The sequence below is a fragment of the Heptranchias perlo genome, chromosome 34 (assembly GCF_035084215.1).
Source record: "Heptranchias perlo isolate sHepPer1 chromosome 34, sHepPer1.hap1, whole genome shotgun sequence".
In the NCBI taxonomy this organism is placed as follows: Eukaryota; Metazoa; Chordata; class Chondrichthyes; order Hexanchiformes; family Hexanchidae; genus Heptranchias; species Heptranchias perlo.
In genome coordinates, this window is record NC_090358.1 from 25,578,210 (window position 1) to 25,650,298 (window position 72,089).

At 44.4% G+C, this 72,089-nt stretch overlaps 1 protein-coding gene across 1 annotated transcript; it reads left to right on the plus strand.

Annotated features, from left to right (window-relative positions):
• The first annotated feature begins 14,616 nt into the window (after positions 1-14,616).
• On the plus strand, positions 14,617-58,236 carry LOC137301649 (transmembrane channel-like protein 3). The gene is made up of 22 exons (XM_067971188.1): positions 14,617-14,924; positions 15,558-15,704; positions 24,194-24,269; positions 24,730-24,811; positions 26,421-26,527; positions 27,418-27,516; positions 27,629-27,771; positions 28,402-28,549; positions 29,058-29,101; positions 29,207-29,354; positions 29,459-29,568; positions 30,122-30,200; positions 38,274-38,495; positions 41,066-41,194; positions 41,283-41,350; positions 42,596-42,724; positions 46,367-46,477; positions 46,622-46,747; positions 48,503-48,581; positions 48,689-48,731; positions 52,181-52,442; positions 56,174-58,236. The coding sequence occupies exons 1-22, from the start codon at positions 14,617-14,619 to the stop codon at positions 57,042-57,044; spliced, it is 3,531 nt and encodes a 1,176-aa protein (XP_067827289.1). The 3' UTR covers positions 57,045-58,236.
• Positions 58,237-72,089: the final 13,853 nt, after the last annotated feature.

A 72,089-nucleotide genomic window follows, 5' to 3' on the forward strand; every position in this document is an offset into this window, starting at 1 on the left:
CTTTCTCTGCACACTCATCTCTTTCTCTGCACACTCATCTCTTTCTCTGCGCACTCATCTCTTTCTCTGCACACCCATCTCTTTCTCTGCACACTCACCTCTTTCTCTGCGCACCCATCTCTTTCTCTGCACACTCATCTCTTTCTCTGCACACCCATCTCTTTCTCTGCACACTCACCTCTTTCTCTGCGCACCCATCTCTTTCTCTGCACACTCATCTCTTTCTCTGCACACCCATCTCTTTCTCTGCACACTCACCTCTTTCTCTGCACACCCATCTCTTTCTCTGCACACTCATCTCTTTCTCTGCACACCCATCACTTTCTCTTCACACCCGTCTCTTTCTCTGCGCACTCATCTCTTTCTCTGCACACTCATCTCTTTCTCTGTGCACTCACCTCTTTTTCCGCACACCCATCTCTTTCTCCGCACACTCATCTCTTTCTCTGCACACACATCTCTTTCTCTGTGCACTCACCTCTTTTTCCGCACACTCATCTCTTTCTCTGCACACTCATCTCTTTCTCTGTGCACTCACCTCTTTTTCCGCACACCCATCTCTTTCTCTGCGCACTCATCTCTTTCTCTGCGCACCCATCTCTTTCTCTGTGCACTCATCTCTTTCTCTGTGCACCCATCTCTTTCTCTGCACACTCATCTCTTTCTCTGCGCACCCATCTCTTTCTCTGCACACCCATCTCTTTCTCTGCACACTCATCTCTTTCTCTGCGCACCCATCTCTTTCTCTGCACACCCATCTCTTTCTCTGCACACTCACCTCTTTCTCTGCACACTCATCTCTTTCTCTGTGCACTCATCTCCTTCTCCGCACACCCATCTCTTTCTCTGCACACCCGTCTCTTTCTCTGCGCACTCACCTCTTTCTCTGCACACTCATCTCTTTCTCTGCGCACTCATCTCTTTCTCTGCGCACTCATCTCTTTCTCTGCACACCCATCTCTTTCTCTACACACCCATCTCTTTCTCTGCACACCCATCTCTTTCTCTGCACACTCATCTCTTTCTCTGCACACTCATCTCTTTCTCTGCGCACTCATCTCTTTCTCTGCACACCCATCTCTTTCTCTGCACACCCATCTCTTTCTCTGCACACCCATCTCTTTCTCTGCACACCCATCTCTTTCTCTGCACACCCATCTCTTTCTCTGCACACTCATCTCTTTCTCTGCACACTCATCTCTTTCTCTGCGCACTCATCTCTTTCTCTGCACACCCATCTCTTTCTCTGCACACTCACCTCTTTCTCTGCACACTCATCTCTTTCTCTGCACACCCATCTCTTTTTCTGCACACTCATCTCTTTCTCTGTGCACTCATCTCTTTCTCTGCACACCCATCTCTTTCTCTGCACACTCACCTCTTTCTCTGCACACTCACCTCTTTCTCTGCGCACTCATCTCTTTCTCTGCACACCCATCTCTTTCTCTGCACACTCACCTCTTTCTCTGCACACTCATCTCTTTCTCTGCACACCCATCTCTTTCTCTGCACACTCATCTCTTTCTCTGCACACTCATCTCTTTCTCTGCACACCCATCTCTTTCTCTGCACACTCACCTCTTTCTCTGCGCACCCATCTCTTTCTCTGCACACTCATCTCTTTCTCTGCGCACCCATCTCTTTCTCCGCACACTCATCTCTTTCTCTGCACACCCATCTCTTTCTCTGCACACTCACGTCTTTCTCTGTGCACTCATCTCTTTCTCTGCACACTCATCTCTTTCTCTGCGCACTCATCTCTTTCTCTGCACACTCATCACTTTCTCTGCACACTCACCTCTTTCTCTGCACACCCATCTCTTTCTCTGCACACTCATCTCTTTCTCTGCACACTCATCTCTTTCTCTGCACACCCATCTCTTTCTCTGCGCACCCATCTCTTTTCTGCGCACTCATCTCTTTCTCTGCACACTCATCTCTTTCTCTGCACACTCATCTCTTTCTCTGCACACTCATCTCTTTCTCTGCACACTCATCTCTTTCTCTGCACACTCATCTCTTTCTCTGCACACTCACCTCTTTCTCTGCACACCCATCTCTTTCTCTGCACACTCATCTCTTTCTCTGCACACTCATCTCTTTCTCTGCACACTCACCTCTTTCTCTGCACACCCATCTCTTTCTCTGCACACTCATCTCTTTCTCCGCACACTCATCTCTTTCTCCGCACACTCATCTCTTTCTCCGCACACTCATCTCTTTCTCTGCACACTCATCTCTTTCTCTGCACACTCACCTCTTTCTCCGCACACCCATCTCTTTCTCTGCACACCCATCTCTTTCTCTGCACACTCATCTCTTTCTCTGCGTGCCCATCTCTTTCTCTGCACACTCACCTCTTTCTCCGCACGCCCATCTCTTTCTCTGCACACTCACCTCTTTCTCCGCACGCCCATCTCTTTCTCTGCACACTCATCTCTTTCTCTGCGTGCCCATCTCTTTCTCTGCACACTCATCACTTTCTCTGTGCACTCATCTCTTTCTCTGCACACTCATCTCTTTCTCTGCGCACTCATCTCTTTCTCTGCACACCCATCTCTTTCTCTGCACACTCACCTCTTTCTCTGCACACTCATCTCTTTCTCTGTGCACTCATCTCCTTCTCCGCACACCCATCTCTTTCTCTGCACACCCGTCTCTTTCTCTGCGCACTCACCTCTTTCTCTGCACACTCATCTCTTTCTCTGCACACTCATCTCTTTCTCTGCGCACTCATCTCTTTCTCTGCACACCCATCTCTTTCTCTGCACACTCACCTCTTTCTCTGCGCACCCATCTCTTTCTCTGCACACTCATCTCTTTCTCTGCACACTCATCTCTTTCTCTGCACACTCATCTCTTTCTCTGCGCACTCATCTCTTTCTCTGCACACCCATCTCTTTCTCTGCACACTCACCTCTTTCTCTGCGCACCCATCTCTTTCTCTGCACACTCATCTCTTTCTCTGCACACCCATCTCTTTCTCTGCACACTCACCTCTTTCTCTGCGCACCCATCTCTTTCTCTGCACACTCATCTCTTTCTCTGCACACCCATCTCTTTCTCTGCACACTCACCTCTTTCTCTGCACACCCATCTCTTTCTCTGCACACTCATCTCTTTCTCTGCACACCCATCACTTTCTCTTCACACCCGTCTCTTTCTCTGCGCACTCATCTCTTTCTCTGCACACTCATCTCTTTCTCTGTGCACTCACCTCTTTTTCCGCACACCCATCTCTTTCTCCGCACACTCATCTCTTTCTCTGCACACACATCTCTTTCTCTGTGCACTCACCTCTTTTTCCGCACACTCATCTCTTTCTCTGCACACTCATCTCTTTCTCTGTGCACTCACCTCTTTTTCCGCACACCCATCTCTTTCTCTGCGCACTCATCTCTTTCTCTGCGCACCCATCTCTTTCTCTGTGCACTCATCTCTTTCTCTGTGCACCCATCTCTTTCTCTGCACACTCATCTCTTTCTCTGCGCACCCATCTCTTTCTCTGCACACCCATCTCTTTCTCTGCACACTCATCTCTTTCTCTGCGCACCCATCTCTTTCTCTGCACACCCATCTCTTTCTCTGCGCACTCATCTCTTTCTCTGCGCACCCATCTCTTTCTCTGTGCACTCATCTCTTTCTCTGTGCACCCATCTCTTTCTCTGCACACTCATCTCTTTCTCTGTGCACCCATCTCTTTCTCTGCACACTCATCTCTTTCTCTGCGCACTCATCTCTTTCTCTGCGCACTCATCTCTTTCTCTGCGCACTCATCTCTTTCTCTGCGCACTCATCTCTTTCTCTGCGCACTCATCTCTTTCTCTGCACACTCATCTCTTTCTCTGCGCACCCATCTCTTTCTCTGCACACTCATCTCTTTCTCTGCACACTCATCTCTTTCTCTGCGCACTCATCTCTTTCTCTGCGCACTCATCTCTTTCTCTGCGCACTCATCTCTTTCTCTGCGCACTCATCTCTTTCTCTGCGCACTCATCTCTTTCTCTGCGCACTCATCTCTTTCTCTGCGCACTCATCTCTTTCTCTGCGCACTCATCTCTTTCTCTGCGCACTCATCTCTTTCTCTGCGAACTCATCTCTTTCTCTGCGCACTCATCTCTTTCTCTGCGCACTCATCTCTTTCTCTGCGCACTCATCTCTTTCTCTGCGCACTCATCTCTTTCTCTGTGCACTCATCTCTTTCTCTGCGCACCCATCTCTTTCTCTGTGCACCCATCTCTTTCTCTGCACACTCATCTCTTTCTCTGTGCACCCATCTCTTTCTCTGCGCACTCATCTCTTTCTCTGCGCACTCATCTCTTTCTCTGCGCACTCATCTCTTTCTCTGCGCACTCATCTCTTTCTCTGCACACTCATCTCTTTCTCTGTGCACTCATATCTTTCTCTGCACACCCATCTCTTTCTCTGTGCACCCATCTCTTTCTCTGCACACTCATCTCTTTCTCTGTGCACTCATCTCTTTCTCTGCACACCCATCTCTTTCTCTGTGCACCCATCTCTTTCTCTGCGCACTCATCTCTTTCTCTGCGCACTCATCTCTTTCTCTGCACACTCATCTCTTTCTCTGTGCACTCATCTCTTTCTCTGCACACCCATCTCTTTCTCTGTGCACCCATCTCTTTCTCTGCGCACTCATCTCTTTCTCTGCGCACCCATCTCTTTTTCCGCACACTCATCTCTTTCTCTGCACACTCATCTCTTTCTCCGCACACCCATCTCTTTCTCTGTACACCCATCTCTTTCTCTGCACACTCATCTCTTTCTCCGCACACCCATCTCTTTCTCTATACACCCATCTCTTTCTCTGCACACTCATCTCTTTCTCTGCGCACTCATCTCTTTCTCTGCGCACTCATCTCTTTCTCTGCGCACTCATCTCTTTCTCTGCGCACTCATCTCTTTCTCTGCGCACTCATCTCTTTCTCTGCACGCCCATCTCTTTCTCTGTGCACCCATCTCTTTCTCTGCACACTCATCTCTTTCTCTGCACACCCATCTCTTTCTCTGTGCACCCATCTCTTTCTCTGCACACTCATCTCTTTCTCTGCGCACTCATCTCTTTCTCTGCGCACCCATCTCTTTTTCCGCACACTCATCTCTTTCTCTGCGCACTCATCTCTTTCTCTGCGCACCCATCTCTTTTTCCGCACACTCATCTCTTTCTCTGCACACTCATCTCTTTCTCCGCACACCCATCTCTTTCTCTATACACCCATCTCTTTCTCTGCGCACTCATGTCTTTCTCCACACACCCGTCTCTTTCTCTGCACGCCCATCTCTTTCTCTGCGCACTCATCTCTTTCTCTGCACACTCATCTCTTTCTCTGCACACCCGTCTCTTTCTCTGCACACCCGTCTCTTTCTCTGCACACTCATCTCTTTCTCTGTGCACCCATCTCTTTCTCTGCACACCCGTCTCTTTCTCCGCACACCCATCTCTTTCTCCGCACACCCGTCTCTTTCTCCGCACACCCGTCTCTTTCTCTGCACACCCATCTCTTTCTCTGCACACTCATCTCTTTCTCTGCACACCCGTCTCTTTCTCTGCACACCCATCTCTTTCTCTGCGCACCCATCTCTTTCTCTGTGCACTCACCTCTTTCTCTGTGCACTCACCTCTTTCTCTGTGCACTCACCTCTTTCTCTGTGCACTCACCTCTTTCTCTGCTCACCCATCTCTTTCTCTGCACACTCATCTCTTTCTCTGCACACTCATCTCTTTCTCCGCACACCCGTCTCTTTCTCTGCACACCCATCTCTTTCTCTGCACACTCATCTCTTTCTCTGCACACCCGTCTCTTTCTCTGCACACCCATCTCTTTCTCTGCGCACCCATCTCTTTCTCTGTGCACTCACCTCTTTGTGCACTCACCTCTTTCTCTGTGCACTCACCTCTTTCTCTGTGCACTCACCTCTTTCTCTGCTCACCCATCTCTTTCTCTGCACACTCATCTCTTTCTCTGCACACTCATCTCTTTCTCTGCACACCCATCTCTTTCTCTGCACACCCATCTCTTTCTCTATACACCCATCTCTTTCTCTATACACCCATCTCTTTCTCTATACACCCATCCTTTGCTTTCATCTACTTGACTTCTATTCAAGCTCCTGTGTTGACCATCAACCTCCCTACCAGTCATCCTCTTCACATGCCCAAGCCACAGGGCCAGGCTACATTTGTCCAGACGCATAGTTTCCCTTATTGTCCATTAGGCTTTCCCACCCTTCTTGTAGAGGTGTGGATAGGATTTGGGGGAACCATCATGAAAAATTACTAATAAATTGTATGTGTGATAAAAAATAAACATTTCTATCTATGATTGTTACATTTTGGCTTCTTTCTTTTTATAATAATACATATGGGACTAAAAGCCAGGTTTACTGATAGAAATGGCCCCGCTTTTTCTGATACATAAATAAATGTTATTGTCGAGCCAGTTGTCGAAGGGAGGGGTCAAGCCATTCAATTCAAATACAAGCATCTTATGGGTTTTGTTTGTTTGATTGGCAGCTTGGTTTCAAGTTTAAGAGACATGTATTTAGATTTGCTTTGTCCAGGTTATTTTTCAAAAAGAATTTCTCAGCCTGTCTTCTAAAATAGAATAGTCTGAAACCAATGGGAAAAAGGGAGAGAGACTCTATAGGCAGTCAGAAAAAAATCCCCACGTAAAGGTTAAACCCAGAAACCCTGTATTTGGTCCACTTTGCACTGCCGCTTAGCATAGCTAACGTAACCATTTCGTTATTTTCTATTTTACAAAGAACCCTGCTCACTTATCCAGTTAGTGTTTGATAAATCTGTTCATCAACTCTCAGCCTAAGTAACAGACTCGTGAAGTGTTTATTCGGTCAACTTTTGCAGTCAAGGAAGATCACATGAAGGCATGTTATAGTCAAAATACACTAATGAGAGTTTTCTATTGCATCCCTGAGAGCCAAAGATGACCTAAATATTGAGCATGTAATGTGCATTCCGTGCCTGATGGAGTAGGGGCTCATCAATCGGAATTCTCTGAGACATTTAACCTGAGATGAACATCTAGAGTAAAAACCACTTACTAGTAGAGCCATCCAAAACATCTGTGCTCTGGTTTATCTACCCTTCCCGCCAGGTTTTTTCCTTTCTTTCCTAAAGCCATCAACTTAGGCTGAGCTATGATTCTACAGTCACTGACAGCCCTCCAATATCATAGAATCATAGAATCATACAGCACAGAAAGAGGCCATTCGGCCCATCGTGTCTGTGCTGGCTCTTTGGAAGAGCTATCCAATTATTCCCACTCCCCTGCTCTTCCCTATAGCCCTGCAAATTTCTCCTTTCCAAGTATATATTCATTCCCTTTTGAAAGTTATTATTGAATCTGCTTCCACCACCTTTCAGGCAGTGCATTCCAGATCATAACAACTCGCTGTGTAAAAGAATTTCTCCTCATTACCCCCTCCTGTACAAGTAGCCTTTTGGCAGGTATCAGCCGAGACAGCAAATGTTGGCATTTAAAAGGTAATTTAACAATGTATTCACCAAACATAGTGTTACCTTTAGATTTCCCACACACTTTTCCATGGGGTTGTATCTCTATTTAAAAACCTTTAATTTAGCAATCTTTGCTATCATAGTGTCTGGAAATAAAGAACGACTTGCATTTATATAGGAACATAGGAACATAAGATCAGGAGTAGGCCATTCAGCGCCTCGAGCCTGTTCTGCCATTCAATAAGATCATGGTTGATCTGTGACCTAATTCCATATCCTTTAATACCTTTGATTAACAAAAATCTATCAATCTCAGATTTAAAATTAACAATTGAGCTAGTATCCACTGCCGTTTACAGAAGAGAGTTCCAAACTTCTCCCACCCTTTGCGTGTAGAAGTGTTTCCTAACTTCACTCCTGAAAGACCTGGGTCTAATTTTTAGGCTCTGTCCCCTAGTCCTAGACTCCCCAACCAGCAGAAATCATTTCTCTCTATCTACCCTATCAGTTCCCCTCAATATCTCAAAAACTCCTAGTATCACTCAGGTATCATTTTAATGATACGCTGCACTCCCTTTAAGGCCAATATATCCTTCCTAAGGTGTGGTGTCCAGAACTGAACACAGTGCTCCAGGTGTGGTCTAACCAGGGCTTTGTACAGCTGTAGCATAACTTCTACCCCCTTGTATTCTAGTCCTCTAGATATAAAGGCCAGCATTCCATTAGCCTTTTTGATTATTTTCTGTACCTGTCCATGACATTTTAATGATCTATGTACATGGACCCCTAAGTCTCTTTGGACCTTCAATGTTTCGAGCTTTTCACCATTTAGAAAGCACTCTGATCTATCCTTTTTAGGTCCAATGTGGATGACCTCACACTTGCCTACATTGAAATCCATTTGCCACAGTTTTGCCCATTCACTTAATCTGTGACTATGGCCCCGATATTACCAGGGAGGCAGGATGGCGGCGGGGGGGCGGGGCGACTGGACGCGTGGGTAACCCGCCCACTGAAATCCGTCCGCTCCCCACGGGATCGCGGGTAAATTGAAGCCACTTAACCATGTGCAAGCCCAACTAAGTGAGGACGGGGACCCACCGAGGTGTGTGTATCTGCGCTGGTGGATGGCTCACTCAGATGTGACGGTGCCCCCTCAGAGGCCGGCAGGTCCTCTGAGGAATCGCCCTCTGCCGTCACAGCAGTCGCTGAAGGCCCTGTAAGAGAACAGAAGGCAATAATAAGCATGATGATAGATGTTGAGGTGCTGAAGATGGCAAGGCATGTTAACATCGTTTGCTATTGTGAGTGCTGAATGTTAAAGTTCTGTCACCAGCCGTTTGTCAGGTGGCGGTCTCGGTGTCCCCGATGGACAGGCACTCAAGGGCGCTGCTTAGTTCAAGAGCCTCCTGCTCCGGGTCCGTGAGGACCACCTGATGTTGCTGCCCCTCTCCGGTCTTCGCCCTCTCCCGTGCATTCTGGGCTTTCTTCTCCTATAAGGGGAGAAAGTAGAGAGGTGTGAGTGAGAGATGGTGACGTGGCCAACCGCTGAATGCATTGGTTTGGGTGAGGCTGACCGTGAAAGAGATGCATCAGAGGGTGAGCATGAGACAGAGCCATGAGATTGTATGAAGATTGGGTTGAGTGGTAGTGGTGGGATGAGTACTGGAGAGGTGAGGTTGTCCATGGGGAAGTTGATATCGTGTGAGGCCCTGCGAAACAAGCCATCAGTGACCTGCCTTATGCACTTGTGTGCAGACGACTGAGAGATCCCGGCGATATCCCTGGTGGCACCCTGGAATGATCCGGAGGCGAAGAAGTTGAGGGCAGTAGTGACTTTGTCAGCGACAGGTAAGAAGATGCTGCTCGGGCCAGTCGGGAGCAGCTCAGCATGAAGGAGGCTGCAGATGTCTGCGCCTACCTGGCAACTGACTCTGAGCCTCCGTATGCACTGCTCCTCAGAGAGGTCCAGGAAGCTGAGCCTCGGTCTATAGACCCTGTGGCGAGGGTAGTGTCTCCTGTGACACCGCTCCCTCAGTTGTTGCCCTCTCTGCTGTTGTGCAGGTGCCTGTGGCGCAGCACTGTGTTGTGGAGCTCCACGTGGCGGAGGTAGACGCCGTGCCTGGTGAGGCTGGTGATGTTGCTCGTCCTCGGATGAAGTGATGAATGCAGCTATGGCGCCCCCCATCCTGATGTTGTGAGTTTGAGGGGGTCCGCAAAGTAGGTAAATGTGTTTGCACAGCAGAGTTTAGGGTATAAATTAATAATTTTCAGTGGAAAGACAAAGGTGTTGCAGCCAAAACTTTGTCTGAAGTGACAGAGTGCCCTGCTGCAATAAATGAGGCTTTCCCCCCAACCTGTCAAATAAACCTTTGCATCTCCCACTGGCTGCTGGCTGAAACACGTCTGCTCCAACAGGGAGTGTTTCCCACAGCACGGGAAACACGCTGAGGATCCTTCAAAATTGCACCCCTGCCAAAATCTCCACTCAATGAGGTCTGTCAATTACCTCAACTACCTAAATAACTATCTAAATTATCATCCCGCCGGCTTTAATTGCCGCTAGGAGTCCCGCATGCGGGAGCTGCGTGTGCACCCGAGCGCGTCATTGGGGAACCCGGAAGTGAGCAGGTTGGAGCTGCTCTGGGATTCCGCCATTTTCGGAGCCCCCCGGCCCCCACGCACCCGCTCGGCCATCCGAAAATCGGCCCCTATGTCTCTGTAATTTTATGATTTATGCTGCTTACAATGCTGCCTATCTTTATGTCATCGGCAAACTTGGATATGTATCTCACTGTCCCTCCATCTAATTCACTTTAAATACAGTCAATAGTTAAGGCCCCAACACAGATCCCTGTGGGACACCACTAGTCACATCCTGCCAATTTGAGTATCAGCCCATTATCCCTACTCTCTGTCTCCTGCCACTCAGCCAATTTCCTAACCAGGTCAATAATTTGCCCTCAATTCTATGAGCTTCAATTTTAGCTAACAATCTCTTATGAGGGACTTTATTGAATGCCTTCTGGAAGTCCATATAAACAATGTCCATAGACATTCCCCAATCCACTACTTTAGTCACCTCTTCAAAAAATTCAATCAGGTTTGTCAGTCATGACCTACACTTTACAAATCCATGCTGGCTCTCTCTGATCAGCTGAAAATTTTGAAAGTGTTCAGGCACTCCATCCTTAATTATGGACTCGAGTAATTTCCCAACAACAGGTTAGGCTAACTGGTCTATAATTCCCTGGTTTGCCTCTCTCACCTTTCTTAAATAGCGAAGTGACATGTGCAATTTTCCAATCTAAAGGTACAGTTCCTGAATCGAGAGAACTTTAGAAGATTATAGTTAGGGCTTCTGCAATGTTCACACCTACTTCCTTTAAAACCCTGGGATGGAATCCATCTGGTCCTGGGGATTTGTCACTCTTTAGTGCCATTATTTTCTTCATTACTGTTAATTTGCTTACATTAATTATGGTGAGTCCCCGTCCCTGATTCAAAATTAGTTTTCTTGGGGTGTCCAGCATGCTATCCTCTCCCTCTACTGTAAATACTGACGCAAAGTAATTATTTAACATGTCCGCCATTTCCTTATTGTCATTTACAATATCACTATTGTCAGTTTTTAAGGGGCCCACATTGCTCTTGACCACCCATTCAGTACATGAACCTCTCTCTCTGCGATGCCCGCTCTGTGCACGATCCACTCTCTGCGATGCCCGCTCTGTGCATGATCCACTCTCTCTGTGATGCCTGCTCTGTGCACGATCCACTCTCCCTGTGATGCCCGCTCAGTGCATGATCCACTCTCTCTGCGATGCCCGCTCTGTGCACGATCATCTCTCTCTGCGGTGCCCGCTCTGTGCACAATCCACTCTCTCTGCGATGCCCGCTCTGTGCATGATCCACTCTTTCTGCGATATCCACACTGTGCACGATCCTCTCTCTCTGCGATACCCGCTCTGTGCATGATCCTCTCTCTGCAATGCCCGCTCTGTGCACAATACAGTCTCTCTGCGATGCCCGCTCTGTGCACGATCCTCTCTCTCTGCGATGCCTGCTCTGAGCTTCAGGTTATAGTGCCTTTCACAACCTCAAAGTCCCAAAGCACTTTACAGCTAGTGAAGTACTTTTGAAGTGTAGTCACTGTTATAATGTAGGAAACACAGCAGCCAATTTACGCACAGCAAGCTCCCTTAAACAGCAATGTGATAGCGACCAGATCACCTGTTTTAGTGATGTTGGTTGAATATTGGTCAGGACACCTGGGAGAACTCCCCTTCTCTTCTTTGAAATGGTGCCATGGGATCTTATATGTTCACCTGAGAGGGGCCTTGGTTTAACATCTCATCTGAAAAAGACAGCACCTCCAACAGTGCAGTACTCCCTCAGTACTGCACTTGAGTATCAGTCTAGATTTTGTGCTCAATGTCTCTGGAGTAGGATTTAAACCCATGACCTTCTGACTCAGAGGCAAGAATGCCACCCACTGAGACACGGCTGACGTCTGCACCGAGATGCATTGTGGGACCAGCTTACCTTACTGATTGATGATTAATCAGGTTAATTTAACACAAATCCTAAACCTTGGACTCAGGAAATATAAGCAAACAATTCACTGGGCAGGAAAGAAACAGAAGTATTGAACTGTCCATGGATCATGTCACATGCACCTTCATGTGACCTTTCGGTTAGAGGGCCCCAAGAATGATGCCAGGTATTTTTTTGATGCATTGGTAATTTCAATCAATTATGTTAGGCTGTCCAGAGAATATCATGTGGATCTACACAAATAATTTCAGTCAGAAGTCAGAGCTGATAAATATGATTGTTGTAAAACGTAATTTAGAGAAAGGTTTTTTGGCAGCACATTATGTTTTGTGAAGACTTTAGTTTTATTATTTTTTCACGTGGCAGTAAACCAAAGCATTTTTAAAAATCTTTCCCATTGTATCAGGTTGCTAAGGAAATAAAATCTTAGAATCATAGAATGATACAGCACAGAATGAGGCCATTCGGCCCATCGTGCCTGTGCCGGCTCTTTGAAAGAGCTGTGCAATTAGTCCCACTTCCCTGCTTTTTCCCCATAGCCCTGCAAATTTATCCCCTTCAAGTGTTTATCCAATTCCCTTTTGAAAGTTATTATTGAATCTGCTTCCAACGCCCAGGCAGTGCATTCCTGATCATAACAACTCCAAGTGAAAAAAATTCCCCTCATCTCACCTCTGGTTCTATTGCTAATTACCTTAAATCTGTGTCCTTTGGTTACGGACCATTCTGCCACTGGAAAAGATTTCTCCTTTATTTAATCTATCAAAACCCTTGGTGATTTCGAACAACTCTATTAAATCTCCCCTTAACCTTTTCTGCTGTAAGGAGAACAGCCCCCAGTTTCTCCAGATAACTGAAGTAAAATGGTGGTCGTGTAGATTCTTAAATAAAATTAGAAGATGCTGGAAATACACAGCAGGTTAGTCAGAATCTAAAAGAAGAGGAATGGTTAAGATTTTGGATTGATCAGGAGCTGTCCTAATCTTGTCACAATCAGCTATTACTGATAGATCTGTATTTCCATCATTTTCTGGTCTTATTTCAGGTTAGCAGTATTTTTACCCTTGCGTCTACTTACATCGTAAACTCTGTTTTCTGCTGAGTCTGAATACCAGGACATTCTGAGTTCTGGCAACCCGACTCAGCTCTGACTGACTGAATTTATGTTTTGTCAAAGTGGCAACTGATGATCAGACACGGAAGCCTAGAAATTATTGTTGATATACGGGCAAACAATTGATGTATTCGTGTTACATTCTTAAGTCCGCTGTTTTAAGGCAGGAGTTAACCCGTTTATTATCAATGGCTTAACATTTATAAAGCAGCAGGGAAATGTCACATGGTTCCATCAAATGCTTTCTGTTGATGTATCCAACGTCATTTTCTAGACTAGAATGAAGAAAATCCTACAGGCTCAGAATCTTAAGTCAAAAATCATATTACATCTCGCGAAGCAAAAATATCCTGCATCGTTTACTGATCACTGTGGTTCATTGATTCACCTATCTGTAATAGTGATTTAAGGTCTCAATGTGATACCCCACCGAGAATAGACCGGAATTCAATAATTTACTGGTAGCAACAATTCTCTACAATGACATTCTTGCTTAGCACACCGTGTTAACGCTTTCATTTAGTGACACGGTTACTAATCAGTTAATAACCTTATTTCCTATTTCTAAAAAGGTTGTCTGAAAATTGAACACACCGATGTGTGCTCCTTATTCACCCCGACATCAAGTGTCCATTTTTGATTTAAGAGAAAAAATAACATACACAAATAAATGACAGCAAAATTGCGGGGGAAGAATATACTTAGTATGTGGTCCTACTCTCACCTCTCAAAGTTTATGCTGGCTGAGCATTAAAGGGAAATATTTTAGTTGGGCTATTTTTTGCCTGGTAGCTGTAATAGAAGATTAAAGGGAAGGTTAATCTATTTCATCGGGATCTGTCTGAGTGGTATCTGCGTCGATTGTTATTTTCAAGTAGACAAAAACCACAGTATTCATAACTTTGTAAAGTTGTTCCTTTTACTTTGATAGCAGCAGATGGACACTGACTGCAGGGATTGCTGATTGAGCTCGCTGTCTTTGTATAAAAATACACTTCTATCAGTTTTTTAATTAATTTTTGATTAAATCAGCACTCTCTTTATTGGGGCTGGGGAATTGGAATTAAATTTCTTGCCTTCAAATTAATCTGGAGTTTTTTTTGCGCTTAAAATAATTAGAATTATCCAATCATTTAAATTAACTTTGAATCTTGAGTCCAGACTGTGATATCCCATTAAACCACTCGCCGGTATCAGACTTTATTACTCTTTGTGCAGTTTAAGGCACTGACTGCTCCAATCCAATTTAACCGGACAATATAACATTACTTGTGACCACTTTTTGTCCTCAGTTGTGTTTTTAAAGTAAATGTCATATTCCAAAGCCCTGATTTACGAGTGTTTTTTTTTTGTATCTATATTCTTATGGGGAAACACTTCTGTCAGCCTTTGTTTATTATTGGATCAGCGCTGTGGTGTGTGTCTATCCTGGGCTGGGGATTGTAGGTTTATGGCTGTGGAGAACCTCCCCTTTAAGAGGCGGTCGGGTGAGGATCTCTGCTCCGTGGCGGGCTGTTCCACCCTGGGGGGAGAATTTCTTTCCTCAGGAACGGCCAGTGATAGTGTCAACGGGGCGGGCGAGCAGAGCGGGGAAGTGGCCCTCTCTCGATCCGACCGAGCAGTGCAGAGCGCGGCTCATAAAATGAACGAGGCGGCGATCAGCAAATCTTCAAAAGCATCGAAACGGCTCAAGAGCATTCGCAAAAACTCCATCAACCGCAGGATCTACTCGGCGGCTTACGAAGAGCATGAGAACAGGTGAGGCTGAGCCCGGGAGTGTGTGTTTTTTGGTGGGGTTTGGGCTCTTGTTAAAAAGTGGAGTTTGTGTGTTAAACAGATTCCAAGTATTTCCACTTTAAATTTCAAGTAATTTTGGGGAGGTTCTGAGTTATTTTTGACAGTGGGGATGGTTTCATTCCAAACACTCACCAATGTTTTAATCGACATCTCAATCTAATATATACTCAAATATATATAATTAATTAAACATATGTAAATAATTACTTATGTATACGTGTGTGAATGTGTATGTGTATATATTCAGTTACTTAAATATATATAAATAATTATTTATATGTGTGTGTACATATATTCAATTAAATACATATAAATAATTACTTCATTATATGTGTGTATATGTATAGAAATAATTACTTAAGCATATGTGTATAAATAATTTTCTGATGGGGAAAGATTCCCTCACATTATTTGCGTCCTACGAACTACAGGAAAGATTTGGAGGGAAAAAAGCGATGGGCTGAAAGTTAAAATGAGAAATGATTCATTTCCTGGGAGTTGTGGTCAGTGTGTGGCTCTTACTTTGATGCTATCTTGCTCCTACATTGTGGAGTGAGTGTTTTTTTTTTGTGTGTTTATCTAATACATTCACAGCAATTCGGAGGAGGATGACCAGGATGACGAGAAGGCCGATTGTAAGGATCCGGAAGAAATCTTCCAGAATATTCAGATTCAGAAGGAAATCATCTCCAACATTCGCGGGAGACCTTGGCCAATGGGACAAAAGCTAAAGGTGCTCAGGTATATCCGCACTAATATCTAACGGGCAGGGCTCCTCTACAGTCCTCCCACAGGTCCAGGGAGGGATTCCTTTCATTGCCGGTGCAAATAACCAGACGTTAAGTGGACCCAGCACGTCGAGAGTTCAGTCAGCCAGGTTCATCCCATTTCACCTTCAGTTACTTGTTCATTTCTGGTCGGTTTCCCCTGGTCCGAAGATGCTTCAAACACACAGTGTCTGCCCAGCGACACCTGTAAAGAGGCAGGTGGACCTGTGAGATCTCAGCCTTGCCTTTTGCGCCTGCCCTTGTTCAGACGCTGATGGACCTGCCATGTAATCCCTGACAGCACTAACCACAGTATCACCATGAAATGAAAATCAGCCGACAAAATTCTAAGGGTGAGCAGGCAAACAGAATGAGTTAAACCCGCCGGAAATTCCAGAGTATAATGGCAGCCTGCAAAATGATAATTGCACCCAAGGATGGGAAGAAATGTTCTCTCATCCTATTTGAATTGCAATCTCCCGTTACTTTTAACACGCAATGTTAACATGGGAACAGGAGTGGGCCATTTAGCCCCTCGAGCCTGTTCCACCATTCAATGAGATCATGGTTGATCTGTGACCTAACTCCATATACCCAACTTAGCCCCATATCCCTTAATACCTTTGGTTCACAAAAATCTATCAATCTCAGATTTAAAATTAACAATTGAGCTAGCATCAACTGCCGTTTGCGGAAGAGAGTTCCAAACTTCTACCACCCTTTGTGTGTAGAAGTGTTTCCTAACTTCACTCCTGAAAGGCGTGGCTCTAATTTTTAGGCTCTGTCCCCTAGTCCTAGACTTCCCAACCAGCAGAAATCGTTTCTATCTACCCTATCAGTTCCCCTTAATATCTTGAAAACTTCGATCAAATCACCCCTTAATCTTTTAAGTTCCAGGGAATATGACTCTAGTTTGTGTAATCCCTCCTTGTAACTTAACCCTTGGAGTCCAGGTTTCATTCTAGTAAATTTACGCTGCACTCCCTCCAAGGCCAATATATCCTTCCCAAGATGTGGTGTCCAGAACTGAACACAGTACTCCAGGTGTGGTCTAATCAAGGTTTTGTATAGCTGTAGCATAACTTCTACCTCCTTGTATTCTAGTCCTCTAAATATAAAGGCCAGAATTCCATTAGCCTTTTTGATTATTTTCTGTAACTGTCCATGACATTTTAATGATCTATGTACATGGACCCCTAAGTCTCTTTGGACCTCCACTGTTTTGAGCTTTTCACCATTTAGAAAGTACTCTGATCTATCCTTTTTAGGTCCAAAGTGGATGACCTCACATTTGCCTACATTGAAATCCATTTGCCACAGTTTTGCCCATTCACTTAATATTAATATCTCTCTGTAATTTTATGCTTCCATTTTCACTGCTTACAATGCTGTCTATCTTTGTGTCATAGACTGAAGCCTCAACACAAGCTGTGGGACACCACTAGTCACATCCTGCCAATTTGAGTACCTGTCCATTATCCCTACTCTCTCTCTCCTGCCACTCAGCCAATTTCCTAACCAAGTTAATAATTTGCCCTCAATTCTATGAGCTTCAACTTTAGCTAACAATCTCTTATGAGGGACTTTATCGAATGCCTTCTGGAAGTCCATATAAATAACATCCATAGACATTCCCCTATCCACTACTTTAGTCACCTCTTCAAAAAATTCAATCAGGTTCGTCAGGCATGACCTTCCCTTTACAAATCCATGCTGGCTCTCTCTGATCAGCTGAAGATTTTGAAGGTGTTCAGTCACTCCATCCTTAATTATAGACTCTAATAATTTCCCAACACCACATATTAGGCTGACTGGTCTGTAATTCCCTGGTTTCTTAAATAGCGGAGTGATGTGCAATTTTCCAATCTAAAGGAACGGTTCTTGAATCGAGAGAACTTTAGAAGATTATAGTTGGGGCTTCTGCAATGTTCTCACCTACTTCCTTTAAAACCCTGGGATGGAAACCATCTGGTCCTGGGGATTTGTCACTCTTTAGTGCCATTATTTACTTCATTACTGTTAATTTGCTTACGTTAATTATGATGAGCCCCCATCCCTGATTCAAAATTAGTTTCCTTGGGGTGTCCTCTTCCTCTATTGTAAATACTGACACAAAGTAATTATTTAACATGTCTGCCATTTCCTTATTGTCATTTGCAATATCACCACTATCAGTTTTTAAGGAGCCCACATTGCTTTTGACCACCCTCTTTTTCCTAATATAATTGTAAAAAATGTTTGTGTTGATTTTGATATCCCTTGCAAGTTTCTTTTCATATTCCCTTTTTGTAGCTCTTACTATCTGTTTTTCACCCTTTGCTGTTCTTTGTATAACTCGCATCATATTTTTTGGAGTTTAACTGGGGTTTCAGATGACTCCACATTACAGCCATTGGATCAGTTCACCTCCATCTGGAACTGCTGCAGAATCCCCCAGATCTCAGGTCCAGATGTGTCTTTTTTTCCAAAGGCAATTTTACTTTTCATTTTTTGTTTTATTCTCTGTGCCTAAAATCTGTTACACAGTAAACCTTTAGTGTCAGCATTATTCCTGCATTTTCTTTGCCTCTCCCAGGACATTACACGACTGATGGTGGGTCTGTGGGCGGGTGGGTCTGTGAGCTGGTAGATATGTGGGCGGGTGTGTAGGGTTCCTAATCGTCATTCTCCAGTCATCGTGGGTGTGTGAGACAGGCTCGTTGGACAAGCTGGTCTTTTCCTGCCCTTCAATTTCATATAACATTTTTCATTCCACTCCATTACTGCATGATGTGGAGATGCCGGTGATGGACTGGGGTGGACAAATGTAAGGAATCTTACAACACCAGGTTATAGTCCAACAGTTTTATTTGAAAATCACAAGCTTTCGGAGGCTTTCTCCTTCGTCAGGTGAGTGTGGAATTCCTTGAAGGTTACCGCATATGCGAAGGAGAAAGCCTCCGAAAGCTTGTGATTTTCAAATAAAACTGTTGGACTATAACCTGGTGTTGTAAGATTCCTTACATTTGTTGCACTGCATGTCGTGGTTTGAAGCCTTTCCTGAATCAGTGCAAGTATCCAGCTGCCAGCTGATCGCCAATCAGTCAATGCAGACCCAGATTACTTAAATAAAAAATAATTTCAAAAACTGCAATGCTGGAAATCTGAAACAGAAAATGCTGGAAACACTGAGTAGATCAGTCAGCGTCGGTGAAGAGGTTAACAAGGGTGAAAATGGCCTGTGGCAGTCGCACAAAACGGGCTCATTGACTTCAATGGAAACTAAAATCGGTGTCAAGTGAGCTGCTGATTCGCTATTGCCGTAGACCAATCTCAACCCCACGCTTCAGATTCCAGCCTTTCTTCAGACTGAAAATGTAAGATGAAGAAGCATTTATATAGAGTTGGAACAAAGGGGAGGGTGGAGAGGGAAAACACAGAGAAAGTATCTGCGCATTGACCTGTGAGCTGCTTAAAAGAAACACAGGAGATTGTATGACTGGGATGATCTTTACATTAGACAATGAAAAGAAGCATCAAAGAAAATTAAGACATTAGGTGGCCAATTGGTTAAGGTAATGGGTTGTGCTGGGCAGGGCAAGGGTTACATAGGAACAGAAGTAGGCCATTCATCCACTGGATCCTTTTCCACCATTCCGTCAGATCATGGTTGATTTCCATTCCATTTGACCTCAACTCCATTTACCTGGCTTTTCTCCATATCCCTTGATAGTGTAACCCAACAAAAATCTATCAATCTCAGTTCTGAAAGCACCAATTGTCCCAGCAACCACAAAGCCTTTTGGGAGAAGAGAGTTCCAGATTTCCACTGCCCTTTATGTGAAAAAGTGCTTGCTGATTTCACTACTAAATGGCCTAGCTCTAATTTTAAGATTATGCCCCTTTGTTCTGGATTCCCCCACCAGAGGAATTAGGGTTCATACAGAGAAACCATTGTATCTTGTAATCATTTTAAAGACCTCGATTTAGCATCCAATCCTTGTCAATGGGGTAGTGTCGGATGTTTGCATTGTGGCATTGTGCAAAATTGGGTAAAATCGGCTAAACCGACATTTTCCACGGTAAACCAATGGGCTTTTCATCCATTGTGCTAAGGAAGCAATGGTTCGAATCCCAGCCTCGTCCATAGAAAAGAAAAAGAAAGACTTGCATTTTTATAGCACCTTTCAGACTTCAGGACATTCCAATGCACTTCACAGCCAGTGAAGTACTTTTAAAGCGTAGTCACTGTTGTAATGTAGGAAACACGGCAGCCAATTTGTGCACAGCAAGATCCCACAAACATCGATTTGTGATAATGACCAGATGATCTGTTTTAGCAATGTTGGTTGAGGGATAAATATTTGCCAGGACACCCAGAAGAACTCCCTTGCTCTTCTTCGAAATAGTGCCATGCAATCTTTTAAGTTCACCTGAGAGGGAAGAAGGGGCCTTGGGTTTAACATCTCACCAAAAGACAGCACCTCTGATAATGTCAGTCTAGGTTTTGTACTTAAGCCGCTGGAATGGGACCTGAACCCACAAGCTTGTGAGTCAGAGGTAAAAGTGCTACCACTGAGCCATGACTGACATACAAATAGGGCAGTGCTCGATGTTTGTATTGTGGCATTGCATCCATTTGGGTAAAATCCTTGGAGAATTAAAGAACGTGTGAATAGCTGAGACCGTGAGAGGCACTGTAAGGAATGGTGAGAAGACAGGGAATGTTGAAAACAGAAAGGCGGTAGATTAGGTCTGAAAATAAATAGAAAATGTTGGTAATGTATCGCATCATGAAATGAGAATAAAACAAGCCAGCACCAAGGGTATAGATTCCACCAGCACTCTGTTCGAAGGAGGGGTCTCCACTCCAAGTGCCGCTAACACCAAAAGACTTGCCTCACATCAGCAGTACCTCCTGCTTTAAACAAAATGCAGTTTTAGATAAGGTCTGAAGTTACTAAAGTCATAGTTCAGGCCAGGAGGACTGCAGAGCGTCCAGGAGGAAGAGAAAATGCTGTTCCTCGAGCTTACGTTGAGCTTGATTGGAATGGTACAGGAGAGCTAAGGCTGGGAATGGAAGGGGGAATTTGAAATAGTGAGCCACCAGGAGCTCAGGGTCACATATGGGCACAGAGTGGAGCTGTTCAGCAAAGTGGGCTCACCTAGTCTCCTTTTGAATTCCCCAATGTGGCAGAGAGTTCATTACTTAAAGACATATGGAACAGCTCAAAGACCTTTAATTATTGGTGATATTTTTAAAGTTAGAAAAAGTGGGACTGTTTGAAGAGTTTTCGAAATTCAGCTTTGCGCCTGCTCACCGAGGTCCCATACCATTAGAAACAAACCAAACTGAAGTGACTGGCATTGCTATATCAACATTACATTCTTTGCTTTACAACATGATGATGCTAAAACCACTGCACAACACACGAGGCATACAGTGAAACTGCCCCATCAGGTAAATATATCCAATTAACTGAGGAACATCTCAAAGGAATGCTGTATAATCTTGCTTCATATATAAGAGTGCATGATTAAATTAATTTTTATTGGGATTTTGATTTTTTTTTACACATTAAGCATTTTTAAAAGTTGAAACTCTTCCACTTTCCAAATTACAATAGAATTTTTTTTAAAACACATTTACCAGTTAAGTGCCTTTTTGTTAAAATATGGACAGAACAAATGGGTTATTTGCAGCTGAAGGTATTTATTACTGACAGGAGTCACATTTAGAAATCCAATTTGTCGCCATCTGCTTGTGAATTTCAGGTCAGCTGATTATATTGGGTCTTATTTGGGGACCATCTGTAATCACCACACAGATGAGTGAAGGAAATAAATGCTTTATCTATATTATTAAAAGTCTTGCATAGGGCACACGCTGTCCCCGAATCTTACTTCCTGTTGTCAGGATTTTGGGGGTAATACTTTTCTGCCAATATTTATAATTCAGACTCATTCCATAAATGTTTATACTGGCAATTTTCCTATGTCAACATTGGCCAGTCACAATGTAGTATAAAGAATTAAAAAAGAGATTAGAAAACAATGGATGAGATAATCGAGAGTGGTGTAAAATGGACGGTCGATTCACTATTGCCCGTTTTTCACTACTGGCAAAAAAACAATTTTGCCTCCCATAAGTGCTTTCAAATGGAAATTAGTTTCTTGAAAATGAGGAATATTAAAGATTATGGAGAGTGAGGAATAGAATTAGACTAGGTGGCTCATGTAGAGATAAACAATGGCACAGGCTTGATGGCCTAAATAGTCTTATTGTGCGCTATAACCTTCTATGATAAGGCAGCAGGAAAGTGACCTTGAAAAGCAGATTGCTGGTACTAATTATTAGAATTCAATGAAATCAGCAGATATAGTCCACCAGTACTCTCAGCTCACCCTCCCCTGCAAGTTACACATGAACAGAGTCAAAACTGAGAACCTCATGAAGTAGAAGCAGCAAAGATAAGTGAACAATTGGGGAGAAGCGCTGGGACAGTAAAGTGGAAAGATCTCTGTCAATTTATGTTATAAATGGAGTAAAGCACTGTGTGACCAATTGCATACAATACAAGCCAACCAGTTAATATAATTGTGGGCTATCTCAAAATAATAACATTCCTGTCTATTTGACCGGTGCCAATTCTGCTCAGTAACAGTAAATATATCAACGGAGTGAATATTGACACCACTGTGTCAGCCAATGAGTTGGAGGCGGGGCGGGGCTTGAGTGTCTCCGCACTCATGACTGAAACTACAGCAAACAGAGTCTCCCAATAAAAGCAGGATTATTTCTTCAGCAAAATGCAGAGTGAGTGAAGGATGGTTTCAGAATACAAATTATGTGCGTTAAATCAGTCCCAGTTCACTTACAGCAGTGCGGTCTCCGGGCGTGATTGACGGGGGGGATTACCCAATTATCTCCATTCTGGCCAGGACTTGTGGTGTCACTATCTGCAGCCATATCAATGGGCTAAAGCATGAGGAAATAGTTACACCTACTCACATTGTGCAAAAATGAAAGTCACAAGATCAAAGGTAATTATTGATGATGAAGGCCATTCGGCCCATCTTAATTTATCCTTCCAGAAAGTTCTATAGTCCCCTGATTGTAGCATCCAATGGGTTCTTAACTAATTTCAGTGTTTCTGCCTCCAATATTTGTGGGAGTCCATTTCATGAGAAGATCACTCTTTTTGCATGAAAAAGAACTTCCTGATATTTCTAAATATACCTTTTATTACTTTGAACCTGTGGCCCCTTGTCCTACTCTCTCAATTTCATTTGAAGTCATTTTCTGAATTCCTGTTTTCCATACCATTTATTATCTTGGATCCCTCTATAAGGTCACCTCTCACACTCCTCTTTCCAGGCTGAAGAGTCCAGGTTTGGCCAGTCTTTCCTCATAACTCAGACCTCCATAGAATCATAGAAAGGTTACAGCACAGAAGGAGGCCATTCGGCCCATCGAGTCCGCGCAGGCTCTATGCACGAGCAATCCAGCTAGTCCCACTCCCCCGCCTCCAACACTAGGGAGCGGCCTTGTTGATTTCACCTGTCTTGCTTCCAAACCTTGAATGTCTTCCTGTATCTCAGTGACCAGAACTCCTCAAAATAGATTTTGACTTTCACTCCAAACTATTTCTATTATTCTCATTCAGTTAAATAGAACTTAATGTATAACAATAGGTCAGCGCTGTGCTATGATGCTGTAATCATGCACAGTGTGAAATGATGCTGTAATAGTGCACAATGTGAAATGATGTAATTGTGTGGTGTGAAATGATACTGTAATAGTGTGCAATGTGAAATGATGCTGTAATAGTGCACGGTGTGAAATTGTGCTGTAATAGTGCACAATGTGAAATGATGCAGTAATAGTGAGCAGTGTGCTATGATGCTGTAATCATGCGGTGTGGAATGATGCTGTAATCGTGTGGTGTGGAATGATGCTGTAATAGTGCGCAGTGTGAAATGATGCTGTAATAGTGCACAGTGTGAAATATTGCTGTAATAGTGAGCAGTGTGCTATGATGCTGTAATCATGCGCAGTGTGAAATGACTCTGTAATAGTGCACAATGTAAAATGATGCTGTAATAGTGCGCAGTGTGAAATATTGCTGTAATAGTGAGCAGTGTGCTACGATGCTGTAATCGTGCGGTGTGGAATGATGCTGTAATCGTGTGGTGTGGAATGATGCTGTAATAGTGCACAGTGTGGAATGATGCTGTAATAGTGCACAGTGTGAAATGATGCTGTAATAGTGCACAGTGTGAAATGATGCTGTAATAGTGCACAGTGTGAAATGATGCTGTAATTGTGAGCAGTGTGAAATGATGCTGTAATAGTGCACAGTGTGAAATGATGCTGTAATTGTGAGCAGTGTGAAATGATGCTGTAATTGTGAGCAGTGTGAAATGATGCTGTAATTGTGAGCAGTGTGAAATGATGCTGATTGTCTGGTGCTTTTGTTACAGACAAGCCAAAGAGATTGTGCTGAAGTATGAAGGCAGGTTGACAAGGACAAGAGGCTATCAGGCAGCAGGGGCAGAAGTAAGTTGGTTTTGGCACTGGGAAACCGGCCCTTAATGAAAATGGATGTCCTCTGGAAGGCTTTTAAACCAAGCCCACAGCAGTTTGTTCTGCCTGAAGTAATTAAACTATTCCCATCCTTTGAATATTTATGACTCTGTAGTGTTACAGATTTAATTAAGATGCTCAGAGTCTTGTAGTAAAGACGTCTCTCACTATAAAAGTAAATGGCCTTTTTTGTCACGTACCTCAGTTAAGGGATTATTTACTTAAAAGGTGAAGCATTGAATCCTTTGCAATTTTGAAGTCAGTTATAATAAATCTTTAGATTGGGCTCATTGCCAGCGTTGAAGATTAATTGATTGAAATTATGGTTGTACTCTTTGTTTTGGTCCTCCTCTCACCTTTGAGATTGTTTGTAGAGCTGTTGGGTTGATAGTTGTTGCATCGTAGCTTACACCCAATCTCTGTTAAATTTTAGATGTGGAAAAAAATTGGGAGACTGGTGTACAATATCACAGTGCTTTTCATCCCTTGGGAAATGAGAATAAAGAAAATAGAAAGTAAGTAAAGCCTGTGAAAGCTTAGGTACTTGTTTGGCTCCCTCCCTCCTGTGCCAATGGCCAGGCACTGCACTGTAACCCTCTCCCACCGTGGCACTGACTGAAAAGTGAAACTAAAGAAACCTAAAAGTCTTGCAGTAATGGTAAATTTAAAATTCACACCATCGTTCATACCTTAGTTCACATGAATCTTATTATATGATTCGTGCACTCATGAAATAAAAGACTAAATTCTTACCACATGCTATCCTGTACCCCCTCATGTCACATTAATTTGTATGAGCACTGGCTAACAGGAACTGTGCGTGGACTCTAACATTTATAATGGTGAACTGGGTGGTACAGTGGGTGAGACACTGATCCCTCACCTTTAGGACCTGGGTTCCAATCTAACCCAGGATCATGGAATAAAATTCTTCTCTAGCTGAACGAACTTAAGTGAAATGAGTTTGGACAAACCCAATCTCTAGTGGGCATGGCTTACAATACAAAATTGCCTGTCTCACTCAGAGAGGTCACCGGTCGGCTGGTATGGGAAATGGAAAGCAGTGTTATATTGGAGTGATAGGGGTGCAGTTCTGAGGTTGAGGTTGGGACAGACTAGAAGAAGATTTACTCTGCAGCTGTCTGTGTACCTGACCTGGGAACACTTGATGCAGGCACTGTGTACCTGAAGTGGGAACACTTGATGCAGGCACTGTGTACCTGACCTGGGAACACTTGATGCAGGCACTGTGTACCTGACCTGGGAACACTTGATGCAGGCACTGTGTACCTGACCTGGGAACACTTGATGCAGGCACTGTGTACCTGAAGTGGGAACACTTGATGCAGGCACTGTGTACCTGACCTGGGAACACTTGATGCAGGCACTGTGTACCTGACCTGGGAACACTTGATGCAGGCACTGTGTACCTGACCTGGGAACACTTGATGCAGGCACTGTGTACCTGACCTGGGAACACTTGATGCAGGCACTGTGTACCTGACCTGGGAACACTTGATGCAGGCACTGTGTACCTGACCTGGGAACACTTGATGCAGGCACTGTGTACCTGACCTGGGAACACTTGATGCAGGCACTGTGTACCTGACCTGGGAACACTTGATGCAGGCACTGTGTACCTGACCTGGGAACACTTGATGCAGGCACTGTGTACCTGACCTGGGAACACTTGATGCAGGCACTGTGTACCTGACCTGGGAACACTTGATGCAGGCACTGTGTACCTGACCTGGGAACACTTGATGCAGGCACTGTGTACCTGACCTGGGAACACTTGATGCAGGCACTGTGTACCTGAAGTGGGAACACTTGATGCAGGCACTGTGTACCTGACCTGGGAACACTTGATGCAGGCACTGTGTACCTGACCTGGGAACACTTGATGCAGGCACTGTGTACCTGACCTGGGAACACTTGATGCAGGCACTGTGTACCTGAAGTGGGAAGAGTTCCATTCCCCACACATCCCTTGTTCTGAGGAGGAAAATAATGCATGTTAAATCTATAGAACGATAGTGTTTGAAACACAAACACCAGAGCTTACTATTAATAAGAAATTGCACCACTGGAAATGAGCTGCTTGAAATGTTTTGTCATTGTTAGGTCACTTTGGCTCTGGAGTCGCTTCTTACTTTATCTTTTTGAGATGGATGTTTGGCATCAACATAGTGTTGACTATAATGACCGGAGCATTTGTTATATTACCAGAGGTAGGTGTGTACTGCATGGAGTAGCTAAACGTGTCTTGTTTGACGTCGTTTTGTCCAAAACTCCACTGCCCATATCTTGATCCGCACTAAATCCTGCTCACCCCCAGTAATCCCTATCCTCACTGATTTACACTAGCTGCCTGTCTATTATGTATATTGGGGGCAGTTTTCACTTTCAGTGGGGGTGATAAACTGACATTAGCAGATCGACCACCCGTTATATACCCCATCCGATTTTCCTTCCCATTGGAGTCAATTTTCCACTCTGCCGAAAGTGAAAATTGGCCCCATTGAATTTAAAGGCCTCAGTAGCCTCACCCACCCTACCTCCGCAACCTCCTTCAGCCTTATGTACCCTCCCGTGCCTTCCTGTCCTCTGACTCGAGCTCCTGTGTGTTCCCCTCTTCTTGCCGCTCCTCCATCTGTGGCAGAGCCTCTCGGTCCAACTCCCTTCCTAAACCCCTCTAACTGCTCTGTCCTTCTTTAAAAGCCTTCTCAAACCCCACATCGCCAGTCACCTGTCCAAGCTCCCTTGTAAAGGCCCAGTCTCTGTTTCTCTTCTCCTCTGCAAAAGCACATGAGACATTTTCCACACTAAAGGTGTTCGATAAAGTCAAGTTTTTGCTGTAAATTGAATCCAAAGCAAAGCTGGAAATTGCTCAGTTAGGGTGAGATTTTGAATGCATTAATATTCAATCATTATTACAAAAAGAGGCATATCCTTTAATTATAGAAACTTTCTAAAGTAATATTTTACTGTGTTGTATTGTGTGTTAGCAATTTGCAAACATTTCCGTATTCAATTCCCTTTTCAATCAGTTTGATATCTGGAGACATCAGTTAAATAAAGTCGATAACTGGATTGCATCTGTTCTGGTTTTTTTTGCAAGCTTTTAGCAGGTGCTCCATTTGGAAGTATTCCCAGCAAGACTATTCCCAGAGAACACATCGCATCCGCACAAGACCTGGACACCATCTGGTCACTTGGGGCAAGCCTGTCAACATCTTTTATTACTTTGCCAATATTACACCCCAATGAATTGCTCAAAGGTTTAATTAAGCCAGTGTCTTGCTCTGACTTTCATTCTGTCCACCGTGCAGGGCTACCTCCAATATTCTGTTATGTTTTACGGCTACTATGGCAACGAGAGGAAGATTGGGAGGGCAGGCTATCGTTTGCCGCTGGCCTACTTTCTGGTTGGAATGGCAGTGTTTGCCTACAGCTTCATCATCCTGCTGCGAAAGTAATAATTCTAAAACACACGTTCACCTATAATATGAATCTGAGTTTTTAGCTATTTGGTATATTTTGTGTTAGTTTGCAAGTTTCTTTGACTTTGTGTGTCTGTTTAGGGTTGCGTTTTATGTTTTTATTTTGTTTCATCCCTTTTAATTTATTCCTGAATTTTTTTAGTTACAAGACGCGGAATTATAATATTGATACTTACAAAATGTCAGTTCAATTTAGCCCATTGGTCCAAATGTCCTTCTCTGCTTTTAAAATATTTTGCCTGCTATGAAATAATATCCAGAGAAATGATTTAATTGTAAAATTCTAACAAATACAGATTGCAGAAAGGGAAACAAGAATAATCCATTTCTTAATTGCCAGTTCTCTAAATAAACTAAACAGTTGTAACTTTTATTGTGTGTGTGTGTGTGTGTGTGTGTGTAAATCTCTCTGGGGATAATTTTGACTTTGTGTAGTATAAAATGGGTCATAACAAATTGGCAGCCCATGGAAGTCAATGGAAATAAAAATCAGAAGAGATGTAAAACGGGCTGCCGACACACTATCACACTATCGCACAAAGTCAACATCTACCCCCCACTGTTAAAATGTAGAGTAATTCCTTGATTGTTTTGCTGGTTAGAATGGCGAAGAATTCCAGGCTGAGCATGGCTAGTGCGTCCGATGAGAACTACACCTTCTGCTGGAAGATCTTCTGTGCCTGGGATTATTTGATCGGCAATCCGGAGGCTGCAGAGAGCAAGACGGCCGCAGTAATCAACAGTATCCGAGTAAGAGGCTCCACGTGAGCTATTCCCAGCTGCTAGAAATATATCATACAGCACAGAAGCAGACCATTTGGCCCATCTTGCCTGTGCTGGCTCTTTGAAAGAGCTATCCAATTGGTCCCACTCCCCCATGCCCTTTCCCCATAGCTCTGCAATCTTTTCCTTTTCAAGTATTTATCCAAGTCTCTTTTTTGAAAGTTACTGTTGAATCTGCTTCCATCACCCTTTCAGGCAGTGCATTCCAGATCATATCAACTCGTTGTGTAAAAATATTTCTCCTCATCTCCCCCCTGGTTCTTTTGCCAATTATCTTAATTCTGTGTCCTCTGGTTACCGACCCTCCTGCCAGTGGAATCAGTTTCTCCTTATTTGCTCTATCAAAACCCTTTCATGTCACCTCATCTTTGTATCTTAATCCAATGTTTGTTTTATGTGCATTCTAAAAATTTTCACAATTTGATAAAAGCATTGTTGTTTACTAACCACTTAAAATGTCCGTCTTTTTTTTAAGGAAGCAATTTTAGAGGAGCAAGTGAAGAAGAAGGATAAAAGCTTGTAGGTATTGGCTGCAGGGAAAATACAAAAACAGAACCCAAAGTATCAAAGATGCTGTTTGTAACTCAACAGGAAATAATACATTTCATCTTAATGTTTTTACAGGGCCGTGATAATAAGTTTAAGGATTCTTGCCAATATTCTGGTACTTCTTTCACTGGCCGGTAGTATTTATATCATTTACTTTGTTGTCGATCGCTCGCAGGAGTTAGAGCGCACTAAGCTTGAGTTGTCACTGTGGGAAAAAAATGAGGTACGCTCTTGTTCATGAGGCTGTTCTAGATCGAAAGACAATTTTGTGATTTGTGGTTGAACCATTACATAAATGTACTCACACACTGACTGGTTTCTCTTCAGGTGAGTGTGGTTGTTTCCCTCATCACTATGATTGCTCCCTCTGTGTTCGAGCTCGTGGCTCAGCTTGAGATGTTGCATCCCAGAACCACGCTGCGTTTCCAGCTCGCCAGGTACGTCCCACCCACTCTCTCATCCCCATTTATCATTCCTGCAGGACACTAAACGGATTGCTTGCTGAAATGAATCTAGTCAGTAGTATACGCCAGAGAGTGAGCTTGGCGACACACTGCAAGTTGTGAACTCTGCTTCACCTTGTGTTGCTGCGAGGTGAGGCTGAGGCACCGTTAATTGATTATGGCACAGTCTCCGCTCTCGGAGCCGAGTCCCAAAACAGCAGAGGGTAAAACATCTCCTGTAAAACTGACTGGTAGCAGAGGAGATGGAGCAAAACAGTCATATGAAATATTGTAAATGTTATTTAATCATAGAATAGTAACGTAAGATACTTCAAACCATCCAATATCCAAGGATGTGATTTGACTTTTTTTTCCCTCAAGGGTAAAGATTATTATCTTATAACACAAGCGGATTTCGCTGGCATTGCAATCTATCTTTTCTGTAGGTTCCAGACGATAATGAAATTTTCTGAAGTAATTTTATTGTGATACATGGTTTTATTTCTGCTTTCAAGTTGTTAATGTTTCCTCTCTGTTTATGATGTAGGGTGCTGGTGTTGTACTTGGGCAATCTCTACAGTTTAATCATTGCTCTGCTTGATAAAGTGAACAGTATGAGCATGGCGGTAAGCGTTTAAACTTAAGACAACATCTTCATGTATCCAATGAAGGACCATAACTGGGGGAGCGATGAGTTAACCCTTTGAGAATCGCAGTCATTTCTGCACCAAAGTGAACGATACCCTCAAGTAGAGTAAATTCTCCCCCACCCCTTCTTCACCAAAACTTTGCACAGTGCTTGGATATAGTAGCAGCAAGATTCCAGAGACTTTTCCCAGATAACAAGAGCCGATTCCCAATTCGTCTCAAACTCTCAGATAACAAAAGCCCATTCACAATTCATTACAATCTCCCAAATAACAAGAGCTCGTTCACAATTCATCACCAGCACCAAAACAACACATTTATCAGAACCGTGCGTGGAACAAGCTGCCCACCAGGAGGCAGGAGTGTTCAGCAACGCAGCCCGCAGACAGTGTGACTGGTGGGAGGGTTGGTTCATGGACAAAATTTTTTTTTTTTTTATTCGTTCACGGGATGTGGGCGTCGCTGGCGAGGCCAGCATTTATTGCCCATCCCTAATTGCCCTCGAGAAGGTGGTGGTGAGCCGCCTTCTTGAACCGCTGCAGTCCGTGTGGTGACGGTTCTCCCACAGTGCTGTTAGGAAGGGAGTTCCAGGATTTTGACCCAGCGACGATGAAGGAACGGCGATATATTTCCAAGTCGGGATGGTGTGTGACTTGGAGGGGAACGTGCAGGTGGTGTTGTTCCCATGTGCCTGCTGCCCTTGTCCTTCTAGGTGGTAGAGGTCGCGGGTTTGCGAGGTGCTGTCGAAGAAGCCTTGGCGAGTTGCTGCAGTGCATCCTGTGGATGGTACACACTGCAGCCACAGTGCGCTGGTGGTGAAGGGAGTGAATGTTTAGGGTGGTGGATGGGGTGCCAATCAAGCGGGCTGCTTTATCTTGGATGGTGTCGAGCTTCTTGAGTGTTGTTGGAGCTGCACTCATCCAGGCAAGTGGAGAGTATTCCATCACACTCCTGACTTGTGCCTTGTAGATGGTGGAAAGGCTTTGGGGAGTCAGGAGGTGAGTCACTCGCCGCAGAACACCCAGCCTCTGACCTGCTCTCGTAGCCACAGTATTTATATGGCTGGTCCAGTTCAGTTTCTGGTCAATGGTGACCCCCAGGATGTTGATGGTGGGGGATTCGGCGATGGTAATGCCGTTGAATGTCAAGGGGAGGTGGTTAGACTTTCTCTTGTTGGAGATGGTCATTGCCTGGCACTTATCTGGCGCGAATGTTACTTGCCACTTATGAGCCCAAGCCTGGATCTTGTCCAGGTCTTGCTGCATGCGGGCTCGGACTGCTTCATTATCTGAGGGGTTGCGAATGGAACTGAACACTGTGCAGTCATCAGCGAACATCCCCATTTCTGACCTTATGATGGAGGGAAGGTCATTGATGAAGCAGCTGAAGATGGTTGGGCCTAGGACACTGCCCTGAGGAACTCCTGCAGCAATGCCCTGGGGCTGAGATGATTGGCCTCCAACAACCACTACCATCTTCCTTTGTGCTAGGTATGACTCCAGCCACTGGTTCCCATTGACTTCAATTTTACTAGGGCTCCTTGGTGCCACACTTGGTCAAATGCTGCCTTGATGTCAAGGGCAGTCACTCTCACCTCACCTCTGGAATTCAGCTCTTTTGTCCATGTTTGGACCAAGGCTGTAATGAGGTCTGGAGCCGAGTGGTCCTGGCGGAACCCAAACTGAGCATCGGTGAGCAGGTTATTGGTGAGTAAGTGCCGCTTGATAGCACTGTCGACGACACCTTCCATCACTTTGCTGATGATTGAGAGTAGACTGATGGGGCGGTAATTGGCCGGATTGGATTTGTCCTGCTTTTTGTGGACAGGACATACCTGGGCAATTTTCCACATTGTCGGGTAGATGCCAGTGTTGTAGCTGTACTGGAACAGCTTGGCTAGAGGCGCAGTTAGTTCTGGAGCACAAGTCTTCAGCACTACAGCTGGGATGTTGTCGGGGCCCATAGCCTTTGCTGTATCCAGTGCACTCAGCCGTTTCTTGATATCACGTGGAGTGAATCGAATTGGCCGAAGACTGGCTTCCGTGATGGTGGGGATATCGGGAGGAGGCTGAGATGGATCATCCACTCGGCACTTCTGGCTGAAGATGGTTGCAAACGCTTCAGCCTTGTCCGCGTGCTGGACTCCGCCATCATTGAGAATGGGGATGTTTGCAGAGCCTCCTCCTCCCGTTAGTTGTTTAATTGTCCACCACCATTCACGACTGGATGTGGCAGGACTGCAGAGCTTTGATCTGATCCGTTGGTTGTGGAATCGCTTAGCTCTGTCTATAGCATGTTGCTTCCGCTGTTTAGCATGCATGTAGTCCTGAGTTGTAGCTTCACCAGGTTGGTACCTCATTTTTAGGTACGCCTGGTGCTGCTCCTGGCATGCTCTTCTACACTCCTCATTGAACCAGGGTTGATCCCCTGGCTTGTTGGTAATGGTAGAGTGAGGAATATGCCGGGCCATGAGGTTACAGATTGTGGTGGAATACAATTCTGCTGCTGCTGATGGCCCACAGCGCCTCATGGATGCCCAATTTTGAGCTGCTAGATCCGTTCTGAATCTCTCCCATTTAGCACGGTGGTAGTGCCACACAACACGTTGGATGGTGTCCTCAGTGCGAAGACGGGACTTCATCTCCACGAGGACTGTGCGGTGGTCACTCCTACCAATACTGTCATGGACAGATGCATTTGCGACAGGGAGATTGGTGAGGACAAGGTCAAGTAAGTTTTTCCCTCGTGTTGGTTCGCTCACCACCTGCCGCAGGCCCAGTCTGGCAGCTATGTCCTTCAGGACTCGGCCAGCTGATGAACTAAATCCTTTTCTCTGGTTCCTTCTTTTCCCAGAGTGCTGACCTGGTTCCTAGCTTCACTCTCTTTCCTCCTTCAGTATTTTATATCTACTTTATCACCTAATTTACTCTCTTGTTGTTTGCTGCATCTCTTCTGTTTTGTTTATGTTCACACTTTATTTTTTTTCCCCTTTGCAGGGCTATCAACCCCCAACTTTAGCCCATTGATCCCTCTGACCTCTCTTTCTTCCCAATTTCCTTACACATCTGCTCTGAGTTCTGCCGACCATTTTTTAGGCTCCTTTTCTGATCAGGGGTCATGTAAAGTCTTTTCATTTTAATTTTACCTTTTTTGTTAAGTGGGCATCGGGGTAGTGCAGAAAGAGGCATTGGCACTGGCACTTGCACCCAATGGAAAGAGTCACAATTCAGGGAATAAAAAGAAATATTTGCACTTATATAGCACCTCTTTAGGCCTCTGGGAAAAGTGCTTCACAGAAATTACTTTTGAAGTAAAGTCATTCTTGTTATGTTGGCAAATGCAGCAGCCAATTTGTACACAGCAAGATCCCATAGACAGAAAATATCCAGTTACTCTGCTTTGGTAGTGTTGGTTGAAGGATGAATGTTAACCAGGACACCAGCAGAAATCCCTGCTCCTCATGAATAGTACCATGGGATTTTTACCATCGTCCCTGAACTGACAGGGTCTTGGTTTAACATTTCACCTCTGGCAATGTAGCACTCCCTCTACTGCACTAAAGCATCAATTTAGATTTTGTGCTCAGCTCCTGGAACTGAGCTTGAACCCATGACCTTCTGACACTGAGTCAAGAGTGCTAACTATTGACACTCGGTGGTTAGATAGTTAAAAGAACCAGGACCAAAGTTCAGGTCAGGTGCTGGGAACCGATAAATCATCACCAGAACCCCACATGGCAGCATCACCTCAAAATCACACAAATGGACGCATTGAATAGGTCATGTTCTTCTTACAGACCAATCAGGTCAGTAGTTTAAGACGTGGCTTCAGCATGTAGAATACAGGATAGAAGGAGGCCCATCATGCCTGTGCCTTCTATTTGAAAGATCTATCCAATTAGTCCCACACCCCCCTGCTCTTTCCCCATAACTGCAATTATTTCCTTTTCAAGTATTTATCCAATTCCCTTTTGAAAGTTACTATTAAATCTGCTTCCACCACCCTTTCAGGCAGTGCATTCCAGGTCATAACAACTCGCTGCGTAAAAGAAATTCTCCCCATCTCACCTCTGGTTCTTTTGCCAATGTGCAGGGACCAATCACATTGCTAGAAGGTGACATAGCTTCAAGTACTGGTTTCAATAATAGATGCTGAAAAATTCAACTTGTTCCCAAAACGGGTGTAAAATCGATGGAGCCCCAGTCCTCCTTGCTGGCCTGAGGCCCGAACCAAATTCAACTTCGGGCCTCATTGAAATGCCGCCAATCGCCGGTCGGGGAGGATGGCAAATCGGCCGGCTCAGCGTAGGTGCCGGCCAGTAGGTCAGTACTGGGGGGGGAGGGGATCCCCGGAGGAATGGGGGTTGGGGGACCTCAGACACCGGCATCGGACCAGAGGTTTTTTTGTGGGCCCAGGAGGAGCTGGCCTGTTCATTGAGTGGCCTCCAGCGGTCCCTTTTAAGGATCGCAGGTTAGGCCGCTCAATGTCTGTTGCAAGCTCCGCCCATTTGTACCCGGATTTTTGAACTCAGGGTCCTACTCCTGGCGTAGGACTGTGATTTGCACATTTAAGGAGCCTAATGCCTGTTTCAGGCAGGCACCATGGACGACTAAAAGTGTCCCGAGCAAATATAGTGACCGACGCAATTTCATCACCGTTCAGACCCGGCAGATCGCACCGTGAAATTCAGAGATCTTACACCGATTTTACACCAGAAAACAGGAGGCTTGAGTTGAATTTCTCCCCCAGAATATCTTCATGTACAACTCCAACTTGTTGCATTTTGATGAAAAATCTAGTTTACAATTTGCATTAATCATATAACGGGCTTGAGTACAAGCTGAATTAGAAAGTAAGGTATATTAAATGCATCGTTGTGTTTCAATTAGAAATCATTTGGGAACAATAATAATTTCTGGGATCTGCCTGAGGTGATGCCTTTTGATTTAAACCTGTGTCATTAACCTTCCCTTCTCAAAAACTTCACCATTGTTTAGCTGCCAGGAATGTAATGACAACAGAATTAACCTAATCAAATCTTCAATTTGTCTTTCAAATTAGGACAGATTGTGTAACTCCATCAACTGTTTGGCTCTGTCACCATTCTTTTTAAGACAGTGCAGCTTAATGATTGCTTAAATACTCTGGGAATCTACACGATGAGAGAGGCGACATCCAATCTGCTCACAGTGGCAGAGAGAACGTTAATGAGCAAAGTGACCATATTTAATATGCAAGACAGCAATATAAAAGATTTTAATTTGTTTATGAATAATATATTATAGGTCAATACCTTTACATGATTATTTTCCACTCATAAAAAAGAAAGAAAGAAAGAACTTGCATTGATATAGCACCTTTCATGACCTCAGGACGTCCCAAAATGCTTTACAGCCAATTTAAATGTAAACAATTTTACAACACCAAGTTATAGTCCAGCAATTTTATTTTAAATTCACAAGCTTTCGGAGATTCTCTCCTTCCATTTAAATGTAGTCACTGTCCAGCCAAGGTCCCACAGACAACGATGTGATAATGACCAAATAATCTGTTTTAGTGATGTTGTTTGAGGGATAAATATTGGCCAGGACAACAGGGAGAACTCCCCTGCTCTTCTTCATAGAAGATTCCATGGCACTATTTCGAACACCTTAGAGGGCAGACGGGGCCTTGGTTTAATGACTCATCTGTAAGACCCCCCACCTCCGACAATTCAGCACTCCTTCAGTACTGCACTGGAGTGTCAGCCTAGATTATGTGCTCAAGTCTCTGGAGTTGGACTACAAACCCACGATCTTCTGACTCAGAGGCAAGAATGCTACCCACAGAGCCACAGCTAACACCTTGCATATTCTTGCCTCTCAGTTCTATAGGTTGTCACACAGCACATCATCCCATGATCACAGCAGGCGGGGACCATCTTTCTGCCAAAGCCAGGGTGAAGTAGCTGTGATACGGTGGACGTTTGGTGCTGGCCAGTGTCTGTCTGGTGAAGCGCCTGGCCTCAGCTCAGCATGTCCATAGGCAGCCCTGGCTGAGATTGGGAACTCACCTTGTGGGAAACAACGATGGGTAACCTGTATTCCGCCATTCCTTGGGACAGTAATGAACTAAGATGATGCCCTTTCTCGGCTGCATCATTAGAGTTGGTTCCTGATCAACGCTAACTCATTGCCTAAGAAATCAAACTGAATAAAAAAAGAGGCATTTGAGAAGTGTTGGACATCATTCTGGCTAATCCTTATGCCACTTGTCAGGGATCATGTCGTAACTTCCAGATTATTCAGCAGAATAGGTTTTGTTGAAGTTAGCATAAAATATTTTACTATTCCAAAATATCTTTTAACAAGTTGTGTGTGAAAATTTAAACCTGTTCCACCATCATTGAAATAAAATTCAATTGTGAAGGTGTTTGGTGTGGATGAGAATTATGCCCAAACAGGGAGGTTCACTTTCAGGGCCATTCTCTTTAGAAAACAACCATTCAGATCAGAATTAGCATCAATATTGACATCCGTTGTTTTACTTCTGTCACTTCTACTGATTTTAAACATTTTCATTTTAAACAAGGAATAGCGATAACATCAGAATATTGACTTCAACAATACAAGAACTGAATTGAGATACACCCAGCAATAAATCAATCGACCCAGGGTTAATCATAGAACCGTAGGAATTACAGCACAGAAAAAGGCCATTCGGCCCATCGCGCCTGTCCTGGTGCTAGCTCTGCAACTGGAGCTGTCTACTCTAATCCCATTTCCCTGCCCATTCCCTGGGTCTTTTTATATGCACCCTTTACAATTCCCTTTTAAATGATGTTCTAGTCTCTGCCGCATTCCATGTTCCAATAACCCTCTGTGGGGAAAAGCTTCTTTTAACTTTCCCATTTGTTCTTCTCGTGATTACCCTCAGTCTGTGTGCCCTTGTTACCAATTCACCAACCAGTGGAATCAATCTTTTCCTGCTTACCTATTCAAAACGTTTAATGATTTTGGAATCCTGTTTGATCTCCTTTCCCCCTCCCCCCCCCCCCACCAATCTTCCCTACATTACAACGGTGACTACACTTCCAAAGTAGTTCATTGGCTGTGAAGCACTTTGGGACGTCCTGAGGTCGTGAAAGGCGCTATATAAATGCAAGTCTTTGCTTTCTTTCTCTCTCCTTTCCCAGCAACAGTGAATAAAACTCCCAATTTTTGAGTCTTCATAACTATAACCTTTCATTCCTGATGTCATTCTAGTGAATCTCTGCTGTCCCCTTTCCATGGATCTATTATTCCTTCCCATAATGGGGAGCCCAGAACTGCACTCAATACTCCGACTGTGGCCGAACCAATGTTTACGACAAATTCAACATGATTTCAGTGCTGTTAGATTCAATGCTTCACTCTCAAACCCACCATCCCCCATTTGCCTTTTTATGGACTTTCCACTCACATGCCTAACTTTAAAGAGGTTCAGTGGTAGCAGGTTCTGAATCAGAAGGTTGTGGGTTCAAGTCCCACAAAATTTGAGTACATACTATAAGCCAACACTCCCAGTGTAGTACTGAGGGAGTGCTGCACTGTTAGAGGTGCTGCTTTCAGATGAGATGTTAAATTGTCCCTCTCAGGTGGACGGAAAAGATCCCAAGGCACTATTTCGAAGAAGAGCAGAGGAGTTCTCCCCAGTGTCCTGGCCTATATTTATCCCTCAACCAACATCACTAAAACAGATTATCAGGTCATCATCACGTTATTGTTTGTGGGATCTTGCTGTGCGCAAATTGGCTGCTGCATTTCCTACATTACAACACTACATTACACTTCAAAAGTACTTCATCTTCATTCGCTGTAGAACACTTCAGGATGACCTGAGGTTGTGAAAGGTGCTATATAAATGCAAGGCTTTCTTTTTGAAGTGGCTGAAACCTAAAATAAAATAAATCTGACAGAATAAATAAATATTGAACCATAATGCAGCCTGAACCATTAATAAGAGTTGAAATAGCATTTTTAAAACATGGAGTAATATTTATTCTGAGATTGTGTCTGAACCATTCTTTCCAGGATAACTCCAATGACACGGGTACTTCATTTTTGGCAACCAGAGCCCTCCCTGAGGAGGAAAGCCTCTCGACCATTGTACCTGAGATTAGACTGAGGCGGAACAGCACATTCAGCTCAGAAGACAACAAAACAAAACCTTTAACCAAGTTTAACAGAACGGCTTTGTTTGATTACAACATTCTGACTCAGCAAGATCAGTGTTGGGAAACCTATGTTGGACAGGTCCTTGAACATTTCTTTGATAGTTCTTTATAGTTTAAATATATACATATGCAGTGTCATTTTGCATTAGAATTGGAAGGTGTGTCAGCAAACAGTGAGCAGTGTGATCGTCTGTGGGGCCTAGGGTTGCCAACTCTGGTTGGTGTATTCCTGGAGGTTTCATCTCATGTCCTCCCGCCTCGAACCGCCCCTCCCCCACACTCCTGCCATCGGTCCATCCTCCGGGGCACACTGCCTTCCCACGCCAATTGGAAAACAAACAGACTGTTTGTTACCCGATCGGATTAATCTTGACTTTCAGACAGCCTTTTGTGACCCATTTCCAATAACTAATAAATAAAAGTGTTCAAAGAAATAGAAAAAACACAATTTTGTTAATGCCCCTATGGTTTTTCTCCTGGGTTGCTTGCAGCAGTGTCCTGGAGATTAATCTTCAATTCCTGGAGACTCCAGGACAATCCTGGAGTGTTGGCGACCCTACTGCGACCTGGGTTCAAATTCAGCCCAGATCGGTGGGATGAAAATCTCATCTGTCTGCTGGCTGTAAGGGTCCAATGTGAAATGAGTTTGGGAATCTCTCAGTCGCGTTCCTAATGGGGATGGGCCTACAGTACAAAACATATATTTAATTCCGCACTGCATTGCAATGGCACTCAGAGAAGCCACAGGTCGGCTGGTGTGGGATATCACAGAAATGTCACACTGGTGCAGTAACAGATGCCCCTCTGAGGTTGGAGCCGAGGCACATTGTTAGGGCATTTGACTGTGATATATGTGACTAAAAGCGCTTGGTATTGGTTGCCTGAAATGGAAAGGGTTCCAGTCCCCAGTACAAGCGTCCCTTACCTTGATGAGCACAGTAAAAAAAAAAGCATCATAAGTGGCCTCTTCCTCAGTAGGAATGAATTTGAAATAAGAACAGAAAGTGCTGGAAACACTCAGCAGGTCAGGCAGCATCTGTGGAGAGAGGCAGAGAGTTAACGTTTCAGGTCGATGGCCTTTCATCAGAACTGGAAGAAGTTAAGAGGTTTAACAGTTTTTAAGCAAGTACAGAGCCAGGGAAACGGGAGGAGGAAAGACCAAAGGGAAAGGTCTGGATCAGGGTGGAGAGCAGGAGTGATTAAATGACAAAACAGATGATGGTGCAAGGCAAAAAGGAGGTGGTAATAGGACAAGTAAAGAAACTAATCAAGGGTCCAGAGGAGGTGTAAATGGTTACAGCAGAACCATTACCAGCACCTGCTGTCCGAGAAAATGGGAGCGGTGGTTGTAGTTGTTGAACTCTATGTTGAGGCCGGACGGCTGTAAAGTGCCTAATCGAAAGATGAGGTGCTGTTCCTCGAGCTTACGTTCTCTTGTATTAAGGGCATAAGTTTGAGTTCCGGCCTTGACTGGCAGTCGCCCAAGCTAGCCTCAGTGGTGGTGCTTTGATAATTCTGTCCGGCTTCTTGCAGGAGTTCTTCCGAATGCTTCCCCTCAGGTGAGGGAGCAGCGATCAGAAGCCTGTGACCCACACTGCTTCAACCTCTCAGCTGAATGAGAGCTGCAACGTGCCTGGGTCTGAAAAGGAGGCATAATGAAAAAATGATCAAATAAAGCCGCATGCTGACTCCCAAGAGTTACGTGAGATCATTTAATAATACATTTCCTGACCAGAAAGTGCTTTCCTCAGTTACTCGGAATAATCAAATGAAGCTGTAAAGAACGCTAAACCTTGCTGTGCTGACCAAAATCTTGTTAGCCGGGTAAAAACCCAAAGGTCACAAGGTCAAGTCACATTCCATCACTGTCAAATCTCCCAGCCTCCATTATGAGGAGTATTTCCCGTTCCCACCAGACACGTCTTCCCCCCCCCCTCCCACACCCCCCCCAACAAGGCCGAACCTAATTGCCTATCAAGGAGCCCCTTTGGTTAAGCTGCACCATTAACGAGGTTGGGAGGAGCAGTCTGTCTGTACGGGGAAAAAAACAAATGATTCCATATAAAAATTTTAACCACTTGTTAATGTTTTTTGTATCTTCACGCTCTTCCCCTGGAGAATATTGTGAAGTAGTGGAAGGACTCACAGGTTGATTAACAGTCTGACAGGCCGCGATGTGAACGCTCCAACCATGGCTGATGGCTGTAACCATCTTTATACCAGCTGATAGGGCGGTTAGTCCTATACGGCAGGAGGGTTTTATGGGCTCCCACAACCGATATGATGAGGGAGGGGCTGCCCACACCCACCAGACACCAGAATCCTGCTGGATGTTAACCTAGAATTCAAAACCAGAATTCCGGTTGCCAGGACTGTCTGGAGTAGGGTTTTGAACCTCGCACCTTCTGACTTAGAGGTGGGAATGCTACCACTAAGCCAAAAGCTCGCTCCACCGCTCGTTATTGAAGTCTACAGAAAAGCTACAGTAAAATGAGACATGTTGAGCATTCTGAAAGATGGTCTCCGTAAAATAACAGCAAAGAGTGCCTCCATACAGCTAATTCATTTCATCCCTGTGGCAAGCTATTCATGTAAACCTCTGTTCTTATAACCAGCACTACTCAAATAAAGGGCTGTTTCTATCTTCAGGAGATGCTGAAGCTGTCTATTATTGACATGCTTTTCACTGTGGGTAGCATCCTGCTTATCGATTTCATCCGTGGGCTTTTCGTGCGATACTTGAGTGACTGTTGGTGCTGGGACCTGGAGAGTAAATTTGTGAGTATTACACAGATTTGAACTGTGCACCATTTGCACTATTTATTACAGCGTGTTCTCATTTTTTTTTATTTCAAATCTCTTGCAGCCTGAGTATGGAGAATTCAAGATTGCCGAGAATGTTTTGCATCTGATTTATAATCAAGGAATGATATGGTATGTTGCAAAATTCATACAGGGGGATTGATTTTTCTCACAGGTTATTAGAACAAATAAAGAAATGTTAAAGCCAAAACATTGGAACATAAGAACAGGAGTAGGCCATTCAGCCCCTCAAACCTGTTCTGCCATTGAATTAGATCATGGCTGATCTTTTTCAAAAATGTTGGGAAGTTTAATTTAATTACAATCTAAAAACTGTAATTAATTTTTGAGATATTCTGAGGATGAAGGGCTGAAAATGTCTGAGTTTCTGATGTTACCAGTGTTATTTTCTAAATCAGTTTAATATGAATTTTGTGCCTTATATTTGTGGGTGGGTGAGTGACGACTTGTTGCGAGGCGCCTCATTAGATTGGAGTGCGGGCCCCAGAATTGGCCCCTCAGCCCCGTCTGTGACCTGTGCTCCCACCTAGTGAAGCTCCATTCCTGAAGCAGGGACTTGCAAACTTTACCTCTTGTAGCTAATCGAACAGCTGCAATATTCCACCCATACAAAAGTTAGAGCTGCACCAGATCCAGTGAGGTAATTACTAGATTTTATCATGATACACTTTTAAAATAAAGTAAAGATGTGAGATATGAAAGATGTGAGAAAGATCTGAGACGCCCTTTTTCGTTTCGGCAATGCAGATTACAGGGCAATTGGTTTAAAATTCCGAAAAGATGGGACCGAGTAGATAGAAGGAGACTGTTTTCAGTAGTTGAGGGTGTCAAGAATGAGGGGCCATCGATAGAAGATTAAATGTAAGACATTTATAACAGAGGGCAGGAGAAGATTCTTTGCACAGAGAGTCGTAAGGCTGTGGAATTCCAGTGTTACTGGTTAAAGCAGAAACTGTCAACATTCACGATTAGATTGGATAGGTGAATGAAGGAAAAGGGGATGAAGGAATATGGGTAAACGTGATTAAGACTGGTTGGTGTGAGTGGTCTGTCGTGAGTGGTCTGTCGTCTGTGTTGTAACTTTCTATGTATTTTTATGTAGTACACATTGGAGTGACAACTATAATCTTCACTAATACAAACAGAAAATGCTGGAAATATGCAGCAGGTCAGTCAGCATTTGGAAAGAGAAAAGACTGGTTAATGTATTGAGTGTATACCCTTCCTTAGGGTTCTGATGAAGGGTCTAAACCTGGAAGAGTAATCTACCTTTCCTCTTTCCAGATGCTGACTGACCTGCTGTGCATTTCCAGCATAGTTTTATTTGCAGCTTTTCTTTTTACCTTCAATCTTTAGGATGGGAGCTTTCTTCTCACCATGTCTTCCAGCATTCAATGTTCTCAAACTGATTGGCCTCATGTATTTAAGGAGCTGGGCAGTGTTGACCTGCAACGTTCCACATCAGCAAGTATTCCGGGCTTCGAGGTCGGTGCACTATATAAATAACTCCATGTTCGTGGTGAATGAGTTGTGATGGACATGGTTACTTAGCTTAATATTGAACCCAATTCGGAAGATATCAAGAAATCATTGGTTTAGTTAGAATAAATACAATGCTTGTGACACTTTGTGAAGAATCAGGTTGTGAGCCATGCATATTTGTTCGGTTATCCAACATTAAGCAAAACATGTCTACGAGAAGCCCCAGAATGTTCTGCTTTGTTGAATTAAACTCTCTTGTTAAAGTAACTCCTAACTACGTCACTCCCTTGTCTCTATGTAATTAGTATGAATGTTTCTCAACTGTGTTCCTTATTCCTCTGATCAGAGGAATATGTTCTCACTTGATTCGAGTCACCTGGATTTCCATGACTCCAATTTTTCCTTCTAAGAATTTGGAGCTAATCTCTATAGCTGAAGACGTATAATGGGTGATTCCCTGATCACACGATCCTGGCAGGGAGGCCATGCTTGTAGAGAGCTTGAATCAATGATGGGGTTACTATACTGTAGTCCTGATTCCCTGACCTGCATTCCCTTGGAGCAGGGCTCAGTGCTGGGGACACTAGAACACTGATTCACCCCCAGAGTTATCTCCATGTGCAGTGGTACTGGAAAGACTTGGTAGTGGGACAATGGGCGGGAATTTCCTCGGAGCTGCTCCCACTCTGCCGCCGTAACTTCACCGGAACTGCGACGGAAACCCCATTTACGGGTGTCGGGGTGAAGTTACGGCAGCAGGTCCTGGAAATTCCCAGCGAGTACCTTTTTGGATGAGCATCCTACTACTGTTAGGTTTGCTACCAGTTGGCATCCAGTTAGTGTTGATAACTAGCAGTAATACTTACAACAGTCGGTAGTAACCAAATCAGAAACAAAGGGCTAGAAGCACCCATCTGAAATACAAATACTGGTGCACAACACTGGGAGATGAGGGGAGTGAAATTACTCCTGGCACACAAAGAGTTAAATGGGAGGAACCATTTTTACCCTTTTGCACCACTTAATTTGTGTACCTTCTGGAAGCTCGGGTGCATTAAATGTCACTAAAGATAACGCACAACTGAGTGACCAGTAGGAAAGCACATGCAAGATTGCTGCTCACCTCGCTAGTCAGCCACTTAAGCATCAAAAGTTTAATTCATCGTCCCATTTACAGCTGGTACGAATAGCACACTGTGGGACAATCCAGCCGTGGAGTTTGCAGTTTCAGTGAGAAATGGAGGGAGAGCGTGGAAGGTCCAGTGTAAGATTTACAGATCAAGATCTGCAGATCATGAATAAATACTGTGAGGGCCATGGCAAACTGTTGTCTACGGAGCAGGGGGGCCACTCAGAGAATGAAACGGGCTTGGGAGGCCACTGCACAGAAGGTCAGTATGGAGTCACGCTCCAGGGGCAACTAGAAGGATATCAGAAGATGGTATCAGACTTGAAGAGAAGTGTCAGTGAGAAATAAGAAAGAGCAGGAATAAACATAGCCTGTCCCAAATGGAGGTATCTCCTAATGAAATATAGATAATGTCCCATATGGAGGTACCCCCTGATGAACCAAGGATACTGTCCCATATGGAGGTACCCATGGATGAGGTATGGATAATGTCCCATATGGAGTTACCCACTGATGAGGTATGGATAATGTCCCATATGGAGGTACCCAATGATGAGGAATGGGTATTGTCCCCTAAGTAAGCAGACACTGATGAAAGTCAAAGTAAGTTAAAGATGTCAGATGTTACTTGAATATCCTAGAGTACTTTCCCTGAATCGATTCAGTTACTTACTGCAAAATACAACACAAAGGGAAGCAGCTGATAGTCGAGAAGTAGCTCAGTTGGATTCAAAAAGAGATGATACGAACATACGAAAATGTCGAACAGGAAAAGACTAGAAAGACAAGAAAAGACTGTCCATCTAGCTTGTCGCAAGCAGTCATGATGCCTAGTGCAGACACTCCCTACCTGCCCGGAGCCATGTAATTTCCTGGGAGAGACAAAAAAACAGATAAAAACCCAGGCCAATTAGGGAACAAAAAACTGGAAAATTGCTCCCCAACCCCGTTAGGTATTCAAAACCAGTCCAAGAGATCACATAGACCCTGATTCACATTACAGTGTACCTACCTCTTGTACGAGGTGATCTCCAGCCCAGCCAGAAACATGTCCAGCTCTCTCTTAAAGGTATACAGTGAATCAGCTTTTACCGCACAAGCCAGCAGCCTGTTCCACAGCTCCACTATTCTCTGGGGAAAAGAAACTGCCTAACATCCAACCTAGTTCTGCCCTTGCGTAACTTGTAAGCATGGCCCTGGTCCTCAAAACCTATCCAGTTGAAATAATTGGTCCACTTAAACACAATCTCCAAAAGCTTGTGATTTTCAAATAAAATTGTTGGACTATAACCTGGTGTTGTAAGATTCTTTACATTTGTCCACCCCAGTCCATCACCGGCATCTCCACATCATCCTTAGATGGAGGAGGCTCGTCATATCCGGGCCTCCTCCATCCTGTCGTCAACCAAATATTAATCCAGCTCTTTTGAAGGAGTTAATCAACAGAGCATCAGTTGCTTTTGGTAAGAGTTTATTCCACTTGCCCACTAATTCTGTACGGAGAGGGGGATAATTTCTTTGAACTTCTTACCTCACATGAAGATTGTTATAGGAATACATAGGAACATTGGAACAGGAGTAGGCCATTCAGCCATTCGAGCCTGTTCCGCCATTCAGTTAGATCATGGCTGATCTGCATCTTAACTGCATTTACTCACCTTGGTTCCATATCCTTTAATACCCTTGCCTAACAAAAATCTATCAATCTCAGTTTTGAAATTTTCAATTGACCCCCAGCCTCAACAGCTTTTGGGGGAGAGAGTTCCAGATTTTCACTCCCCTTTGTGTGAAGAAGTGCTTCCTGACATCACCCCTGAAAGGACTAGCTCTAATTTTAAGGTTATGCCCCCTTGTTCTGGACTCTCCCACCAGAGGAAATAGTTTCTCTCTATCTTCCCTATCAACTCCTTTAATCATCTTAAACACCTCAATTAGATCACCCCTCAATCTTCTATACTTAAGGGAATAAAAGCCTTGCGACCTGTCCTCATAACTTAACCCTTTTAGCCCCAGTATCATTCTGGTGAATCTGCCCTGCACCCCCTTTAACCTTGAATCTGTGTCCTCCACCTCTGTGCTCACAATCCAAATCAAATATACTGCTTCCATCAGCAGTCAGTATTGGTATCATTCACCCATAATTCTTACTAGGTCAAAGGCTGTGAAGGTTCATGGCAACCTTGGTGGATTAAATATGTGATTACTGAGTGCTCTGACTGTTGTGTAGCTTGCTGAGAAAGACTTATGAAAGTGAATTGATCGAGACTACGCTCCCAGCTCAAGGCCTCACCCCACGTGCAGTGGAGAATTGGGTGCGGAGGTGAAAGGTTTTAGTTACCTGAAAATCAGGAGGGCCGTGAACCAGAGGCATTCCTTCTTTGCCCAATCCTCCAACTCACACTGCCACTGAGTTATAGTCCGCACCGGGAGCAGAGTCGCCAAGATATTACCCTATACTGCAGTCAGTGATGATAAACAGTGGACGTTTTGATGGTATTGTGTGTTTTTCCTCCCAGGTCTAACAATTTCTATCTAGCCATGACCCTGTTCATGCTGTTCTTGTGTATGTTACCAACAGTCTTCGCTATAGCGAGATACAGGCCATCTCCGAGTTGTGGGCCATTTAGGTAACGTACTTTAATACCAAGTCATTCATAAAAAGAACTTTACTTGTCAGTGAGAGAACAGAGCTCCTGTTTATTGACGAACAATATTGTTAAAATATACCATCGCAGCAATATTAATTCAGATCTTGGTCTTTTTTTAAACAGTGGTCAGGATAAAATTTATGACATTTTGTCTGAGACGATAGTGAATGATTTCCCCGTCTGGTTCAACACTGTGATGAGTTATGTCACCAGCCCTGTGGTAGCTCTCCCTGCCCTGCTCCTACTCTTGTAAGTACAAATGCAGCTGAGTGCGACACCTTCTTTCAGAAACCGTAACTTCACACTCTTTTTATTGTTCTCTGCGCAACGAGTACAACAGGAGGGAATTTAAATTAAAAAGCCACAGAGAATGATTAATGGAATCAATCTAGGAGCACCTTTTGTAGCTTAACATTTGCTAATTCTATTACCCGATAGCTCAGGATGCCCCAAAGCACTTTACAACCAATGAAGCACTTTTGAAGTGGAAGTGAAGTAGGAAACACGGCAGCCAATTTGTGCACAGCAAGCTCCCACAAACAGCATTGTGGTAATGACCAGATAATCTGTTTTAGTGATGTTGACTGAGGGATAAATATTGGCCAGGACTCCGGGAGAACGCCTCTGCTTTTCTTAGAAATAGTGCCATGGGATCTTTTATGACAACCTGAAAGGGCAGACGGGGCCTCGGTTTAACGTCTCACCTTAAAGACAGCACCTCCAATAGTGTAGCACTCCCTCAGTACTGCACAGGAGCATCAGCATGGATTACGTGCTCAAGTCTCTGGAGTGGGACTTGAATCCACAACCTTCTGACTCAGAGGCGAGAGAGCTACCAACTCTTAAAAAGTATTTTTTTTGTGGCATTTTTTGTACAGAGTGAGTTTCAAATACAGTAGGTCGCAGTTAGTGGTGTTTGGGTGACGTTTTGCAGTCCCGTGATATACCGCATATTCAATATTCAGCCAGTATAACGAGTTTTCCATCATGGTGTTATTAGGAGTTAATGGCCGTGAATTTCCTCGGAGCTGTTCCCGCTCCACCTCCATAACTTAGCCAGAAATGCGACGGAAAACCCGCCAACGCGCGTAACCATGGTTTCTGCCGCACTTCCGGTGGAGTGACAGCAGCGAAGCCGGAGCAACTCCAAGGAAATTCCCGGCCAATGCACGTTAAGGGCTGATTTCATCAATGCATGCTACCAGCGGGCTGTCTTGCTTCCATCCGCATGTATCGGCAAACTGCAGGCACAATGTAATTCTCCATCTATTATCGATTTTCCATCTCCATCCACAGTATCAGCTGTGGCTCAGTTGGCCGCACTCTCGCCCGAGTCAGAAGGTTGTGGGTTCAAGTTCCACTCCAGAGACTTGGGTACATAATCTTGGCTGATACTCCAGTGCAGTACTAAGGGAGTGCTGCACTGTCAGAGGTGCCATCTTTTGGATGAGACATCAAACCGAAGCCTCGCCTGCCCTCTCCGTTGGACGTAAAAGACCCCATGGCACTATTTCGAATAAGAGGAGTGGAGTTCTCCCCAGTGTCTTGGCGAATATTTATCCCTCAACCAACGTCACTAAAAGCAGCTTATCTGACCATTTATCTCATTGCTGTTTGTGGGATCTTGCTGTGCGCAAATTGGCTGCATGTTTCCTACATTACAACAGTGACTACATTTCAAAAGTACTTCATTGGCTGAAAAGCACTTTGGCACATCCTGAGGTCGTGAAAGGTGCTATAGAAATGCAAATTTTTCTTTCTTCTTTCTTTCCTGTTAAAATTGATTGATGGAAGATCCTGGGCTGTGCAACTGCAGTTGCCTGATGGTCACGCACAATACTCCCCATGACCAAAGCTTGGTAGAATGCAATATAACTACGCTACAACCTATCCAAATAGCTAAATCTTACATACTGCACTGACGTGCATTCGTTCAACTTTGGGTCATAGAAAGGCAGTATGTATATATTCTCGTTAATTGATCAGCTCCTTTCCTCCTTCTAGTATGCTGATATATTATCTCCAGTCAATTGCACGCTGGCTGAAATTTACCAATAATCAGCTCAGGATGCAGCTCCAAGTTGTACGTATATTATATTTGACTTTTGAAACTTTTGGCATGCTCTCGCACACATAAATCTCATTAGAGCAGAGAAGTTATGTAAATATTTGGGTCCTTTCTATCTGCAGGAAAGAACGGAGGATAAAAAGAAAGTATTCCAGATGGCAGTAGGTAGGAGAGTTTTTCATTTAATAGCTAATAAATCTCTGATTATATTATATAATGCAATCAGTTAAACTGAGGACAAATGACATTGCACAGGAGAAGTTCTATATATATTTTATGTTAAAAAAGTTATCAGTATTGGAATGCAAATGTTAGTGCTCTTCAAGAGTTGCTATGGAGACTGAAGGCTCTCCAGTTGTGAGGATACTCCGGGTATCTCCCTGCTTGTTGAGGGAAATGGAGTTCCTGATTACTGTGACCCACAAGGAAAATAAGGGAGAAGACCAGGACTAGTGTGAATGTAAATGTGTAAGGGGTGATTCCACAATCCCACTCTCCCAACCAGGAGCCTCACTCATAGGGAGCGTAGTCTCCCTATGAAGAGCAGGATAGTTCTCCCTGGTGTCCTGGCCAATATTTATCCCTCAACCAACATCACTAAAACAGATTATCTGCTCATTATCACATTGCTGTTTGTGGGATCTTGCAAATTGGCTGCCACGTTATCTACATTACAACAGCGACTACACTTCAAAAAAGTAGTTCATTGGCTGTAAAGTGCTTTGGGACGTCCTGACGTCGTGAAAGGCTCCATATAAATGCATGTCTTTTTTCTTTCTTAGTTTGGAGAGTGGGAGCGACAGTGTAATAACCCAATCTCTGATTCGTGCTTCTTACTGGGAGTCTAGGATCGTCTCTGCAGCTGCCAATCAAAAGAGGAATAAAATTAGTTATTTGTTCCCAGTTTTGTCCCCTCCCCTCCCAGCATCCCTCCGACACCTCACCCTTCGTGTGTTAGCCTGGATCCTAAACCCCCAATTTGGTGAGGCACCCTTGCCTGCAAAATATGGGGGGAGGCTCCTGTGTTTTCCAGTGCGGGAGAACACCGCCAGCAGCATTTGTGAAGTATCTCCGACACTTTGCCGGATCCCCATTTTACTGCTCATGATGCCGAATTCCAGCCAGGCTTTAGGTCCACATTGTACAGAATGTACAAGAGCTTGTTAATGAGGGCAAATGAGGCCTTTGACATGAAGCCCTAGATTTTACAAGTTTAGAATGGAAGGCCTGTCCAGTGTTAATTGTGCCATTCAAAACTGGGCATTAAAGATATGCTGAATCCTTGCATAAGGGCTAGGGATTGAGTCATTTTTGATTCTAGGCGAACTTTCAATAATGACTCAATCACAGTTTTTAATGGCTGAAATGGAGGAGGATGCAAGAAGGCGTGCGGGAGAGATCAGTAGGCACCAGATTTAGACCTGGCCTGCGCCTGCCATTACGTTGCCAGTTGTATCTGGAGGCCCTGGTGCAGGTTTCGATTCATAGCAGATTCAGTCTGAATAGGGAACTGTCTCTCAGCCCCGAGTACAAGACAAACGAGTTGACGAGAAAGAAAGTCTTGCATTTATATAGCGCCTTTCACAACCTCAGGATGGCCCAAAGCGCTTTACAGCCAATTAAGTACTTTTGAAGTGTAGGAAACACGGCAGCCAATTTGCAGGATAAATATTGGTTGAGAGATAAATATTGGCTAGGACACTGGGGAAAATTCCCCTGCTCTTCTTCAAAATAGTGCTGTGGGATCTTTTACGTCCACCTGAGAGGGCAGGCGGGGCCTCGGTTTAAAGTCTCATCCAAAAGAAGGCACCTCCAACAGATTTTTGGATTCTAGTGGAACGAAGGGATATGGGGATCGGGCGGGAAAGTGGAGTTGAGGTCAAAGATCAGCCATGATCTCATTGAATGGCGGAGCAGGCTCGAGGGCCGTATGGCCTACTCCTGTGTCTATTTTTTATGTTCTCAGTGCAGCGCTCCCTCAATATTGTACTGGAGTGTCAGCCTGGATTTTGTGCTCAAGTCTCTGGAGTGGGACTTGAACTCACAACCTTCTGAGTCGGAGGCGAGAGAGCTAAGGTCAACATATATCAGATGGCAGAAACTGAACCATAACAAAGGGGGATATTTGACAGGAGTACTTCCCGTGATAATATAATGGCTGCTTTTATTTCAGACTCCAGAACATTCTCCCCAAAGATATAACATTCAATACCATAAGGAGACCCTGGAGTATAATTGCTACGCATGCTTACTCTCATCAGGGGGCCCTCTATTGTTCAAATAACAATATGCAAGTACCATAGCTATCAATCACATTTGCTGATGTCACATCAGGTGACAAATATAAGGGAGGTAACTCAAAAAGACTTGGACCAATTAAGCAGATGGGCCAAGGAATGGGAGATAAGGTAATGTAGATAAATGCAAGGGAATGCACATGGAATCAGCTAATATGTACACAACCATAGGGTGTCCTTTAGCAAAGAACTGGAAGGAGAAGATTTGGGTGTGAGTATTGATCATTCAATAAATGTGAAGTTGTTGTCAACAAAGCTAATCAAATATTAGGATACATCTCAAGGGCATTTGATGATCCATTTGAACAAGTTTTTCTCGGCTTGAACCGATCACTGGTGAGGCCACGTTTGAAACCAGGCATGCAGTTTTGGGCATGCTGCCCTGAATTTCCTCTTCAATATTGACCTAATGATTGAGGTGATGGAGGGATTGGATTATGAGGAGCGATTATGTAAATTGGGCATATTCTCACTGGAAAAGAGAAGGTTGAGAGGTGATATGATTGCTGTTTTTAGGATTCTAAAGGGACTAGATTATGTCGACCATGACAAGCTATCTCACCTTGTCCAGAACAGTAGGACCAGAGGACACGGCCTGCACTTGAAGGGGGGTAAATTCAGAACCATTCTGCAGAAACAATGTTTCAGTGAGTGAGTGGTCAGTCTATGGAACAGACTCCCTGGGGAGACAGTGGAAGCAGTTAGTATTGATTCATTCAAATGCAAGTCAGTTAGATTTCTTTCAGGAAATAGCACTTTGGGATATCGTATCTGAGTAATTTGAGACATGACATGTGGAAAGTGTAGCATCCTTGGGAGGAACAGGTGACTTTGGACCTATGGTGGAGAGCTTTGGGAACCATTGGGGGTTTTGCTTATGTCATGTCTGGGTCTGTTGTAGACTAATTGATAGAGATTGATTGCTTTGATTAGTCAACAACTCCATTATCATTGTATCATGCGACTACCAGGATGGTAGAACTAAATGGACCTTCTATCATCTAGCAATTCCTATGTAAAAATGCCGTTATTTGGGTGGGTGGAGGGAGCAGCGATGGGAGCGGGACCAGGTTACATGGCCCCTCATCCATTTTTCTGCCTGTCACATTTTCCAAAGTGCGATCACGGACAGAGCATTGTGTGGAGCACATGCCTGGATTTTGGATGCAAGCTTACGGTTTGAGGGGGACAGGGTCTGCACACCAGACAAATCATTTAATCAAATCACCCCACAATGTCCTTGTTAATTTTTTATTTTGAAATAAATGAATAACATACGGAACTTTTAATTTCTGAGAGTTTTTCTCGATTTTGCAGCGAGATTTCAACATTTGGGGGACGGCGACAAGAGAAATGAACATGAAAGTGACATCACCAGCCAGGAGTCCTCGATTCAATCCTCCCCGCGGCACAACGGGAGTGTCACGAACTTTGACTCCCCAGTCAGCGCGGGGAGTAACATTCAGAGCATTTCACAACAGGTGGCTCACGCTGCTGACGTCACCCGGGCTGCTGGCGCACCTCAAAATCCATCTGCAACTGCTGTACAAAAGCACAGGAGCGAGCACGCCTCCCACAGGTCAGAAAGCCCTTCGATTCCTCTGTATCCAAATTGCTAATTGCCGCGAGAAAGTGTACAGGTTCCAAGAAGGAAAAGAAACACTTACAAAGAATCAGGGGTACGGTAGCATAGTGGTTATGTTACTGGACTAGTAATCTGGAGTCATGAGTTCAAATCCTGCTATGGTAGCTGGGGAATTTAAATTTAATTAATTAAATAAATCTGGAATTAAAAAACTAGTATCAGTAATGGTGGCCATGAAACTACTGGATTGTTGTAAAAACCCGTCTGGTTCACTAATGCCCTTTAGAGGAGGAAACCGACTGTCCTTACCCAGTCTGGCCTCTATGTGACTCCAGACCCCCATCTATGTGGTTGATTCTTAAGTGGCCAAGCAAGCAGATGGCTCACCACCACCTTCTCAAGGGCAATTAGGGATGGACAATAAATGCTGGCTTTGCCAGTGATGCCCACATCCCATGAATGAATTAAAAAACAGTCACAATTTTTGTCGCAGCTCCTTGCACTATGAGGTGAGAGCCAATTCCACGATCCTGAGCTCACCAGGCGGAGCTGCCTTCACCGGGAGCGAGGAGTGGAGAATCGGGGCTGTTATGTTGTAGCCCTTGCCTCTGATCCTTGCTCCCTTTGTCCTGAGTTGTTGAAAGTTCTACATTTTGAAAGATGCTCTGAATCGTTCAGTCCTACTCTGACCCTGAATATTGGTCCAAAAGAGGCTGGATGGTAAACAAGAATGACAACGTGCATTTATATAGCGCCTTTAACGTAGGAAAACGTCCCAAGGCGCTTCACAGGAGCGATTATCAAACATAATTTGACACCGAGCCACATAAAGAGATATTAGGACAGGTGACCCCACAAATATAATAAATATTATTTTATGTAGTTATAATTTTAAATTTTGTTTCAGTTTTAAATGCAATCCATGTTAGTAAATCTTTTCTGCAAAATCGCAGTGCAAAAGAGGCTTTGCATAAATGCTAGAAGTTGCTGCGCAACTATTTTCAGGACAGGCTTTAGGTGAATAATTCATGGTGTTTGGTAAATGATTTACCACAGTTCTGAAGACTGACTTTCCCCACTGTGAAGAAGCAATGGGGGTGACATTCGACCTTGGGCGGCAGCGCAAAACAGGTGACAGCGAATCGGCGGAAAGTTTTACATTCCACCCCCGGGCGGCCAATTAGCTACCACTTGTTTTACGGTATTGCCCAGGGCAAATTTCAGCCCCGATGGGGCTAATTCTCACCTTCACCGCATGGGCAGTAATCTGACGGAGCCTGGTGTAGAACCCACCTGATTTTTGTTCCACTGATCTCGGGGGGAAAATCAGGGTGGGGGGGTAGGTGGAGGGTTACTGCCCAGGCGGTGAAGATGAAAGTGAAAATGACCCCGATTGCTACCCCACTGTGACATCAAAGGACTGAGAACAATATCCCTGTGCATGTCGGTCAGTACTTGACGAGCGAGCACTATGACCCCAATATCGATTTCCCCTTTGACAGGCAAACCGCACCAAGATACGACTGATGTTGGTGATTTAAGCCTTCAGCGTGACCTGGTCACACCCCCAGCACAAGGCCGGCCTTTGCATCCGGAATTGAGATCAGTAATGGAACACATGCTTAGCCGGAGGCTTCTGGGCCTTCAGGCTGCTTGTGGACTTTGTTTCCAATTAAATGAAGTAGCCTCTTATCTTGCTGAGAATGTCTTTAAGCTTGGATATCGATTCGTGTTATGGTTAGCGGTGTAAATAATGAAAAAGTGCCAAGACAGGCAATTACTCCTGAACTGGCAGTTGCTGCAGACAAGCCTGGGAATCCACCGGCAGGTCAGTGCATCCAGGGAGATGCTGCTCACCAGAATGCTGGCTGGTGGAAGGGAGGCCCTAGCTATAGGTCCAAGCCTGGGAATTGGCCTGGAGTCCTGTAGATTTTTAATATTTTAAGTATTTTTTGCCTCCCTTATAAAGGGGGCCCATGTGCCACAATCACCATGTTTCCAAGGACTGGCATTGTCTGCCACATTTTGCAGCCTTCCCCCATTAGTGGTCACCCAACGATGTGGCCCAAGAGTTACAGGTGACCACCCAGATTATTCAAATTAGTGATCCTCTCCCTGACCCTGGAATCTGCCAGATTCAGTGGCGGGGGGTCCCAGGTGGGCACAACCTGGTACTTCCGCCTGGAGATGTCGTTCCCCCTCCCCCACCCCCCACTCTGTGAATTTCAACATACGAACACTAACGTTCAGGAGAAGACTCCTTGTTCCATCCAGCCCGACCCACACAACTGCGATGCCTTACGCATCACAATATAAACACTCCCCTTCCACCCAGAACCATCTGATCTCCTGGGAGAGGCGCAAAAAACTAGAATCAAGCCCAGGACAATTAGGGGGGGAAAAATCTGGAAAATTCCTCTCCGACCCCTGTAGGTGATCAAAGGTAGTCCAGGAGACCGCCCTGGTGCTGATTAATGTTTTACTGAATCTCGGCTCCCGTGCTATTAATACGACCAGTTATAGGGCGTAGTACATCAACTTGCTGTTTAGATTCCTTTGAGAGTAAAAGTTGCCAAAAGTGAGTCTTGTGGCCTGAACTCTCATCCACCTTTCAAATACTGGAGTCCCACAGGGCTTCTGTCTACCTCGGATGTGATTCCTTTTGACCAGTGATAACATGACCTTCCCCTCTCTGCAGCTTCCCTGGAACCTCTTTCCCATTACTTTTACTGATTAAAGTGTTGAGCCACTTCAGAAATGTGAAGCCATAATGGTCCAGATCTAGCTGGAGTTTGCCCCGTCAATTAGACCTTTTCCCTCACCCGTCAGCTGGAAATGTTTTTGCCTTTAACTTGCTGGATGTGCGAGCTGATAACAGCGTGGCGAGGGCAACAGGGCATCTGGGACCTTAGTGAACGACGGGACCAACAGTCTATCGCCTTAATGAGATTTAACGATTGAGAAAGAAACAGAGGAACGACGTCGAAGGAGGGTGAATTCGAGTCAAATCAGGTGCAGAAAGAGAAATAAAGAGAGAGAAAGAATGATTGGATTTAGAGAGAGGGAAAAAAAAGAGACAGAAAGGAAAAGTAAGAAAAAAAATTAAATTTTAAATTTAAAAAATCTCTAGCAACAATTTACTACCTGTAGGAATGAGACTTCACAGTTTCAATTGATCCCTTTCCGGGCTGGAGAGGTTGAGTGGCATTGCAAGAACATAAATCTCATTAAGAAGGTCCTTATGCTGTTAAGTACCAGCCCTAACTTATTGCGGCGAGTTTAATCGGCAATTAATGCGCAAGTGCAGCAACTTTGTGAAACTCACGGGGAGGTTGAGGGCGAGCTGCCATTTTCGCAAGGCTAACGGTGAAACAGCGCAAATCGTCCAGCAGCTTGTGGTGTTTCGCAATTCACGGGGAACCTCTTCCTCGCCACAAGTTGGCGGACGATTTACACGTTAATAACAGCTTGGGCCATCAAACTCGCCGTTATTTCAGCAACAAATTCTGGGTCGATATCAGGGTGACCAGGATTGGTTAAATGGCAAGTGTTTCTCCAGGTGGAGAAAGGGATTTCACCGGGAATCATGTCAGGGAGAATAACCCTGAAAAATGGGACTTAATAACACTCTTAAAAAAACACAGATGTGCAAAATATCCCCTCATGACCTCTGGCTGGCTGTGAGTTTATTGATTGTTGAATCTTTATATTTACCCTCTTGATAGGAATCTAGGGGTCTTACAGGGGGCCACAAGTGGAGTCTACAGAGCAAAACAGTCCTCCAGCCGAGCAACCAAGTTACCTGAAGATATTCGTTCCGATGCCCCATTTAGAAAAAACATCAGACCACTGCACTGTTCGCCCATAGACGGGGCTCCGCAGACGATTCTGGGCCGCAGAGTGCACACGGCCCGTTATATACTCGTCAATGAGCACGAGCCGAGGAAGAGATTAATGCGCTCGGCCACACGAATCCCAAAGCATTACAAGGTGGACGAGTCCAGAGAAGTCGTGGAGATGTTGCCAAGAAATCTGAAAAGGTACGTAGTCCACGGAGCGCAAAGGGCAAATCCGCAGCTGCACTTCAGTGAAGAGGAGGAGGACGAGGAGGAGATGGGGCAAGGTTCATTTAGCAGGTCACCTCGTCCCCACTCGCTCTCGGACCTCCACCAGCCGACCCGCTTCTACATCGGGGACAGCAAAGATAGTCGGATATTGATCGGGAAAGACCTAACCCAGATTCAGTACGAATCGTACAATAAAAACTGCGACCAGCCACATGATCGTGCTGGCCCTGGGTTATCGCACCCTCAGCGGAATAGCAGAGGTTCGGGACCTACCAACCAAAACGTAGGAGCTCACGTCAAATGGAAAACGAAGCACAAAGCAGACCAGTCACTGACCGAATCGGACTCCATATCGATAGCATCGAGCAGTGATCAGCAGAACAGCAGCACTGACCAGTACATCCAGGTCATCCACAGTAAGGAGAAGCACTTGAAATCTTCCAATGAGAAACTAAGTAGAACCAAGTCAAGAGCAAGCATTGAACTAAATGTCGCGGAGGTAAATGACCTGATATGTTCAAATGTCTAGGGCCAGTCACTTTCACATTCCCTTTGGATACACATAAGGACGAATAGTAAAGAACTCGCTCCCGCAAGGAGTAGTTGAGGCGAATAGCATAGATCCATTTAAGGGGAAGCTAGATAAACACATGAGGGAGAAAGGAATAGAAGGATATGCTGATAGGGTGAGATGAGGTAGAGTGGGAGGAGGCTCGTGTGGAGCATAAACACGAGGCTCATGTGGGTATAGACCAGCTGGGCCAAATGACCTGTTCCTGTAAATTCTGCGTAATTCGATGTGGTTTAGGAGCTCCGTGATCTGATTCAGGATAGCGTTTGTCGATTTTTAAAATAAAATTGACTCTGCTATCTTATTATATCACTTAATTATATTGTGAGGGTTGTTTTCAAGACTGAGATCGATAAACTTTTGTTGGGTAAGGGTATAGATCAAAGGCGGGTAAATGGAGTTGAGGTACAGATCAGCCATGGTCTGATTGAATGGCGCAATAGGCTTGAGGGGCTGAGTGACTGACTCCTGTTCCTATGTTGTTAAATTTACTGTAATTGTCTCAAAATTAGCAAAGCGGGAGAGATACTGCTGATCACGTAACTGACTATAGAACCATAAGTACTCTGAACAAGCTTCACCTTCTGACAGGTAGGGGTACCTCTGGGGCACAGTACATGTCTGCTGAGTTAGTGTAGGTTTATGAATCAGGATTGTTTCTCCTTACTGAAAAATAAAAATGACCCTCCCTCACTCTAATCACTGGTTTTCCAACCGAGAGCCTCCATTTTCTGGCCAATGAACAAGGCTCTGGGCTGGGTGCGCTCATTCAGAAAATTGGCCCTTAAATCCCTTTAGCAACAACTTGCATTTATATAGGGCTTTTAACGTAGTAAAACATCCCAAGGCTCCTCACAGGAGTGTTACACCACATAAGGAAATATTAGGACAGGTGACCAAAAGCTTGGTCAAAGAGGTAGGTTTTAATGGAGGAGAGAGACGGAGAGGTGGAGAGGATTAGGGAGGGAATTCCAGAATTTTCCCCCATTCCCTGTGAAAAGGGATAAATTCCACCTTAATTTAGGCTGGCTTGAGTACATTATTTTATTTTGTGCATTTTAAATTCAAGTGTGAACTTAGGTCATGTATTAAAAAAAATGTTTTTTACAGCATGTCAGTTGTTAAAGTGAATGAAAATGTATCCTTAAACTACCCGATCTTCCCAACAGCTGTTCCTGTAACTTATACAGTTATATATTCATAAATCATTTACTTTACTGCATGCTTGAAGCCTTTAATCTGAATTTAAGTCTCATATTTTGTGTTACAAATAGAACTAAATAAGATCCTGAAATACTGTTGTGTTCAGATATTAAAAAATCATTATTCCATTAAAACCAAGCAAGTGACATTCTATTCCTTGAACAGTACTGGGATGGCACAGTGGTGGGGGCGAGGCTACGATCTGACCCGCCCCATAAAGTGAGGTCAGCTTATTTACATATTTAGATCCTCCCCCACCCCAGGCGCGACGTGCGTGACAGGTTGGGAGAGTGCTTGGGGGCTGGGTTACAGGGAATCAGCAGCTGTCACCGGGGGAGAGGGGTGGGAAAGACAGCCTGATTCACTAATAGAGCATCGGAGGCCACTCAGGAGCAGGTGCTGCAACAAAGGGTGTAATTCGTGGCTCACTGGTCGCACTCTCGCCTCTGAGTCAGAAGTTTGCGGTTCCAAGTCCCACTCCGCACACTTAAGATCATAAGAACATAAGAAATAGGAGCAGGAGTAGGCCACATGGTCCCTCGAGCCTGCTCCGCCATTCAGTCAGATCATGGCTGATCTTCGACCTCAACTCCACTTTCCTGCCCGATCCCCATATCCCTTGATTCCCCTGGAGTCCAGAAATTTATCTATCTCAGCCTTGAACATGTTCAGTGACTCAGCATCCACAGCCCTCTGGGGTACAGAATTCCAAAGATCCACAACCCTCCACTTGAACACCAAATCTAGGTCGACAGTACTGAGGGAGTGCTGCACTGTCAGAGGTGCCATCTTTCGGATGAAACGTTAAACCAAGGCTCTGTCTGCTCTCTCAGGTGGACGTAAAAGATCCCATGGCACTATTTCGGAGTAGGGAAGTTCTCCCTGGTGTCCTGGCCAATATTTATCCCTCAACCAACATCATTAAAACACATTATCTTGTTATGATCACATTACTGTTTGTGGGATCTTGCTGCGCGCAAATTGGATGCCGCGTTTCCTACATCACAACAGCAACTACATTTCAAAAAGTACTTAATTGGCTGTAAAGCACCTTGGGACGTCCTGAGGTTGTGAAAGGTTCTATATAAATGCGAGTCTTTCTTTCACTGCTTGGAGGAGAGGCCCAGCCTGCATGCAACAAAACCGTTGCTAACCAGGCCTCCCGTGAGGCATCCATTTCAAATGGACACTGAGCAGCTGCTCAGGCACTGCAGGTGCATTATGGGGCTTGCCCCTAATTTAAATAAAATGAGTCTTCTCAAGGAGCACTGCACACAAATCATGTGAATGCTCAAAGGTCTCATGAAGCTGTGTGCAGTCCACACAGAGAGTGCAGAGTGGGCCTCGGGCTTTCACATCTAATTGTATTGGGCTCCGGAATGCAAAGCACAGCAGAACATTGGCCGCCTCCGATCACATGATCGGCCCCGTTCTTAGCTTTTTACATCAAATGTCCATTTAGCAGATCAGTGATGATTGAAGTGAACCACAAATCAAATTGTAGCTGCTTCGGAGAGGCTCCCAATCCGAATCCCATTTACTGTTTGGCCTCCTGTGAGAGGCCAAGCATTTCCGTGCACTGAGAGTTGAGATTTTGCATTACAATTCCTGGTTATTTGTCACTTGTGCGATCTCTCGCTTGACTTGTGAGAGAGATCTGCACGAACTTGCTGAATGCTTCAATTCCCAAGGGACGTTCCATTCCAAGCATGGTATGTCTTTTTTAAGTGACATCCTTTCGCTGCAGAAAGCAAAAAAGAAAATCAATTGACTTCATGATTCTAATGTCCCCACCTCCGTATATTTTCCTATCTCACCATTTCAGCTCAAGTACAAGACAAACGCCCACAGTAAGACACTAACAGGAATACGAGCACTAATAAAACACTGATACTAGCACTGATGCAGACATTAATACTGATACTGTAAAATCCTGTAGAAGTAACAGTAGCACAGAGAGACCAAGTAAGACTAACACTACTAGGTCAACCTTAACGGGACAAGAGATTGGTGCTTGGGGGCAGGGTGCAGGGTGAGCGGGAAACTCGCATGCCCGCACCAGGGGAGGCCCAAAGAGATTTTAATTACCAGGCAGCGCTCTACTATGGAAGATCGGACTCCCGCCTGAAGCTGACAGGAATCAGCATCTGGCCAGCGAGTGGGCGTGGGATTTTGGGCGGTAGAAGGGTATTGCTGGGCATCCGACGGAACAGTCCACAAAACTAAGGTAGATTGAAAGAAGGCGGGGGGGGTCATGAGGGGATCGCAGACAGGGGAGAGGGGGAAGCCCGGGGCAGGGGAAGTCTAACATTTCCTTGTGGGGCCCGGAGGAGAATTCTGGCTCCTCCTGGACCACAGCCCAACCTTAAAAATAATGTAAAATATTAGATTACTTAGGCCCCTTCCATCCCTCGATCCAGCTCCTGGCAGCTTTGGACTGTCGGGGAAGTCACGACTGCTTCCCCACTCAAGCCTCAGGTTAATATTGCAGTCAGGCCCAGATTACGTCATCAGAGCCCAGCCTACATACTTAAGGAAGGATTCCCATCGGCTTGGGATGGACGTCCTTGCCACCTGCAGGAAAGGAGTAGTTAAGTTCCCCTGCTCCATTTTAAGTCCCTCTGGTTTCCGACGGGCGAGGGGAGTAAAATTCCCTACAAAACCCAGTAGGACTGACATTGTAAAATTCAGTAGGGCTAATACTAACACTGATACAAAAGAGGTGAGAGGCAACATAAAGAACAGCAAAGGAAGAGAAAAAAAATAGTAAGAGCTGCAAAAAGGAATGCAAAATGAAGCTTGCGAGGGCTATCAAGATTAACACAAAATGTTTATACAACTATATTCAAAGAAAAATTATAATGTGGGCCCTTTAAAAACGGGTAATATTGCAAATGAAAATAAGGAAATGGCAGACTTGTTGAATAATTACTTTGTGTCAGTCTTCAGAGTAGAGGAAGAGGATAATATACCTGACATTCCAGGGAAATTAATGATGAATCAAGGACTGGATCTCACTAAAGTTAACGTAAGCAAGAAAACAATATTTGAAAAAATAATGGGACTGAAGACTGACAAGTCCCGAGGACCTGATAGTTTCCACCCTAGGGTTTTCATAGAATCATAGAAAGTTAGGGCACAGAAGGAGGCCATCATGTCCACGCCGGCCGAAAAAGAGCCATCCAGCTTAATCCCACTTTCCAGCTCTTGGTCCGTAGCCCTGTAGGTTACAGCACTTCAAGTGCTCATCCAAGTACTTTTTAAATGAGTTGAGGGTTTCTGCCTCTTACACCCTTTCAGGCAGTGAGTTCCAGACCCCCACCACCCTCTGGATAAAAACATTTCTCCTCAGCTCCCCTCTAATCCTTCTACCAATCACTTTAAATCTATGCCCCCTGGTTATTGACCCCTCTGCTAAGGGAAATAGGTCCTCCCTATCCACTCTATCTAGTCCCGTCATAATTTTATATACCTCAATTCAATCTCCCCTCAGCCTCCTTTGTTCCAAAGAAAACAACCCCAGCCTATCCAATCTTTTCTCATAGCTAAAATTCTCCAGCCCTGGCAACATCTTCGTAAATCTCCTCTGTACCCTCTCTAGTGCAATCACAACCTTCCTGTAATGTGGTGACCAGAACTGTATGCAGTACTCAAGCTGTGGCCCAACCAATGTTTAGTTTTAGCATAACCTCCCAAAGGAAGGTCTCAAACAAAGGTTTTAAAGGAAGTAGGTGAGGAAATTGCAGATGCCTTAGCCATATTCTTCCAAAGCTCTCTCGATTCAAGAATTGTCCCTTTGGATTGGAAAACTGCAAACATAACTCCATTATTTAAGAAAGGTGAGAGAGAGAAACAAGGAAATTATAGACTTGTTTGTCTAACATCTGTTGTAGGGAAGTTATTGGAATCTGTAATTAAGAACAGAGTGATTAAGTACTTAGCGAAATTTGAGCTAATTAGAGAGAGCCAACATGGAGCCTAATTGAATTTTTTGTCTAACTAAAGTAGTAGACAGGGGAATGTCTATGGATGTAGTTTATATGGACTTCCAGAAGACATTCGATAAAGTTCCACATAAGAGACTGTTAGCTAAAATTAAAGCTCATGGAATTGAAGGCAAATTATTGACCTGGTTAGAAGATTGTTTAGGCAGTGGAAGACAGGGAGTAGGGATAATGAGTACATACTCGAATTGGAAGGAAGCGACTAGTGGTGTCCTATAAGGATCTGTGCTGGGGCCTCACCTAGTCTCTATATTTGTTAATGACTTGGATAACACAATAGAGAGCGACTGTGGCAGATAGATTTCAACGCAGGTAAGTGTGAGGTCATCCATTTTGGACCAAAAAAGGATCAATCTGAGTATTTTTTAAAGGGTGAAAAGCCAAGAACAGTGGAGGTCCAAAGAGATTTAGGGGTCCATGTACACAGATCACTAAAATGTAGTAGTCAGGTACAAAAATAATCAAATAGGCTAATGGAATGTTAGCCTTTATATTTAGGAGGCTAGAATACAACGGGAGGAAGTTTTGCTACAGCTTTACAAAGCCCCAGTTAGACCACTCCTGGAGTACCGTGTACAGTTCTGGGCACCGCACCTAAGAAAGGATATATATTGGCCTTGGAAGGAGTGCAGTGCAGATTCACTAGAATGTTACTAGGGCTCCAGGGTTAGATTATGAGGCGAGATTACATAAACTAGGCTTGTATTCCCTGGAATATAGACAGTTAAGGGGTGATTTGATTGAGGTTTTAAGGATTTTGAAAGGAATTGATAGGCTGGATAGAGAGAAACTTTTTCCGCTGGTGGGGGAGTCTAGGACAAGGGGACTGGTATTTAAGGGATATGGAGCCAAGGTGGGTAAAAGTAGTTAGGATACAGATCAGCCATGATCTCATTGAATGGCAGAACAGGCTCGAGGGGCTGAATGTCCTACTCCTGTTCCGCTATTCCTATACTATCACAGATACTAACACTGGTACTAACATAGATACTAACAGATACCAACAGAGATACTAACACTGGTACTAACACAGATATTAACACTGATACTAACACAGTTACAGATACTATTGGATACTAACTCTAATACTGATACCAACAATTATACTAATCCTGGCACTAACAATAATGCTGATACTAACACAGATACTAACACTGATGCTGAAAATAACATTGATACTAACACAAATACTATCACTGGTACCATCACTTATTCTAACATTGATATTAACACAAACGTTAACACTAATAGTAGCACTAATGCTGATGGTAACACTAACACTGATACTAACATTAGTTCTAAAACAGGTGTTAAACTATTACTAACTGTCATAAAATTCAGATCTGCCTCAGATATTCTCTGGAGTTCAGCAGCACTGGTCACTCCCATAAGCGGCCCCACATCTCTAACGTTCAGGAGTTCACCAGTGCTGCCTAATATCCAATTATATAATGGCGTAACCCAAAGATGTAACAAGGGGACCCTTTTGTTATCCTAAACTGAATATTATATCCTTCACTCATTCCCTTATACTGATACTAGCATAAATACTAATGTTGATACTGATACTAACACTGATATTAAGCCTGACACCAACCTGTTACTAACTCTCATACTAATACTAGAACTAAACCGATAAAAAATTGATACCAACCTCGATATTGGCATTGATGTTAACACTAATACTGACACTGATACTAACACTGATACCAACATGAATCTAACAGTGATACTAACACTGATGCTACTACTGATACTAATACAGATACTAGAACTGATACTAACACTGACACAATTCCAGAGCTGATACCAGCACTGATACTGAAACTGATATTACAGGCGCTAAATTGGGCCGTGAATCGTCTATTGTTTCGGCGCTATACGGCCTCTCCGACATCCAAGATGGCATCTTGGATGCACACGCACGTTTCCAGCGTTACGTGCGCCAGACGCCATTTTTCGAATGGGAACTGGGGCGGTGAGTAAGTGCAGGCAAGATGAGGATGATGGTTGAGTGGATGTGAGGAGTGATGCGAGAGCGTTGTGGTGGCAGTGCGGAAGGAGTTGTGTGGTGGTGGAGGTGATGTGGAAGATGGAGTGTGGGAGAATGCGTAAGTATGCTCACTTTGGCTGACCTGGTTAGGTCATTAAAGCGCTTCCTGCACTGGACCCAGGTTCGGGAGATGTTACTGCTGCTGGTGACCTCCTCTGCCACCTCAAGCCAGACCTTCTTGGTGGCAGAGGCAGGCCACTTCCTCCCGTCTGCTGGGAAAAACGTTTCCCTCCTCCTCCTGACCCCATCGAGCAGCACCTGGAGTGAGGAGTCTGAGAACCTTGAAGCAGCCTTGCCTCTGGGCTGCTCCATGCTGCCAATTTGGTTCTTTGCTTCAGGAGGAGCTTTGGAGGACTGCCCCTTTAAATAGGGCTCCTCCTGCTGACAGCCTGTGATGCGGGTGCGCCCGCTGCGCAGGTCTGCAACGGGAAACCCGGAAGCACGCGTGAGTACATTCAATTAGGCTGCGATCGCGTGCGGAGCACACCGATTTCACTGGGCGGGTTACCCCCACTGCCAAGCCGCCTCCCTCCTAATATCGGGCCCCTTATGTCCTTTTCACAACTTACTTTCCTACCTACCTTTGTATCATCAGCAAATTTAGCAACCATACATTCAGTCCCTTCATCCAAGTCATTGATATAGATTGTAAATAGTTGAGGCCCCAGCACTGATCCCTGTGGCACTCCACTCGTTACATCTTGCCAACCTGAAAATGACCCATTTATGCCTACTCTGTTTCCTGTTAGCTAACCAATCCTTTATCCAAGCTAATATGTTACCCCCTACACCATGAGCTCTTATTTTGTGTAGTAGCCTTTGATGTGGCACCTTGTCAAATGCCTTCTGGAAATCCAAGTACACCACATCCACAGGATCCCCTTTATCCACATTGCTTGTTACTTCTTCAAAGAACTCTAATAAATTAGTCAAACACGATTTCCCTTTCACAAAGCCGTGTTGACTCTGCCTGATTGCATTGAGATTTTCTAAGTGCCCTGCTATAACCTCCTTAATAATAAATTCTAGCATTTTCCCTATGACAGATGTTAAGCTAACTGGCCTGTAGTTTCCTGCTTTCTGTCTCCCTCCTTTCTTGAATAGAGGAGCTACATTTGCTATTTTCCAATCTGATGGGACCCTTCCAGAATTTAGGGAATTTTGGAAAATTAATACCAATGCATCTACTATCTCTGCAGCCACTTCTTTTAAGACCCTCGGATGAAGTCCATCAGGACCTGGGGACTTGTCAGCTTTTAGTTCTAATAATTTTTTCAGAACCCTTTCCCTGGTGATTGTAAATGTTTTAAGTTCCTCCCACCTTTTCACCTCTTGATTCACAATTATTTCTGGCATGTTATTTGTATCCTCTACAGTGAAGATGGATGCAAAATATCTGTTCAATTCACCTGCCATTTCCTTATTCTCCATTATTAATTCCCCAGTCTCACTCTCTAGAGGACCAACACTCACTTTATTTACTCTTTTCCTTTTTAAATACCTGTAGAAACTCTTACTATCTGTTTTTATATTTCTAGCTAGCTTTCTCTCGTACTCCAATTTCTTCCTCCTTATTATTCTTTTAGTCATTCTTTGCTGTTTTTTATATTCTGCCACTAATCTTCGCGGAATGGTATGTTTTTCTTTCAATTTGATACTATCTTTAATTTCCTTAGTTAGCCACAGATGGTACGTCCTTCCCCTAGAGTCGTTCTTTCTCACTGGAACGCATCTTTGTTGAGTGTTATGAAATATCTCATTAAATGTCTGCCACTGCATCTCTACTGACCTATCCCTTAACCAAATTTCCCAGTTTAGCCAGCTCTGTCTTCATGCCCTCATAATTGCCCTTATTAAGTTTAAAACACTAGTCTTAGACCTACTCTTCTCCCCCTCAAACTGAATGTGAAATTCAATCATATTGTGATCACTGCTACCTAGAGGCTCCTTTACACTGAGGTCATTAATTAATCCTATCCCATTACACATTACCAGATCTAGAATAGCCTGCTCTCTGATTGGCTCTAGAACGTGCTGCTCTAAGAAACTGTCCCGAAAGCACTCTATGAACTCATCTTCCAGGCTACCTTTGCCAATCAGATTCTTCCAATCTATATGGAGATTAAACTCACCCATGATTATCGCTGTTCCTTTCTCACAAGCCCCCATTATTTCTTCCTGTATACCCTGTCCTACAGTGTGGTTACTGTTAGGGGGCCTATAAACTACTCCCACAAGTGACTTCTTGCCTTTACTATTTCTTATCTCTACCCAAACTGATTCTACATCTTGGTCTTTAGAACTAAGGTCATTTCTCTCTGTTATACTCACGTCATCCTTCATTAACAGAGCTACCCCTCCATCTTTTCCTAGCTTGTCCTTCCGAAATGTCAAGTACCCTTGAATATTCAGGTTCCAGCCTTTGTCATCTTGCAGCCATGTCTCTGTAATGGCTATCAGATCGTACATATTTATTTCTATTTGAGCTGTCAATTCATCTATTTTGTTACGAATGCTACGCACATTCAGATACAAAGCCTTTAGTGCTGTCTTTTTACTATTTTTGCAACCTCTAGTCTTATCTGCTGGCGCACCCTTAAGTTTGCATGCTCTGTCCCTTCATGCCACTCCCTGATTATCATTTCCCTTATTGCTACCTTGCTGTCTTGCCTTGTTTTCTTTCTTTAATTTATCACATCTTCCCTTTCTTGATCCCTGGCCCCCATTGTTTAGTTTAAAGCCTTCTCTACCGTCCCAGTTATATGATTCGCCAGAACACTGGTCCCAGCACGGTTCAGGTGTAGTCCATCCCAACGGTACAGCTCCCACTTTCCCCAGTACTGGTGCCAGTGCCCCATGAATCGAAACCCATTTCTCCCACACCAATCTTTGAGCCACGAATTTAACTCTTATTTACCCTATGCTAATTTGCTCATGGGTCAGGTAACTTGTCATGGGTACGGTAGCATAGTGGTTATGTTACTGGACTAGTAATCCAGAGCCATGAGTTCATAATCCTACCATGGGTAGTTGGGGAATTTAAATTCAATTAATTAATTAAATAAAACTCTGGAATTTAAAAAAACTAGTATCAGTAATAGTGGCCATGAAACTACCGGATTGTTATAAAAACCCATCTGGTTCACTAATGCCCTTTAGGGAAGGAAACCTCCTGTCCTTACCCGGTCTGGCCTATATGTGACTCCAGACCCACACAATGTGGTTAATTCTTAATTGCCGTCTGAGACTTGTAAAAATCTTGCTACGAAAGGTAACAGCACTGTGGGAGAACCTTCACCACACGGACTGCAGTGGTTCAAGAAGGCGGCTCACCACCATCTTCTCAAGGGCAATTAGGGATGGGCAATAAATGCCGGCCTGGACAGCGACGCCCACATCCCATGAACAAATGAAAAAAAAGGTAATGATCCAGAGATTATTACCTTTGAGGTTCTGCTTTTTAATTTAGCCCCAAGCTGCTCATACTCTCTCAGCAGAACCTCTTCCCTCGTCCTACCTGTGTCGTCGGTACCTACGTGGTCCACAACAACTGGATCCTCCCCCTCCCACTGCAAGTTCCTCTCCAGCCCAGAGCAGATGTCCCGAATCCTGGCAGCTTGCAGGCAACACAGCCTTCTGGACTCTCGTTCTCGTTCTGCAGAGAACTGTGTCTATCCCCCTGACTATACTGTCCCCTACTACCACTACATTCCTACTAACTCCCCCCCCCCCCCCCCCGCCCGGCTTGAATAGCTTCCTGTACCACGGTTCCACGGTCAGTTTGATCATCCACCCTGCAGCTCCCACTTTCGTCCATACAGGCTGCAAGCACCCCAAGCCTGTTGGACGATTGCAAAGGCTGAGGCTCCTCCACTTCTACCTTCTCGATCCCCTTACCTGCCTCGCTCGCAATCATGCCCTCCTGTCCCTGATCACTGACCAATTTAGACGACTTTATCCTAAGGGGTGTGACTGCCTCCTGGAACCGAATGTCCAGGTATTTATCCCCCTCCCTGATGTGTCGCAGTATCTGCAGCTCAGCCTCCAGCTCAATGACTCTGAGCTGAAGCTCCTCAAGCCGCAGACACTTACTGCAGACGTGTTTACCATGGATCACACTTGGATCCAGGAGCTCCCACATTCTGCAGTCGCTACACATCACCTGCCCTGCCATCTTTATTATGTGTTAATTAATTTATTATTCTTCTTAATTACATTTATAATTTATAAACCCTACTACTCCCAATAAGCTTTACAACTGCTAGAAGTGAAATTAGGAAATGCTTCTACACGCAAAGGGTGGGAGACATTTGGAACGCTCTTCTGCAGACGGCAGTTGATGCTAGCTCACTTGTGAAAGTTAAATCTGAGATTGATGGATTTCTGTGAACCAAGGGTATATTAAGGGATATGGGGCTAAGGCGGGTATATGGAGTTAGGTCACAGGTCCACCATGATCTCATTGAATGGCGGAACAGGCTCGACGGGCTAAATGCCACTGCCACTTGCTGCCTCTTGATATGTGCCACCTTCTCCTGCAAGAAAGCGGGACGTGTGCCTGGGTGATGTGCCCGTCATGGTTGAATAGCCGCCAGTGTGTGTGGCCTCTGAGTTGTGGGTGGGCGGCTTGGAACAGTGGTAATGTGTAAGGGTGAGAGGAAGCATCTGATTGGAAGAGTTGAGTACTGATGGAAAGAGTTTGTTGGTATGTGGGTGATGGGGGGGTGTAGTGCGTGGTGCAGTTGGTAGGAGACGCCACTTGACAGTTGACCTCACTCACCTTGACCACTCATGTCAAAGCATTGAATTTCTTCCTGCACTGCATCCATTTTCATGCGCCTGGCATTGACTTCGTCCCCCACTGCCTCTGGAGGGCCTCTTGCCACCCGCCCTCCCCCCCGCCCCCCCCCCCCCCCCCCCCCGCAGATATAGGATGTCCCTCCTTCTGTCCACCTCTTGCACCAAGGTCTCTAGTGCATCAGCAGAGAACCTTGGTGCACGCACCCTCGAAGGCCTAGTACAAACTCAGATCGGCAGATTGGTGAGGTCTGGCGTGCAGATTGGAGGATGTGGGATTTAGTAGTGTGCAACCTTTATTCAATGTTTTAACATAACTCATCAGTGTGTAAACATGGGGATGGGACCTGCATCTGTGTTTTACGTGTGCGGTGTCTGATCTCCGTTCAGACTCTGCGCAGACAGTAGACTGTTATTTTCAGCAAATAACAGGTACCGGCTACCTTTAAGAGATTTCGAAGAAACATCCTCCCTTTAAGAGATTGAGCTTCCCCTGGTGGTGGAAAGTGAAAATTGCATTGATTCCACTTGGCTCGGAAGGGAACGCTGAATGCGGGTGAGTCCTCGGGTGGGCCGAAACTTGCGTCCTGCCTGCGCAGGGCCATTGGGCGCGGGGTGATAGCACATCACGCTACCCGCGCCCAAAAACGGCCCCTATCCAATTTTTTTCCCCCTACTATTGATACTAACACAGATACTAACATTGATACTAACACTGATACTAGTATTGATACTAACATTAATACTAATATTGATTATAATACATACGAACAGTGATACTGACACTGAAATTAACACTGAACTGAGCTGGCAACTCCTCCACTGTTACAGATAATCCCCTTTTCTCTGATCCGTTTTTTAACCGGAAGGTACGATAAATTCACACAGCAAAGAAACGTTTATTTAATGTACTACAATATAAACTGGGCACACAATTCCCGAACTGTAAATCACATATAGACAAGGTAATCGCAACGACACCACAAATCTCTTTAATATCCTCAGGTGCTGATTATATGGCATTGCCTTCGACTATCAAATCCCTGAGATATTGTTACTGAAATATCACCCGCAGGAATCACAATAACAGCCTCACTACATTCCCAGGCTTAGAAACAAAAGGACTTTGGGTTATATTATAAAACAGTGCAGGGTGGTACAAAGACATCCCAAGAACAAATTTTAAAAAACATAAGATTAGACAGGTTTTAAAAATGTGTTAATTTTTTTTTATTGGATAACAGCAGATTGGACATCTGGGACCTGAGTGAACGGGGCAACCAACTGTGTATCTCCTTAACCAAACGTATTGAAGGATTGGGAAATCAACAATGAAAGGACTGAGAAGGAAGTGTAAATTAGAGGGAGTGAATTCAATGTCAAATCAGGTACAATTGTAAACAATTTTACAACACCAAGTTATAGTCCAACAATTTTATTTTTAATCCCACAAGCTTTCGGAGGCTTCCGAAAGCTTGTGGGATTAAAAATAAAATTGTTGGACTATAACTTGGTGTTGTAAAATTGTTTACAATTGTCAACCCCAGTCCATCACCGGCATCTCCACATCAAATCAGGTACAGAAAGAGAAAGAAAGATTGTATTAAAAGAGGAAGAAAAAAAGAGACAGAAAGAAAAAGTAAAAAAAAATGTAAATATTTTAAATTTGATATTTTCCAACAACAATTAAAACCTGAAGGAATGAGACTCCACGCTTGTAATAATTAATTTTCAGTGCCAGGGAGGTTGACTGGCAGTAATTAACTGTTGTCACTTCATTAAAAGGGTGCTTAGACTGAAATGACAAGACTTCACTTTCTGTGGCGAGTTTAGTTCGTATCTACCGTGCAAATACAGCAAGTTCACAACATTCAGTGAATTTCAATGGTGAGGCAGACAGTGAGATGCTGTTTTCATGAAGCTAACGGCAGAGTGGCACATCTCGGACAGCAACTTCCAGATTTCCGCGTTTAACCGGGCATCTGCCCCTCGCCTGAAGTTGTTGTGCATTTTGCACATAAATAACAGTGCTTGTCATTTGCCTCACTGTTATTTTGACACCAAATTCTGGGCCTTTAAATAAGTTCCCTCATTACCCAGGTAATTACTTCATCCTGAAACTGACCATTCTGGTAGGGTCAGCCTCAGTTTAACAGATCATTGGTCACTGCTTTAAAATTGGTTTATACATCCTTTCTTAACAAGCAAAGGCTAAAGGTTAATATTACTACAATATAAAGGAAAATCAATAGCAGTATAACATTAGTGGACTTCAGGAAATCTGAAGTAATCCTTTCCTTACAACTGTACGTGACAGGCTCCATGGACCAGTTGGTCTTTTCCTGATTGCCATTTTTCGTACGTTCATTTAAAGCAGGGAAAGAGCCTTTGGCTCTGTGGTGGCACTCGCACCTCTGAGCCAAATGGTGAAGGGTTCGAGCCCCAATCCAGACAGTCCTGGTGAGTGGGGACCAGAATATGGGCCTGGACTTTAACTTGGAACCGGGAAGAGAGTGAGGGGGAAGTCTACCCCGGAAGTGAAGTTGACGGGTCAGAATCTGCGAGTTCATGAAGAATAAAAATGTTACTTCCAGGTTTTGAGCCCGGCAACCAGCCAGATTAACGGGCCGGCTGCCTGTTGGGCAGGAAAGCAGCCAAGGAGAGATTAGAGTCGTCGGGGTTTGTATGGGGGGGTCGGGGAGAGGTCAGGATCTTTGGGGGTTGGATGGGGGGTCGGGGAGAGGTCGGGATCTTTGCGGGTTGGATGGGGGGGTCAGGGAGAGGTCGGGATCTTTGGGGGTTGGATGTGGGTGTCGGGGAGAGGTTGGGGCCCACTCTAGGCAGCCCCAAAGAGTGGAGACTGGAACGCAGGCTCTGAATACTGGGGTACTTGCGCCAGATGGCTGCGAGTAGCCCCCCCACCCCCCCCATCATAAACGGCAGAAC

Excerpts from the sequence above, each read along its gene's own strand:
- LOC137301649 (XM_067971188.1), top strand. The coding sequence starts at position 14,617 with ATGGCTGTGGAGAACCTCCCCTTTAAGAGGCGGTCGGGTGAGGATCTC. Across the intron at positions 38,496-41,065 it reads GGGAAACCTATGTTGGACAG|GAGATGCTGAAGCTGTCTAT; the intron begins GTCCTTGAACAT and ends TTCTATCTTCAG. Across the intron at positions 46,748-48,502 it reads CCTGCCCTGCTCCTACTCTT|TATGCTGATATATTATCTCC; the intron begins GTAAGTACAAAT and ends TCCTCCTTCTAG.